The sequence below is a fragment of the Rattus norvegicus genome, chromosome 18 (assembly GCF_036323735.1).
Source record: "Rattus norvegicus strain BN/NHsdMcwi chromosome 18, GRCr8, whole genome shotgun sequence".
In the NCBI taxonomy this organism is placed as follows: domain Eukaryota; kingdom Metazoa; phylum Chordata; class Mammalia; order Rodentia; family Muridae; genus Rattus; species Rattus norvegicus.
Genome location: NC_086036.1, coordinates 66,349,374 through 66,410,321, shown reverse-complemented (window position 1 = coordinate 66,410,321; position 60,948 = coordinate 66,349,374). Strand labels below are relative to the sequence as shown.

The following is a 60,948-nucleotide window of genomic DNA, read 5'->3' as shown; positions in this document are numbered from 1 at the left end:
AACAAACCTCAACATCTTTGCTAATCACGTCTTTTACGTGGGCATCTTGATCTTAATACAATCTATACCCTTTCCCCAATCCCATCAAAACAAATCACTCAGGTTTAGGGATTAGCGGTTTTGTTAATAATCATCGGAAAGAGAATATATTTAAAACGTTATTATTATTATTATTATTATTTTTTTACATGAGCCGAACACTGGAGCCCTCAGGGAAAACTGAATAAATAAAAGGAAGGAATGGGGTTGAAGAGATGTCTCAGGGGTGAGAATGCTTGTTGCTCTTCGTGGAACTCAAGAGCAGTTCCCAGAAGCCACCCGGGGCTCACAAACCCCAGTTAATTCCAGTTAACTTCAGTTCCTGGGGATCCAACGCTCTTTTCTGGCTTTTGCCGGCACTTGCACTCACACAGCATAAGCTCTCATATACACGTTTAAAAAAAAAAGATTAAAGAGAGAAAGAGGAGCATTCGGGTTCTTCCTACTCCACCTACCGACCACAATCAGGTCCTTCCCTATTCTCCCCGCCACTGCCACTCAGGCTGTTTTGCTTCAGTGCGCAGGCGCGAGGCTGGAGGCTGGGCCGTGGTTTCCTAGGAGACCGTGCAGCAGCTGCGCTGCGGTTGGCCCGAAGGGAAGATGGGGGTGGAGCCGGAGGAGGAAGGCGGCCCTGCGGAGGAAGAAGACTTTTCTCGTGCCATGGAGCCCTCGGACTCGGGGGCTGCGGGCGGCTCGCGGGGTGCGCGCCCTCCGGGTGATGGCGGGAAGGGAGGAAGGATGTGAAGGGCGGGTGCCCGGGGCGGTCGTTGGGTCGCGGCCTTCTGGTCCCGCTCGGGCCTGGAGAGTGCGGGCACTGCGTTGGCTGCTGAAGACTGGGGTGATGGCTGCATTCCTGCGCACACCGGTGGGGTGCACTTGTCTCCAGGGCGGGCAGGCCTTCTCTGACCTCCCGTGGGGACCCCTGCTGCTTCCGGCGGCCCCAAATCAGAGAATAGGAGGATTTTTGTCACCCATTTATGCCTAGAAACCTGGCCTCTGCCTGTGTTGGAAAGGATGGCCTGAACCTAGCAAGCAGGCTGGATTCCCTAGGTGACCCACTTCCACCCCAGCCTGTGGACCAGCCTTGTGGCGCCAGAATCAGCGCTGGGTACCCATTCCCTGACACATCCCACCTCCGGTTAACAGAAAAGTTGTGGCAGACAGGTTTCTTTTATATCAGCATTTTACATCTCCTTGGTACATATATTAAAGTCTGTACACAACCAATCCTCGTTTACTGGAAGACACTATATGCTCAGATTTTCTCAGTTTCCCCACAAATGTGCTTTTCCTAGCCCAGGGTTTCATTTAGCCTGCTTTGTAACTAAGGAAGGAAACTGTCCCTGTTGCTTCCTGTTGGACTCATAAACTACTGTTTACTCACTGGCCTGATGGCTTCATTCAGGTGCAGCCCTGACCCCGGTTTTTAAAATTAGATACTCAGTTTTTTAATTCAGTGCTTAAATTATTCGATTTCTGTTGCACCTCAGACACTGTTGTAGGCACTGGGGACTTTAAAACAGGAAATATTAACTCTTGTGGGGACTTAATTTAGTGTCTTGGAACCCACAGGTTGGGTTGTTTTGTTTTGTTTTGTTTTTAAATGTAGGAACAGGCCACTTTGAGTAGTTCTCAAGTTGGTTGAAAATAACATTGCTACAGTTTCTTTGCCTCTACTGTTTAAAAGCTTCTCAAGACCCTAAAATAGTACTGGGTTTTGTGCCATCCGTTATCGATCAAGAGTTCCCCCTTAAATTAACTAGTCAGAAGAAAAAGTAGCTGGAGAACTTATAGTCAATTAAGTTAATTGAGCAGGACTGAAGACCTTTTTGTTGATGGTGTTTCATGTCTTTTTGATTTGTAGGTACCGTAGAGCTTATTAAAAGTGGGGATTGGCTACTTCATAAATCCAAGGGGGGAGGGAAATGTCAAAGCCACTATATGTTCTTTTCTAGGTAAAACGTTTGAAGGATGTGCTAGTTGCTCTTTGACGATTAGCAGCCTGAATATGCTTGTTTTCCTTTGTGTATCGTGCAGCAGTTTGCGATCAAGGGGCACCATCACGAATCGCTTCGTCCAGAGTCATAGTACATGTGGACCTGGATTGTTTTTATGCCCAAGTAGAGATGATCTCCAATCCAGAATTAAAGGACAAACCTTTAGGTAATCCACATCGATGCTATCTTTGTTGAGTGGCGATAACATTAGCTTCAACTATGATTTATTAACCATTTTGAGGCAATTCCTGGAGTCCGTTTTTAGGTACTTCATTGGCGGTCATATTTGCTTTGCAGCCAGGGGTAAATGCACCAAATGTTTCCACCTTAATAAAGCTGATATTAGCATAGGTAACACACGCACAGAAAGCAGAATGGGCTCTTAATAGTCGTAGTAGCTTACTTCTGAAGGCTCAGCCTTAAGCAAGGAAAGTGGGTTTTCTTTCATGCACACAGAGAGGATCTTTACTATTAGCATAAAGGACAGTCTTTAGCTTCCTTGTTTCCTTCCTTTTCTTCTAGTACTCATTGCAGTGTCATAGCGTCCAGCCTGTGATTCCACGAAGGACAATGGGATGCCTAGGTTTTAGTTCTCCAGGGTGAGACTAAAGCTTGAAGCTTTTCTAAGAGGCCAAGGATTTAAATTAGGCCATCAGTTCTTTCCCTCTGAAAGAATTTCCAGTTAGCACAAGATGCCCAGTAGTTACTTCGTACTAAAAGGTATTTTGTGGTTAAGGAGTAGATATAAGTGGTTATCATGAAGAGAGATGTGAGTGTGCAAACAGGTCAGGCCAGGGCATACTGTGGGAAGCCCTTTTAGCTAAGGAGTTTGCCAGTCTGGCCGTTTCGTGTATGGCTCACAGAGTCATGGATAGCTACCATTGACTCAGGGCCTCTCAGATATTGAAAAAAAAATGTACCTGCAAAACTAACGTTCTGTCTTAGGACATTAGGTTTAAAAATATGCAAAAAGAATGGGTTTAGGTGTTTTTCATATTTTCATTCTATGTATTGCAGATGAATATGACTTAAGAGAGTCATGAAATAATCAACTTGTGTAAAAAGAGAAAAGCACATGCGCTTAGCAATTTTAAATGTGTTCTATAGATGATCATAATGTTGCCAATTTTAAAAAGCCCCACATAATTCCTCGCGGTAGCACTACTAATTGTTATGCCTAGGGTACTTATTGGCAGGAGATCTCTCATGATTTCTGTGGCTTGGCTCTTAGAACATTGCTTATGTTCACTGGCAGTTTGCTCGGAAGATGAATGTTTTTATAACATCAACCAGCATTTAATTGTTTTCTTTTGTTGTTGTTTTTGTTGTTATTTCCATCAGGTTATTGTTTGGTGAACATACCCAAGAATAGTACACGACAATATAAATTAATTGGGCTTTGAATTGTCTGAAAAGAATCTTAGAAGGATTAAATGTGTGTTTAATCACTGAAAACTCCAAAGAGTATATTGACTTAAGCATAATTTAGATTTGAGAGACACAGCTTCCCTTTGGGTACTGGTAACTGTCCACATTCTTCTGTGTAATTTCTGCTGCAATTATTTTGTGTTTTCTTACTTAATATACTTTGTTTCTTCTGTATTTTACTTTATTCTGTAAATTATTTTATAATCTGTAAGTGGGAAATTGCTGGAAAACCTGGTGTTTCTTAGAGTTTTAATCGGGGTGGTTCCTCTTAACTCAGTTATCTTTTTCGCTCTTGTCAAAGCCCGCTTGAAGTTGGGCAAGGTGGTAAAACTCCTGTAACCCCAGCACTTGCAAAAGGGAGGCAGACGTGGGAAGCTGGGAGGCCAGCCGTGAGTTCAAGGCCATTGCGAAAGGGAGGCGGGCGTGTAGCAAAGGCCCAAGAGCTCTGCACCAGTAGTCGTGAAGCTCTTGGCCAGCATGCTCAAGGCTGTGGGTTTGAGCCTCATTGCTGCAAACAACCACAGCGGCAAACCGTGGGTTCCCGCCTACGCTGTCACAGTGCGGAGCTGCGAAGCGGTATTCTAAAATGTTTAGTTCTGCATAATTTCCTCTGATGATTCTTAATTTTTTTTTTTAGGTGTGCAACAGAAATACTTGGTGGTTACTTGCAACTATGAAGCCAGGAAACTTGGAGTGAAGAAGCTTATGAATGTCAGAGATGCAAAAGAAAAGTGTCCTCAGCTCGTCCTGGTGAATGGAGAAGACTTGAGCCGCTACCGGGAGATGTCCTATAAGGTCACAGGTACAAGCTGGCTGCTGTACACTTTGCATGTTTATGTAGGTTGACTACTCACTGTACAAATATTTGTAACAGAGTGCCATATGCGCAGTTCTTTTTGCCTAACACTTAAAAAAAATTATTTGGGCCTTGCCCACTTCAAAAATTATTAAGGAGTTGGCAGATGGCTCAGTGGATAGATGCTCTTGGTGTTAAAACCTGACAACTGGGGTTCATCCCCGGCACCCACTCGGTAGAAGGAAAGAACTACTTTGAACGGTCGTCCTCTGATATCCACAAATGTTGCAGCGTGGGCCCCCTTTCTCCACCAAAAAATAAATTAATACATTTTTTTAACTAAATAAGAAAGTGGCTTCATCTACTCCCAGATAAATACATTTAATACAAATTTTTAATTATATAAGTAGGCCTCTTTCACTGTTATGGCTGTGATGAGAAAGTGAGTAGCTGAGGGCAACTGAAATTCCGTCATGAGTACGATTTATGTCACAGGAAAAGTAAGGGGAGGTTTAAAATATGGGCTGAAAAGAGATACTGCAAAGAACTTTCTTTTGTGCATGTGGGGTGTGTGTGTGTGTGTGTGTGTGTGTGCATGTGTATGTGTTATGTGTGTGTATGTGTGTATGTGTGTGTATGTGTGTGCGTATATGTGTATGTGTGTGTGTGGTATGTGTGTGTGTGTATGTGTGTGTATGTGTTATGTGTATGTGTGTGTATGTGTTATGTGTGTGTATGTGTGTGTATGTGTATGTGTTATGTGTATGTGTGTGTATGTGTTATGTGTGTGTATGTGTGTATGTGTGTGTATGTGTGTGCGTATGTGTGTATGTGTGTGTGGTATGTGTGTGTGTGTATGTGTGTATGTGTGTGTATGTGTTATGTGTGTGTGTGTATGTGTTATGTGTGTGTATGTGTGTGTATGTGTATGTGTTATGTGTATGTGTGTGTGTATGTGTTATGTGTGTGTATGTGTGTGTATGTGTATGTGTGTGTGTGTGTGTGTATGTGTGTGTATGTGTGTGTGTATGTGTGTGTGTATGTGTGTGTATGTGTCTGTGTATGTGTGTGTATGTGTGTATGTGTGTGTGTGTTTGTGTGTGTATATGTGTGTGTGTATGTGTGTGTATGTGTATGTGTGTGTGTATGTGTGTGTGTATGTGTGTATGTGTGTGTGTATGTGTGTGTGTATGTGTGTGTATGTGTGTGTATGTGTGTGTGTATGTGTGTGTGTATGTGTATGTGTATGTGTGTGTATGTGTGTGTATGTGTGTGTGTATGTGTGTGTTTGTGTGTGTATATGTGTGTGTATGTGTGTGTATGTGTGTGTGTATGTGTGTGTTTGTGTGTGTATATGTGTGTGTATGTGTATGTGTGTGTGTATGTGTATGTGTGTGTGTATGTGTGTATGTGTGTATGTGTGTGTGTGTGCGCGCACAAGCATGCACATGCATACTAAAGGTCAACATTAGTGTCTTTGCTGCTGTCTAGTTTTTATAAATTTTCATTTGGTATGTGACTGCCCAGGAGCTATTGTCCTTCTCCCTGTCCAGTCAGAAGATTCAGGGTCAGACAAGATGGTTTCGTAGCTGTAGCTGGTGATTAGTATTAAGTCTGATTTCAGAATTGAGAGTCTTTTGAATTCCTTCTGAGTCTTGGTTTTGTGAACTTTTTGATGCCTAAGTCTTGGCTGATGTGAGGTGTTTGAGTTCCTGAAGTTGTGCGCCTTCAGCCACTCCGTCCCCGTGGAGTGGAGTGGACTCAGGCAGTGTTTCATCAGGATACCTCACTTAATGCAGGTTCCAGATTAGTTTAAATACGGGTTTGATCTCTCTTTTGTAAGTGCTCATGGAAAATATTGCTAAAATATTATTAATTGGTTATGTGTTTCTAAGGAGATTACCATTTATTCCTTGACATCCGTGTCAAGATTTTAACTACCTCTTAAGCATGGACTCTTGTATTTTTTTTAAAGTATACTACAGATAAAAAACATTATGGATGTGGAAGAAGGTTGAGTTAGATTTATTACTGTGAGTCATTACCTGGGAATTATTACTTTTGGGGTCTTTTTCTTTGAATATTGCCTCTACTCCAAAATCTGTTAGCTAGGACATTATCCAATATTCCGTGTGGAGCTGGGCTGGAGAGACGGCTCAGTGGTTAAGAGCACTGGCTGCTCTTCCAGAGGCCCTGGGCTCAGCTTGCACATCCACATGGAGGCTCACAACCATCGGTAACTCTAGTCCTAGGGATCCAGGGCCCTCTCTGGCCTCTGTAGGTACCAGGCACACACACACAATACATAGACCCAACGTCAACAAAATGCCCATACATATGAAATAAAAATGTAAGTAAAAAATTAAAAGGTGTGAAGCCGTGATGCATATGGTATTATACATGTGATATGCACATATTTTATATGCTGTATTTGATATCTTAATCATTAAACAGTGAAATCTGTTCTAGCTGTAAATTATATCTGTGTTCCAATGTTATTTCAATTAGAATTGTTGGAGGAATTTAGTCCAGCTGTGGAGAGGCTTGGATTTGATGAAAATTTTGTGGATCTGACAGAAATGGTTGAGAAAAGACTGCAGCAGCTTCCGAGTGACGAGGTTCCGTCAGTGACCATGTCCGGCCATGTTTACAATAACCAGTGTGAGTTCTCCCTCCGTGTGCCCTCGGTGACTGTAAGTGAGCTCTCTGACAGATGTGTAACCACGTTAGCCAGTATCTAAGATGGCCAAAATGAAGTCGTGCCAGTCACATCAGGTATTCAGAAGAGTTGAGTGGTGTGGAGGGACGTGCCCCTTGGGGTGTGGCTTCCGTCTCTCTGAGGCAGTTTTCTTATTATTCTTCCTGCTCCTTGTTTTTAAGAGCTCTGTCTCTGTAGGCTGTTCTTAATTTACAGACATTGACTTCCTACTTTTTTCTTTGTCATTTTTAATTCTGAATTTTGAGGTAGGCTAAGTGTGTTGTTGATCCCTTCTGTTCCTCTGAGGACAGAGATTCCCTTGTTGGATCCTGGCTACATCCTGTCCAGGCCTTTAGTCACAGGCCAATCTGCTCTTTGCTGGTGACTTCCCCAGGCTTCAGGTTAATCAGTTCAAATGACCATTAGCAACAATTAGCAAAAGCGACATGGTTTATCTCCCCATATGAAGAAAGTGCGGAAGACAGATGTTTTTGCTGGAATATTCACATGTGTAAATAAATTGTAATTAGTGCCCAGGAGTATGTAATTAGGCGTCTAGACTCCCAGGGCTGCTAGAGAATGCAGCCATGTAGAGGTCTAGCTTCTTCTGTAAGAGAGGCCTGGCGTAGTCGGGCCTGCATCTCAGCATGCCCCTCCTCTTATGCCCGTTTAGAGTCTCCTATATCGTCGACACAGACGATGGGCCCGAACCTCCACGTCTAGAGACATGAAGCCTCTCCTGTGTGGTTTGTTCTTGTGCCCTTTTGTCAGCCCCGAGGGTGAAAGCCAGAAAGATTACAGATCCATCTTTGTTCAGCTTTTAAAGCAGATGCAGACTTACTGTTTAGAAAACATCAGTGGACAGAGAGCTCGGTTTCATATTTCAAATGAAGACTGCCTAGTTTCTTATTACTTATTCTTCTTTTATGTAAGTTATTAATTGAAACCAGTCTTACTATGTGGCCTGGCTGGCCCGGAACTTCGCTGTTGGCCAGGATAGCTTTAAACTCTGCGATCAGCTTGCCTCTGCCTTCCAAGTGCCTGCTCCACATAGGTTTAAGCACAATTTCTTTGAATAAGTACGTAAACAGGCAGAATCCTGTGTGTGGACGCTCTTGTCTGTTATAGACAAGCCAGTTGCCATTCGGGCACAGGTATTTTATCTTGCCTCTGTGGACTGTGCATGTGCTGTCAGCTAGGCCGATTGATGAGCTACTGGGGAGTAAGTCCTGTGACAGACACTTCATCTCCACGTCCTTCCAGCATGAATCCTAGGATGGATCATACAACTCTGTTACCCACACCAAAGAAAACGTGTTTCTTTCTCCCCTCCCTGTAGTATCGTGAGCAGATTTCATAACCTGGGGCCCAGTCATTATTTGCAGCAGGGCGTTCATGGGGTGCACAACATCCAGACTTCATTCTAAAGCTATGTTTTCCTAGTATATAGGCTTCCTTCTGTTTCTTTATTAGTAAAGGTGAATGAAGGTCTTATGCATGTCAGCTAGAACTGCCAGGAACTGCATTTTCACAGTCTGCTAGTGAGTAAGCACTCTCAGCATGCATTTCTCGTCACGGACCCTCAGCATCTGGTTAGTTTGTAATGACTCAGGACAAACTAAGGAAGCAGTTAGAAGAGTAGTGGGGAGTGTCAGGGAGGAGTGTGGGGGAGGAGTGTGGGGGAGGAGTGTGGGGGAGGAGTGTGGGGGAGAAGTGTCGGGGAGGAGTGTGGGGGAGGAGTGTGGGGGAGGAGTGTGGGGAGGAGTGTGGGGGAGGAGTGTGGGGGAGGAGTGTGGGAGAGGAGTGTGGGAGAGGAGTGTGGGGAGGAGTGTGGGGGAGGAGTGTGGGGGAGGAGTGTGGGGGAGGAGTGTCGGGGAGGAGTGGTGGGGAGGAGTGTCGGGGAGGAGTGTGGGGGAGGAGTGTCGGGGAGGAGTGTGGGGGAGGAGTGTGGGGGAGGAGTGTCGGGAGGAGTGTCGGGAGGAGTGTGGGGGAGGAGTGTGGGGGAGGAGTGTTGGGGAGGAGTGCCAGGGAGGAGTGTCAGGGAGGAGTGTGGGGGAGGAGTGTCGGGGAGGAGTGAGCATGGACAGATCCCTGGGCTCTTTGAACCCTTTTGGTGAGAGAGAAAGTGCATGTTTGTGAGGTGATACCTTTGTCGTTACAGCTGTAAACCTGCACAGCAGCACGCATGTGAGACTTGCGGTTGGATCGCAGATTGCAGCAGAGATGCGGGAAGCCATGCATAACCAGCTGGGGCTCACAGGCTGCGCTGGCGTAGCGCCTAATAAACTATTGGCAAAGTTAGTGTCTGGTGTTTTTAAACCAAATCAACAGACAGTCTTATTACCTGAGAGTTGTCAGCATCTCATTCACAGTTTGAACCACATAAAGGAAATGCCTGGTAAGACAAATGCATTTGCAGACAAATACTGGCCTTGTTGTAGTTTCTTTAAACTATGCAGTTAATTCCTAGAAGCGCACACTTGGGTTTGGAGAAAGCCAAAAACCTGAAATGTTTTGTGTACGAATCTGTGTGCAGATAGACGTGCAAGTGCTTTTCCACACAAGGCTTTGAGTGGTGCCCTGGAGCCGTATGGTGGAGACATCTTTGATGTTGAGAGTAGCTTGGCTTTGAGACGCAAAGCCTTCGCAACACTGTGCATTTCTGTTGTTTAGGTATCGGCTATAAAACCGCCAAGCGTCTTGAAGTCCTGGGAATCAATAGTGTGCATGATCTCCAGACCTTTCCAATCAAAACCTTAGAAAAGGAATTGGGAATTTCTGTTGCTCAGCGCATCCGGAAGCTCAGCTTTGGAGAGGACAAGTCGCCTGTAACACCCTCAGGGCCACCACAGGTATGTGGGCTTGGCGTTAACCTTACCAGGTGGTGGTTATGCTACCTCAGCTAAAGGTGTCTGGCTCTCGGATCCACTACTCTGCTGTGCTTTGCGGCTGTGTGTGACCCTTTCCCGGGAGAAGCTGACTGCTGTGAGAGGAGCCAGTACTCTGAAATTGAAACTTGCCTGCTGGTAGTTTTAAATCTAATTACCTACTTTTTGTTACTACTGCCTTAACACACAAACATATGAAGAACACTTTTTAACCTTTTAAAACATCCTCACCTTTAGACTAATCCAGAGATTTGGACAGTGGGGAGGGAATAACTACCCAGTTGTTTGGCACGTGCTAGGCCTCAGAAATTGCTCCACAGACCCACTGCAGTGAATTTCACCATAACCTCTTAGATAGGCAGTGCTGTTTGTTCAGACCTCCCTTCCTGCTCCTGTCCTTCCTCTTTCCCTCTTTAAAGCTGCACTATAAAAAGGTTAAATAACTTGTCCAAGCGTAAACTCAGATTAAGGCTCTAGGGCCATGGAAACCTTGCTGTAGTCCCATAGAGTAATTAGAGGTGGTCCCTGTGCTTCAAAATTGTATGACTCTTGGTGCACAATAACAGGACACACAGTAATGGCACACACAATTGCACACACAATAACCTCACACAGTACTGCACACACAAGATAACTGCACACACAGTACTGTGCACACAATAGTCTCACACAGTACTGCACACAAGATAATTGCACACACCAGGAATTAGTGCAAAAGTGAACCTGGTGTTACCAACGCATAAAGATAGGTAGTGAAGAATGTTGAACATCTGTTTGGCACGGCCACTGTGTTTGATTTTACATTAACCCTTATTTCTTTGGTAGTCCTTTAGTGAAGAAGATACATTTAAAAAGTGTTCCTCAGAAGTGGAAGCTAAAACTAAGATTGAAGAATTACTTTCCAGCCTTTTAAACAGGTGCGTTTCACCTTCCCCCATCATCTTTATATTTAGGCTGCATGCAGAACCCCCTCATGTGCTGTGTTGGCTTTTACAGTTTAACTGAAGGAGGTAGTGCTATTCAAGATCGATCATTTGTCGTTAGATTTCTCTTACTGTGTGCTCTTAATTAAATTTGCCGCCTTCCATTAGTTGTCATTCAAGGAACAGTGGTTGTGTTGCTCTTAAGCCCCAGTAGTTACCTGAAGGTTCTTCAGTGTTTCTAATAATATCCCTAGATTTCTCACCCTTAGGTGAGAAGGAATTTTTAAATCTTCCCTGTAGCTGGTGCCCAGTCTCTGCTCTGACATTACGACTTGCTTTTCAGTTAAAAGTTAAAAGGGAAGAGTCCGTCTGCCACAGTTCTCCCAGTCCTTTTGTAGGAGCAGGCAGGATGGTGGCTCAGAGTAGAAAGGTGCTGAGGAGCAGGGCTGCAGACAGCAGGAGAAGCCCGGCTCCCTTTCTCAGACTCAGAAAAGACAGTGGAGTCAAAGGAAGGCATGGCTAGATAGGTGTACGTACAGTGTGGGAGTGCGGACAAGGGGCTCTGAGCACAGTTAACAATGATGTGTCAACTGGGATCTAGTATACAAAAAATGTAACATAAAGCGAGCAAAAGGCGCTTTCCTGGTGTCCTTGTTATCTTTCAAGTGTGCACTTCTCGTTTCCCATAAGGAAGTATTAACGTCCATCCCATCACTTCATCTCGGTGGAAGTGTCCTAAATTGGTTTAGAGCATGTGTGCTTCTGAGTTCTCCAAGGATGGCTGGCTGTCACACGTGAGACGGCCGATGGTTGTTGCAGAGATCTGCTGTCAGTCTGGAGCAGCGCTGTACACTTCACTGTGGGCCGCCTGCTCTGAGGCAGAGCACGACTCAGCTCCAGCGACATGGATCGCTCTCCTCTGGGGACTCTGCTGCTGAAGCTGGGTCGTCCACTTTGCCTCGGCTCACGCATACCCTGAGTCAGTGGCTGTGGAGAATGGTCCTGTACATGGAATACCAGAGAAGTATGTGCTGTATCCCTTAAGTTCTCCATCTGGAGACTCAGTCCAGAAGAGAGCAGGCCCTCTCCCCTCTGAGAGGCCAGAGTCGTCCGTCCACGTCTCTGCCGCCAGCGTGCCGTGCCGTGCCGTGCCCCGTGCCGTGCCGTGCCGTGCCGTGCCGTGCCGTAGACTTGTGTCTGCAGCTGAGGTTAATAGAATTCAAGTGATTGGCATGAAAATAATTTCGCATATCTGTGTGTCTGTATGTCTGACATACATTTTTTCTAGAGAATTTATTGATGAATCCTACAGACAGGAGAGAAAGATAAGCTGTTTTCTTCTAGGCACCAGCCTCTAGGCACCAGTTTGAGCAGCCTCAAGTCCGAAGGCTGGTTTGACAGTTACCGCCAAAGTACAAGTGCCACCCTCCACCACTGTTGAAGCGTGGCGGGAACTTTCACTCGCATGCTACTGGGAGCTTTGTTCAATTGTCCATGGCTCTTGGGGAAAGCATTATTACTCCAAGTGCTGTAACTTCTTTAAACCATATATAAATATATATAGATACATATATATCTATGTGTAGTTTATGTGTATTACTTATATATATATTATATGTTACAAAATTTACATAGATATGTAATTTTAGGTAAATAGAAAAATGTCTTTCTGCATTTTTTTTATTAGAGCTATCTCCCCTCCCCCCGCCCCCACCAACTCTTCCCATGTCCTCCCGCCATACCTCTCAGTTCCTGTCCTGTACTGCTGCCTCCTCCCTCAGTAGCCATCTGTTGCCTGTAGCTCCCAGCTTCGTGTGGAGCTGTGCAGTGCCTGCTGCCATCCGTGCTGATATTGACTCCTGTGGTCTTGCATGGCAGCCATAACTCTTGTTAGCTCATGGGTACATCATCCCTGTCAGGTCCAGAAGACATAGTTTTGTAGCAGTCCTCTGGCTTTCATTGTCTCCGTCTCCCTCTTCATCACTGTGCACCAAGCCTTGGGTGTGGGGTTGTATTGTAGGTGTCCTATTATTTGGGGTTGGCCACTCCATGGGCACTGCTAGGCTCTGAACTTTGTCCTTTTGTGATTCTCTGTATTTATCTCCATCTGCTACAAATGAAGCTTGTGTGATGTAGATGAGGGCAGAGTCATCCATGGGTGTCAGGATAAGTATTTAGAAGGCAAGTACATGGTACTCCTGTTGAGTGAGACGGTAGAGGTCGGTGCTCCAGGGCCTATGAGGTAGGTGCTCCTCTAGGGCCTGTGAGGTGGGTGCTCCTCTAGGGTCTGTGAGGTAGGTGCTCCTCTAGGGTCTGTGAGGTAGGTGCTCCTCTCCTCTAGGGTCTGTGAGGTAGGTGCTCCTCTAGGGCCTGTGAGGTAGGTGCTCCTCTAGGGTCTGTGAGGTGGGTGCTCCTCTCCTCTAGGGTCTGTGAGGTAGGTGCTCCTCTAGGGCCTGTGAGGTAGGTGCTCCTCTAGGGCCTGTGAGGTGGGTGCTCCTCTCTTCTAGGGCCTGTGAGGTCAGTGCTCCTCTCCTCTAGGGCCTGTGAGGTAGGTGCTCCTCTAGGGCCTGTGAGGTAGGTGCTCCTCTCCTCTAGGGTCTGTGAGGTAGGTGCTCCTCTAGGTTCTGTGAGGTAGGTGCTCCTCTCCTCTAGGGCCTGTGAGGTGGGTGCTCCTCTCTTCTAGGGCCTGTGAGGTAGGTGCTCCTCTCCTCTAGGGTCTGTGAGGTAGGTGCTCCTCTCCTCTAGGGCCTGTGAGGTCAGTGCTCCTCTCCTCTAGGTTCTGTGAGGTGGGTGCTCCTCTCCTCTAGGGCCTGTGAGGTAGGTGCTCCTCTAGGGCCTGTGAGGTAGGTGCTCCTCTAGGGCCTGTGAGGTGGGTGCTCCTCTAGGGCCTGTGAGGTAGGTGCTCCTCTCCTCTAGGGCCTGTGAGGTCGGTGCTCCTGTAGCGCCTGTGAGGTGGGTGCCCCTCTAGGGCCTGTGACCTCTCCAGCCAAGGGTTTTGGCTAGTCTTTTAACACCAGGCCCGGAGTTCTTCTGTTCGGCAGACATTAAACCCAGTTATATATGTATCTCATGCTGGTGAAGGAATGGACTTGCTAGTGGCAGTGAGAACAAGCAGGCAGAGAGAGCAGGTCTCCTCCTTCCGTGGCCTTATACAGGCTGCCAGCTGGTGTGGTCCAGATTAAAGGTGGATTCTCCCACCACAAAAGACTGGATTAAGAGTTTAAAAATGTCTTCCCACTTCAGTTGATCAGAAAGAAAAAAAACCTCACAGGTGACCCAGCCATTGGGTTTTAGTTAATTCCAAACGTAGTCAAGTTGTCAACCGAAAACAGCCAGCACAGCTTGTCATTATGGTAGTTCACAGGACTTAGAGTTGGGTGGGGCTCCTGATAACTTTCTTTCCTGGCGTCCTGTGTAGCACTGCGACAGCCAGTCAGAGGAGGGGGATGTGGGAGCTTCAAGCTTAGTTCCAGCTTGATTTCTGCAAGCCCTGTGACCAGTGTGTGGTGTCTTTAGTACATCTCAAGTCAGGGCATGCAGCTAAGAACAATGACAGTTGCATGTGTTATCTTGTAGTGTCTTCTGCCCCTACCCCACCCCAGACCCCACATCTGACACTGGACCTTTTGTTTGATAAGTCCATGGAACTTGTGGGGAACATGATGCCCATTGTAGAACCCGTATGAAATAGTAGGGTTCTGTATGGCTTTTTTGACATCTTTAGTGTTCTCTCCCTCCTTGGCTTATCTGCACTCTACCCTCTCATCTCCCTCTCTAATTAACTCTCCCCTGCCCCTGCCCCTGCCTCTGCTCCCCTCTCCTTTCATAGGCCTGGGTTCTTCTCTCCTGCCTACAGGGACCCAGTGCACGCTCCTTTTCTCCTCGGCTGGATTCCACGATTACTCCAAGTTAGAGACTCCAACATTAAGTGTTGAGGCGATGGATCCTAAGTAAGAGAGAACATGCACATTGTCTTCCTAGGTCCTTCCTATAATACTGTGTAGTACCCAAGCCGAGAGTCTGTGGACAGATCAGAGTTAGGAAGACAGCCCTATGTGCTCCTCCATTGCTCATGGCCATTGCCTGCATTCAGTCTTTCCTTGTCCCCTGATAGCTAAGCTTTTTGTCCTCTTTTCTCCATGTTATACTGTACCCCTCATATGTACACACACACACACACACACACACACACATGTACATGTATGTGTGTCTATATATTATTGACCAGATTCTGCATATGAAAGAACATGTGGTTTCTTTCTGAGAGTGTGAGACCTTGCTTAATACTGTATGTTAAAGCCCACTGAAGGGCCTTTGGGTGTATGCCCAGGAATGCTGTATCTGGGTCATGTGGTAGCCTTGATTTTAGCTTTCTGAGGAACCTCCACACTGCTTTCCATGGCTACTCCAGCTGGTGTTCTCAGCAGAAGTGAGTGGGGAGTCTCCTTTCTACACATTCTTCCCAGCACTCACTACCATTCATCTCACGTGGCCACTGAGTGAGGTGAGCTCAGGTGAAATGGCAAACTGTTTTAAGTTACTTTCCCCCGATCGCTAAGGCGATGAAAATTATTTTTATGTTCTTGGTGAATGGGGTTGTTTCCTGATGCCTGGCCGTTTGAGTTCCTGACATGTTCTGGCTGTTAGTCCTCTAGTAGAAGGCATATGGCTGTCAGGGCTTCTCTGTGTTGACTTTGGGATGCTTATTGGGATATTTTTGAACATTTATCACTTTATTATCTCATTTTCTATGGTGCATATAGTCGCTATAGTTACAAGATCCGACACTTCAATAAATAAGTATTCCATCATCTTAAAATCATGTTAATTTCTTTTGTTATTGTTTTTCCCATTTATATTTTTAGAGTATGCCATGATGGAAGGAAGCCCCATACAATAAGATTAGTCATCCGTCGATACTCTGACAAACACTGTAATCGAGAGAGTCGCCAGTGCCCAATCCCATCTCACGTCATTCAGAAGTTAGGGACAGGTATGGGCCAGTTCTCTAAGAAGATAAATAGTATATTGAACTCTTCAAAAAGCAAACTTTGAGTTAGAAACATGGCACATTATTTTCATGTAGTCTTCAAAACTTAGTTTTATTTTACCAGGAATCAACATTAGGAAAACTTTTTAATAGATAATAAAAGTAAATTCTCATTTACTCAATCAACTCGTAAATACTTAGTTAAAAATATTTCCCAAATTCAGAGGGTACAAAACTAATTATGTAAAATACATTTAGTAAATAATATCAAAATGTGTGGTGATCCCAACTTAGATTTGTAAATAAAATTGTGCTTTGACTATTAAGATGCACGTGCTTATTACACCCTTCTACATTTTACTTAGGAAATTATGATGCAGTGCCGCCCCTGATGGAGATCCTTATGAAACTTTTCCGAAATATGGTAAATGTGAAGATGGCCTTTCACCTGACCCTTCTGAGTGTGTGCTTCTGCAACCTGAAAGCCCTGAACAGTGCTAAGAAAGGGCCTATGGACTGCTTCCTAACGTCGTCCCTGTCAACAACTGCCTGCTCTGGCAAGCGGAGCTTTGTAAGTACCCTCGACTGCCCTGGTGTGCTAAACCCACCATCTGCATTTGTACGTAGTGCTGTTCGGAGATCCTGAGGTGCTGCTATTCAGATGATTTAGTTGTTCATAGTTCCTGCCACAGGACGGTTGCTGGCCTTAGATATATCGTTATCCGAAAAGAAAATGTAAACACAGACTAAAAGAGACACCCATCGTGGTGCTTCTGTTTTGGAAGCATTAACACATTTTCTGGAGGTTTGTACAAATATTATGATTGGCTTATAAATATAAACATATCTAGAAGTTAATTACCATTGTATTAAGATTAGGATACTATTATAATAGTATTATAATAATTGTTGAGCTGGAGTTGAATGTTTTATGGTATATAAAACTAGAAGGGAAATTCAAGTGAAAAATTTTATAGAAAAATTGAGTAAACAGGTTAAGAATGCTTCTAAGTTTTATATAAATGTAGTATTATAGTTTAGAAAATAATATACTTTTATTGTGCTTTTTTTTGTTTTTGTTAAATGTTACTCTTGAGACAAGTAATTTTTGGAAAGTCAGCCCTTTTTGCTTTGTGGTGTTTTTTTTTTTTTTTTGGTTCTTTTTTTCGGAGCTGGGGACCAAACCCAGGGCCTTGCGCTTCCTAGGTAAGCGCTCTACCACTGAGCTAAATCCCCAGCCCCTCCTTTCTTCATTCATATTTTGTCTCCTACTCTGTGTTAGCCAGGAACGTATGAATGGAATGATAAGCCACTCAGTGGTGTGTGACACTGGGCTGGATTGATCTCTGTGGGTACCTGGCACTGGTAACGGGAGGTCGAAGGGTTGGGCAGGTTTATGGGTGTGTGAGACACACTAGTTGCAGGACACCTGCAGCAGTGATGTGCAAGGCATGTGGACTCTGAGCTCTGCTGTTCCTTGTGTTGTAGAAAGTGAAGGACATCCACATGGAGGACTCCTACAAGGAGAAAGAAGCAAACTGGGATTGTCTCCCAAGTAGAAGAATCGAAAGCACGAGAAGGGGGGAGTCTCCATCGGATGCCACCTGCTTTCCTAAAGAAAAGGACACGAGTGACTTGCCACTCCAGTTCCTGCCAGAGGGTGTTGACCAAGAAGTCTTCACGCAGCTTCCAGCAGATATTCAAGAAGAAATCCTTTCTGGAAAATCTAGAGAAAATCTTCAAGGGAAAGGAAGTTTGAGTTGTCCGTTACATGCCTCGAGAGGAGTATTGTCTTTCTTTTCTACAAAGCAGACGCAGGCGGGCTGCTTAAGTCCCAGAGATACTCTGCTCACTGGCAAGCAGGCATCGGCTGTGTCTCCCTGTGAGCCGGGAACGTCGGGGTTGAGTACCAGTAGCTCCTCCCATCCATCCTGCGGAAAGGACTGCTCCTATTATGTAGATAATCAGTTAAAGGACGAACGTATGAGTCAAGGCCCTACAGAGTCTCAGGGATTCCACTTTTCCAATACGAACCCTGCTGTTTCCGTTTTTCATTCATTTCCAAATCTGCAGAGTGAACAGCTTTTCTCCACACACCGCACTGCAGACAGCCACAAGCAGACAGCCACCACCTCTCACCAGGGACTAGAAAACAGAGAGCAAGATTCTGCTGATGAAAAGCTTACTTTCCCATCGGACATTGATCCTCAGGTTTTCTATGAGCTACCAGAAGAGGTCCAAAGAGAACTGATGGCCGAATGGAAGAGAGCTGGGGCAGAGTTCCCCTCTGTGCACAAGTAAGTGCACTCAGGAGAAAGCCAGGGCGTGGCCGTTCCCAGATTATCTTTTCATAATTAAACAGTAATATTCAATGGTGTAGAAATCCGATGTAAGATGTTATAGATAAGGCAAAAGTGGATGCAGGAAGTAAGTTCTAGTACAAAGGGAAGGTATCCATAGCATGTGGTAATGTAGAAAAAGCTATCGTCCTATTATTTCTCCAGCTGTTACCATACGTTCTGGACAGATATTTGGGCCTGCATGCAAAATAGGAGCTCATCACAGCACCCAGCACCCTTATGCATGGGAGAGCATGGGCTTCGCCCGGCTTTGGTTTTGTTTGGGATTTTTGGTTGTGTGTGTGTGAGAGAGAGGAGAGAGGGGAAAGGGGAGAGGGGAGAGGGGAGAGGGGAGAGGGGAGAGGGGAGAGGGGAGAGGGGAGAGGGGAGAGGGGAGAGGAGAGAGGGAGAGAGGGAGAGAGAGAGAGAGAGAGAGAGAGAGAGAGAGAGAGAGTCAGTTAGTCCACGGAGACCAGAAAGGGGCATGTTATCCCTTGAAGTTGGAGGTTCATGTGTAAGCTACCAAGTGTGGGTGCTGGGATCTGAACCCCAGTCTTCTGGTAAAGCTGTAAACACTTTTAACCCAGGCCTCCATCCTCACCATTGGTTTTTAAAATAATAAGTACTGATTTCTCCCAGTGAGAACGTACCGCAGTGCATTAGTAAATAACCAAAGGATGCGCATTGTGCCCGCAAGGATTATGGGTGAGGGTTTGTATGCTGTAAGGCAGTGGTTCTCAACCTTCCTAGTGCTGTGATCGTTTAATACAGCTCCTCATGTGCTGATCCCCAACCATACAATTATTTTTGTTACTACTTCATAACTAATTTTGCTACTGTAATAAATTACAGTACAAATATCAGTGGTTTCTGATAGACAGGGGACCGCTGTATTGAGAACTGCTGTTGTAGAGGATAGTGGTGCAAGGAACATTATTTGAAATTATCGTGGTAAACATGGGCATCAGGAATGTAGTTACGGTGATGGGCCTAAACACTGTTGGCACTATTAATAAAGTCCATGTCTTCATAAGCAATCAGTCTACAGTGTCTAGAAGCAATGGCTGACGGTGTTTTATCTCCTGTATATTTATTTGGACGTGAGACTAGGATATGTCAGAAACAGAAATCATTACTAAGTGGCCCTGTAATATTTTACCTATCCTTTTATTCTGGACAAAGTATGATTTATGATTGAGGATGTCTCATTTTGTAAGGAAATTTCTAGAATACTGAAGTATCCCTCAGCACTAGTTTAGAGAGGTCATCTTGTGGCTGTAATTTTTGTAAATACAGACTAGAGTTAAAAATAAAGTCCCCATGTGTGAATGAATGCAGCTTCAAAAATACTTTCTTCCAGGTCAGACATGTTACAATTTAACTACTAAAACTGAAATGTGTGTGTCTGTTAGCAGTGTCTGTGGAGTTCCAGCTGGCCTAGAACTCACTATTGCAGCCGAAGAGGACCTTTACCTATCTGTCTTCATCTCCAAAATGCAGGCATGTGCTAATGTGACCAGTCATTTGAGATTAAAATTATTTGTGCCCAAGATATCCCAAGTTGGGAACCAAACAACTGTTTAAACTAATAACAGCATTAACTCGTAAAAAGAGTGCCTTGGTTAGGGTCTTCCTACTGTGAACAGACACGGCAGCTAAGGCAACTCTTACAAGACAACATTTAATTGAGGCTGGCTTAGAGATTCAGAGGTTCGGTCCATTAGCGTCAAGGTGGGAGCATGACAGCATCCAGGCAGGCATGATGTGGGAAGAGCTGAGAGTTCTACATCTCGATCCCAAGGGAAACAGAAGAGTGACTTCCAGGCATCTGGGATGAGAGTCTTAAAGCCCACACCCACAGTGACACACTTCCTCCAACAAGGCCACACCTCCTAATAGTGCCACTTCCTGAGCCAGGTATACCTAAAGTAAGGAGTATTTCAGTCTGGTCACTTAACAGTTGTCGTATTGGTTTAAATGTATTTCACCATGTCTGCGTATGTATCGTGCAGGCCTGGTGCCTGTGGAGGTTCAGATCCTGCTGCCAGAGCCTCTGGAGCTGGAGGTAAAGACAGCAGTGTGCTCCAAGAGCAAGTGCTGTGAACGCCGAGGAAGCACTCTAGCCCAGCGTTTTACTTTTCATTTGGTATACTCGGGGAGACACTTGACTAACATGCGGTCCAGAGTGACGCCACCCCACATGGTTGGGAGACTTGCAGGCTGGGGCAGGAAGCTGAGAGATAACATCTTCACATGGAAACAGGCCAAAGGACCACAAGTGTGGCGAGGCCAGGGACTGTGAAAGCCGGCTCCCAGTGACATAATCCCTGCACCAAGGCCATGCCTCCTTAACGTCCCCAAACAGTGCCACCAGCTGGTGCCTGAGTGTTCAGATGTTTCAGCCCATGGGGGCGTTTCCGAGTCTAACCACCATGCTGGTGGTGGGACAGAATGTTTGATGGAGCCTTCTACCTTCCAGCCTGGTCATGAAATATGAACTGTGGGTTCAAGGACAGACCCCTCCTCTGGGAATAGCCAGGGAGTGTTGGGGAGGTCACCTGGCACCCTCATCTGGTCTCCTTGCACAGATGCACCCACCTTGAGCACGCCCGCCAATTCACTCACGAACGTGCACACCAGACTTCTCTGAAGATGTTTTGTGGATGACACATGAGGACAGTGTTCAGGAAAAGGGTTGTCACCGCGAATGACATGCTCCAGGTGCAAGTGGCTGCGTGAACCTTTACAGGCACAGATCAATGTATTCAGTAATTACTTGACAGGGTCTTCAAGCTGGTTGGCTCTGAAGCCCGTGTTATCTGGAGGTTTCAGATACCACAGCAGTGTTAGCGTTTGGATTGAATTAGAGGTGTACTGAGTGTAGGGCTATATCAGGAAAAATGTAGGGGTTGGGGATTTAGCTCAGGGATTTAGGCCCTGGGTTCGGTCCTCAGCTCCAAAAAAAAAAAAAAAAAAAAAAGAAAAAGAAAAAAAGAAAAAAAAGGAAAAATGTATTTGTCATGACACTGTTAGATAAAAAAATTAAGGTAATTGGCCATTAGAGGCCTAAGATGATTCAAGACAATTTTGGCTGTCCCCTTTGATGATATATTCTAGTCAGCTATGGTCAGGTAGTCTGCATGACTTTCACTGTACAGAAAACTTTTCCAGAGAGCTTCATTCTACTCTTTTGCCTTTTATTTTAGTTTTTTCTTAAGAGTTTTCTTTGGCTCTTCATATTTACAATAATATTTGCAATTGTGAATTTCTTTTTCTTACTGGTATATGATGGCTTTTCCATATTGTTCAATTCATTTTCTGCAGAGCGTGAGCTAGTTCTTTAAAAAGTGCCCTTTCTAGGCAAATCCAATATGTAGCCCATGGCCCATGAGTCCCAGAACAGCTTGAACGTGGGCCATCGCATTTGTAAATGACATTGTCATGGTGCTGTGTCAAAAGGTTGGACAGTCATGCTAGCATTCTGACTTCCCAGATGACAGCTTCTGTGCGGTGAGCCATGGCTTCCGTCCTGTTGTTTCTCTTCGGCTCCTCTGGGTGATTTCTTCACGTCCCTTTAGCCACTTTCCAGGAGCATCCTGTTTGCTACATAATATGCTAATGACGGCTTTAATTCCAACAATAATTCATTTTCAATATTTCTATTCACTGTTGTGCCTTGTAAGTTCATTTCTAGTGTATATTCTACTTCAGATGGTCTCAGCGTCTTAACCTTTACGAGCTTCTGTTTGAGGTATTGCCGCAGCAGCCCCTTCCCAGACACCCCTACTTCCCAGACACCCCTACTTCCCCCTTCCCCTTCAGGCATCCTGCTGAGAGCATTCTCAGTATATCTCTGCCTAACTTAACTTCCAAGTGCCCTGACTTCTCACCAGCAGAAGTGAATTTATATCAAACTGAGTACTGGGGACCACCCATGCCGAATCCCACACAATCTACCTTGCCTTCTGTGGAGGGGGGGATCAGAAAACCCGACTGCAGGCTTGTGCTGTGGAACATACCCCTTCCTTGGGGAGCTATTAGAAGGGACTCTGATCCTGCCTGAGCCTGACTCCTTCCTTCAGGATACCCACCACGCCTACCTGTCTCTCCATGATGCCCAGGCCCTGACTGCTCTTCACAGAGCTTCCATGCTGTCTAGCTTTGGGGCTGGGGCTTGAATTCTCCTCAGAGCCCCGCCATGCTGTTGTCTGCCCATACCCTTAGTAACTAACACTTCTAACAGATTTCCTACCCCCAACATTTTGTCTCAGTGTCCTCTTGAGTCCTACATCTGAGACTTAGTACACTTTGCAGCACATATCCTGAACTGAATTTACAGATTTATATATATTAAAACAATCTTGCATCCCTCAAATGAAACCATGCATATACATCTTTCTGTGTACAAATTCCACAGGTATTTTTACACTTGATCTTAGCCAAAAGTCTGAGAAGCGATCCACAGGTATTTTTAATAATGCAGATTATTAAAAACATAAATCTGAAAATTCAAGAAAGTTCCCTCCTTTAGCAGCTGGCAGAGTACCATCTTGTTTTATGAAAGCTAGTCCTCGGGGTGGAATGAGAAACAAGACTGAAGCTGGAATTAGGTACCCACCAAACTATAAACTTAATTTTTATTGAAAAAATTGAAATGATGAATGGGAAATTAATTTTATCTAAAAAAACCCACCAGTTTTCAAAGGATTGGCATTGACAGTTTATCAATATATTCAGAGACTATATTATATGGACCATTTTATAATGGAACAGAGCTTTTTGGGGAGAGTAATAAGTAATTGCTTCAAAATTTGGTGTGATGCCCCACAAACATGTAGAGTCTGTAGTATTGGGCTTCTGAGTAACATGTGGTTGAGGAAACAATAAAAGTTGCAATATTGGTGAGAAAGTTGCCCAAGCTATCTACAATCAAAATGTGGAGAGCGCCACCTGGTGGCACTTGACTGCATAGGATTAAGGTATCAAAGGCTGTTTTTTGTTTTTTGAATTCACTTTACATCCTGATCACTGCCCCACTCCTGGTAACCACCTCCCACAATCCTTACCCCAGTTCTCCCACCCCTTCTCCTCTGAAAGACTGGTGGACCCTTGTGCATCTCCCCACCCTGGCACATCAAGTCTTAAGGCTAGGTGGATCCTCTCCCACTGAGGCCCAGCTAGAAGAACATAGCCCACAGACAGGCAACAGCTTTTGGGATGGCCCCTGCTCTGGGTGTTGGGGACCCACATGAAGTCCAAGACACCCAGAAGCTGACTCGGCAGATGCAGAGACCCACAGCAAAACAGTGGATAGAGCTTGGGGACTCATGGAATTACAGAAGAAAGGATTGTGGGGCCCGAGGGGAAAGGAACCCCATGGGACCAACAGAGTCCAACTAACCTTGGGGCCCTCAGACACGCTCTCCGCAGGTTACAGTCATTTATTTACTTTTGTTAATTTTTTTGTACCGCTCACTTAAGTCCTCCCAGATCCTTCTGGCCCATCCTTAAACTGAAAGTTGCCATTCCATGTGGGGTCCCTAATTTGGCAATAGTAAGAAGTTTCTGGATGTGTAATCACAAAAAATCCACCGAGGCAACCATGAAGTGTCACTGACCGTGTGGCTTGTGTTGAATGCAAGGGCTCATCTGCTACACTTGGCTCCAGAGACGACAGGAACATGCTGCAATGCCAGACCCGATTTCCTCACTCAGCACTGTGCTGCTTAATCATGAGTTTCTGAATGTCCTGTTCTCTTTTCTTTGTGGTTTTATTCCATTGTGCTCAAAAAAACTTTCCCCATATGCTGATTTGAACGCTCTCTCTCTCTCTCTCTCTCTCTCTCTCTCTGTGTGTGTATGGGGGGGGAGAGAGAGAGAGAGAGAGAGAGAGAGAGAGAGAGAGAGAGAGAGCGCTAAAGTTGAAAGTTTGATGAGATGTTAAGAAAAACACGCATTCCCAAGTCTTTGTGCGAACCGTCTGTAGTTACCTTTAAGTTCATTTGGTCTATTATGCTGTTTCATTCAGGAACCCTCCCCCCACCCCGTTCTCTTACCTGGATGAGAATGGAGTATTGAAGTCACAAATTGTAGTACTGTGCTGGGATTAATCTTATCTCTAGTAGTATTTGTTTTATAAAATTAGGTAGGCCTGCGTCCTATGCCTACCTGTTTGGAACTGCCATGTGCTTCCAATGGGTTCTTTGCTAAGTCATTATGAAGTGACTCTCTCTTGATTGAAGTCACTTCTGCCAGCGATCAGAACAGTGATTATTTCCTAGTTCTCCATCACCTGGAACACCTTTCCCATCCTTTCACTCTCAGTGGGAGTGGATAGTTTGAATGAGATGTCCCCTCCATATACTCCCAGGCATCTGAATTTTCAGTCCCCAGCTGGGGATACTGTTTGGCGAGGTTTAGGAGTTGTCCCTGAAGGATGGGACTTAGGTTTAAAAGCCCGTGCCTTTCTGGGAGAGCCCGGTTTGAGGATGTTGGTTCAGGATGTGAGCTCACTGCTGCTGCTCCAGCCAACCATGTTCTGCCTGCTCCACTGCTCCCCACTGTGGCAGCCATGGTCTTAGAGCTGTAGGCCACAGATAACCCTCCTTTCTAGACGGTGCTTTGGTCGTGGTATTTTCAAAATGGGAAAATAACTAGTGAGGCTGCATCTCTGTTTTACAATGAGGTGTGTCTCTAAGAATAAAAACAAGGTCCTGCATTTAATCCATTACACTAGTGCCTTTTCACTGCAAAATCGGGACCAATGATAGTTACTATTGAAAAGTGTGTATATTTCCTCTCACTCTGTTGACTTTGTAGTATTTGGCATTTTCTTATCCTCCCTTGTTTTCCTCTTATTGAGGAGTTGTTGATTTATCTCTGTTGAGATGTTTGTCCTTCCTTTTAGTCTGAAGACTCAGCCTGACATACTTGGTTGGAAGCTTAGAGTTCCCAGTGGTCGCTTCTTCAGGGGACAGCCCTGAGCTGATGAAGGCTGAGGGCTGTGGGAAGCAGTCTGTGGGGCAGTGCTCTTTACCCCTAGTCACGGGAAGGTAGAGGGGCTCCATGCACTGCCCAGGCAAGCACAGCACACACACACATGGGTAACCAGCTGCTTGTTGCCTCAGTGAAGATGAACATTGCAGGAGACCATCCCTGTCAATCACTTCAGCGAGCTCAGCTGCCCTGTCAAACACTCCATACCCCACATCCCACAAACTGTTAGCAATAACATGATACTCCTTGAGTAATACAAGCTTCTCTGAAAGAATAAGGGTGAGCAAAAATGTCAGATGAAAATTAATTAAGGAGCTCAACCAAGCAATGATCTGATTCCAGATGTGCAAATCAGAACATAAAAGCAGGACAATCTTTGTTCTCTAAATCCCATGGCCCACAGTAATGGCGGCCATGAAAGCAGATTATATGAAATCTCAGAAAATGAATTAAAAGAAAGAGAGTCAGCTCTGGAAGGCATGCTGAGACCACAGCAGGCACCGAGCTAAGGAGGTACAGTCTGCCCGAGGAGTTTCCGGAGCACAGAGGAGTGGAGACGGAAAACAAAATGTAAACACCGGAAAGGAACTATTTAAGTCAAATAAAAATATCCTTGGAGTGTCCTACTAAGAGAATTGACCAAAGAATTTAACCCTTTAGAACTGGAACAGTCCAACAAGAACAATGATTAATCAATAAAAGGGGTACAAGCTGGGCTTTCGAGGTATTCAGAAATTATGAAAATGCTAACTAACCATGATGAACATACAGGAAAGTAAAAAATTTCTTTCCAAAAGCAACGTTTACTAGAGTAAAACATTTCAATGACAGCCTATCTGGACAGAGAAGGCATTTAGAATATAAAACAGATGAAACAAAAAACCTCTAAAATATTTGAAACAAAGAAAGTACACTGAAAGTCGTGAGAGAGACACACAAAGTCCAGTTACACACGAAGGCGAGCTCCTCAGAACAGAAGCTCCTGGGTGTCTCAGCAGAAACGCAAAAGTAGGAGGGTGGGGAAGGGTCGTGCACAGCAGCCCCCAGACTCCTACACCCACCAAACCTATGGGATATAATTGAGGGACAGAGAAAATCTATGACTAAAAACAGATTTAAAGAATTCACGCACACTATTGCGGCTCTAATAAAACTTACATGGAGGAATTCTTTGAGCTGAAGAGAAAGAAAACAGCTTCATCTTTTTTGCTTAGCACTGTGTCGTCTATGGTGAACCACAATTCAATTACTTGTAAGGGAGTCTGTGGCTGCTGTCAGCTGGAGCTCTGAGAATAAGGCTGCTGTGGACACTTGCAGAGAGGGCCTCACTGGAACGTTCCCGCCTCCAGGGGACAGATTAGCTTTTAGGAACAAACTGCGCCATGCCTCTCTCTGACTGCTGTGGTGCTTTCCCCCTCTGCCTGAAGTGTGACACTGTTTCTCTGACAACTCCATCCTATCACTGTCTTAAAACCTTTTGCCATTCTGATAAGTGTGCTGACACACTGGGCTTGGATGTCACTTGAATTTACCCAATGGCTAATGTTGTGTAACTCCTTTTTTAGTTTGTTTTAAATGACAGATCCCTTCTAGAGCATTGGCTTTGGCCATTTTTTAACCAGATTGTTTTTACATTATACATTTGGAAAGCTCTTTGTGTACTTTAGGTAAGAGTTCTTTGTCAGAAATGTCTTGCAAATTTTTTTCCCACTGGGACTCCCACACCACACACACACTTATTTTTAGTGATCACTTTTCCTTGGTAAGCACCCTGCTCAGCTGTGGGTTAGGGTGTTTTGGGGGTGTTATGTCTGTGTCTGTTCCAGTTTCACTGTGAGTGCATTGTTACAGATGGTTATTGGGAATGGTGCGTAACTGGGCAAAGGCCTCTTGCTACCCAGTGCTGGGCAGGTGTCTGTCCTCTGAGGAAGTGCCTTTGACTCTGTCAGTATGAAAGGTGATTTCACGCATCTTTTGCTTTCTGGAGGGCCCTGGGTCCTACTTAAGGGCCCCTTTAGGAAGGCAGCATCGCAGTCGGTCTGCTGTAATTAGTATAAGAGCTGGGTGGTGTTGATCTCCCGGGAAGGCAGAGCACTGACCCTCATGGCAGATGTAGGTGGCAATTCCGCTCCATGTCTGCCCTTGCTGATCCCTTCCTGGTGGCGGTGGGCAGTGATCTGCAGTACAGAAGCAGAGTGACAGGAGGCCTGTGACTCGCCACCTTGCTCCTCCTTGTTGACGAAGAGCTTCAGATAAACACCACTGTTTACTGGAGTGGGCCTCTCGTTGTTTTCTGGTGCTAAAGATGGAATCCTGGATCTTTAAATGTTAGTCTACCGCTGAGCCGTACTCCGAGCTCCCTAGTGGAAACCTTTTATGTTCACCTTTTCCATTCTTCTCAACTTAAGCAGTAGGTGAAGGAAAGTAATGTAATATATATGATAACGAGCTTATTTGTTTATTGACAGGGTCTCTCTGTGTAGCTCAGGCTAGTCCCACTGTGCTAGCCTCTTCAGTGCAGGGATTATAGGTGTTTTCGATCACTGCCAGGTGAATATTTGAATAAGTTCTAATTAATGCTAACTACTGACACTATCTCCTTCTTCATGATCCTTAATGGGGCGCATGCTCAAATGTATCAATGGCACGTTATTGAATGTTGTGTTAGACTAAAAACTATACTTAACTGAATTTTCTTGTACAGTGAAGTTCTTATTTTGACAAAATATTTTTTTAAACCCCAAGGCTGATTCTTTTTTAAAGATTTATTTATTTTTAATTTATGAGTACACTGTAGCTGTCTTCTTCATACACACCAGAAGAGGGCATCAAATATCAAATCCCATTACAGATGGTTGTGAGCCACCATGTGGTTGCTGGGAATTGAACTCAGAACCTTAGGAAGAGCAGTCAGTGCTCTTAACTGCTGAGCCATCTCTCTAGCCCCTTGACAAAGTATTTTAAGTAGTGTGTACAAGGTTAATGTCTAGAGGCGTGTGACAGGTTTATTCATACCGACTTAGGAGCAGTCTGCAGTAACAAACTACACTTACACTAGTAGTAGTTTGTGCCGTCTGAGATCTCTGGTTTAATGGCAGCATAGCTTTATTTCTTTTTGTGTACAGCGGAGTGCATACTGTGATGTGAACGAAGTGCTGGGATTGGGGCTTTGTGTATCTTTAGGCCGTCTTTCACATTGAGGAAGAAGCTTACTAAGTTGGAAGGCATAGACTTCTCAATTACTGAGGCAAGCAATTTTCCTTTCATTTCTGTCTGGACAAACACCACTAGCTTGGAATATGCTGGGTTTCTGTAAGTGGAGGAAGAGTTACAAAAGGTAAAGCATTCTTAATTTGATCCTATGAGATGGCAAGTTTATAGAGAGCAAGATTCTTAAATCAATTCTCTTTGGCTCTTTCTACAGTGCCCGTGACAAGACAGTTAATTCAAGGAGGAAAACGGAGAGTGGCCTGAGGTCAAATCCTTATAAAACATTAAGTAGCCAGAGTATATATTGAAATTTTACATTCTTATACAATATTAAGTAGTCACAATATATACTGAAATTTTAATTTAAGTACCTCTTCGTTTTGTTGTTTGATCCTTTGAGCAGACACAACCCTCAGAATACAGACCCTTTCTTTTCTCTGGACAACTGTTCTAATCATGTTTTTGTAGCACTTATAAACCTTATGCAGCACTTTTCTATATGTAAATGATTTACTTATAAGAAATACAATATCTGCTTCTATTAAAATAAATAAATGGAAATAAAAGTTATATAAAATGTTGCTGCATATGTGCAGTTTTTAGTGAAATATAATTATATTTTTTCCTTTTATTATAAACATAGATTCTTTTTTCATACAATAAGTCTGGATTATATTTTCCCTTCCCTCTATTCCTCCTAGTTCCACACCATCTCCTCTCCCATTTGGATCTCTTCCCTTTCATGTTTCTCATTAGCAAGGAACAGGTTTCTAGGGCACAACAAAACATAAAGAAACAAAATACATTAAGAAAATGAAAACCCTCACAGTGAAAGTGGATGACCCAAGCCAGGACTGTATTCATATGGCTACGTTTACTCATATCTCAGACTGGCCTTGAACTCACGGTGCAGCCCAGGCTGTGCTTGACCACCTCATGGCAATCCTCCTGCCTTCACCTCCCAGGTTCTAAGTTACAAGTTATACTACCACATCCACACATGCAGTTTTAATCTTTAGATATCATGGCCATAGAAAACACATTTGAAAACTTTAAGTCATACTATCTTTAACAGAAAATTATAAGTTTATTTTAAAAAAATTCAAAGCTGTCAATCTATGCTATTAGGAAACTATCATGTGAGAGGAAAAATTTTAAATGCAAAGTCAAGGAAGAAAGGAGTGATTCAAAGGCTCAACGCAGAGGGCAGGGCGTTATGCCCTCTGAAGTGAGCAGTGTAAGGCTCCATTCGAGTTGCTATGCTATACAGATTCTACTGGGCTCATGAGGGTAGATCCACTTAAACACATCACTATTTGGGAGAGACTGGAAAGTTCACCTTTAGTGTATGAGAAGTTCTATGTCAACTTGAAAACATGGAGGCTGATAGCGTCTCACTGAATGATTAGAGACTGTAGTAGCGGAGTGTGGCAGTGTCACCATTTCTGTGTTCCCCTATGACGAGCTTAGGCTGCCTTTGTCAGTCCTAACCTCTCCTGAGTTTACCATGGGATCACACACGTGAGAACGCTTTCCTGCTGCTTATGGAGAGTACTGCAGGAAGGACAGTGTGTTACAAGTGTTTGCATGGCTCCGTTACAAATGGCTGCTGTCCAGAATGTTAAACTGCAGGGAAGAGAAGAGAAGGAACCATGGCTTCTGCCAGCATCTTTTCCAGTCTGTGAAAACAGAACTGTAACATTAACCTAGCAGGATGGGAGGTGGAGTCTGATCCCACAGAGTTAATAAGACCATGAGAGTTCCTGATTCTCCTCATTCATTTGGTTTTGTTCCGGTAGGGACCATAAGATCTTGGCCACAGATTCAAAACTGACGACTAACTGGAAAGGCAGCACAGAACACCTATTACAGCCAGGGGGAGCAACTACGGTCCACTAGTGTGTAAAACAGGTCTTAAACCCTCCAGGTCAATAGAGAAAGCAGTGAGAAACACAGAACTAAAACTACAAATGCACTTTTTTTCTCTTACAAATGTATATTTCACCATCCAAAATTTTATGTTCACTTTATATATCGATATGGATTTTAATAGGAAATAACAGCATAAATTAAAATATGTAGAGTGATGTATATGCATGTGTGCATACACTCCAATTCAATGCAGTGTGCGCTTTTACTGAATCTATTTAGATTATAATTTTATCTTTTGACCACCTGTTGGCAGTACCTCAACTCTGATCTTGGCAGTTTTTATCTGACTATCCCATGGGACATCTCATTCTGTATATTATTTTTAAAGCAGGTGATCCCATGGGAATAATTCACTTAGGATAACATACTCATGGTTCATAAATATGTTTTGTGTTTTCAGGGAATTTTATTTCTTAGTTACAAATTTTAAATTTTGTTTTATAACTGTTCATGAAAATAAGGAGTACTGTATCTCCATTATTTCTCCTTCTTCTCATCTAGCTCCTTTCATATCCTCCCCGCTCCCACGACTTCTCAAATGCATGACCTCTTCTTTAATTATTACACGCACACATATAGCCAAGTACACTTCTCATCCATGCATGTTTAAGAATTCCTTTATAGTGGACAGACATAAACATTATGGGAGGTTTAGCTGTGGAAAAGCATTCGTTTGTTTCATTATGCCCAGAAACATCAAGTCTATCTTATTCTTATATTTAAGCCAAAAATATATAAAAGTTGTACTTAAAAATTGCTTTTAGGGGCAGTTTTTCTATTCTAACAAAATATATTGGTACATATTTCTATTGGTGAGTGAGGTAAATCAGATGTGAAAAATCTCATTAAAATGAATAAAAATAACACTTACTCCTTGAGAGGGGAGCACACATAGCCGGAGGGATGGTTATAGCCACGGATATAATGTGACGTGGGAGGGTATCCTGGGAACTCCACACTCCTAGCTGTGATTTAAAATGTTGAAGTGAGACCCAATCACAAAGCAAACAATGTTATTTCTAGAAGGATAATCTTAAGACATGTGACAGCATTGGCTTCAATGTTAATACTGGTTTCCCAGTGTGCATGTATCTGAACCAGTATTCCTAAAGATACTTGTGTACTTTTTTACAAGGAAAACTCTTTCAAAGTATCGCTTCATTCCTTTCTGAGGTTTGGAACAAAAGAGCAAAGCTGAGAGAGAGAGATTGTATTATTAATGAGTCAGGGGCTCACTGGCTGCCGTTAATACTGTTATTCTCCACAGAATAGCTCACTACTCAGACACGTTAAATGCCCTCCTCTGTTAATTCCATGTGCTAATTTCATAGGGTAATTAAAACTTAGAGAATTTGCCTCAGTAATTAATTATGCTGCAAGATATATATGCTGCACTGAAAAGAGGGAGGTGATCGTGATTATGTTGATGATAATTATATATTTTCTAAAAATAGTTTGAGAGCATATGTCAGATCAGAGAATATAGGTTTTCCTGAAAGTTCATAACAAAGTCTGTGGGAAAGGCAGTGAAGCCCTGGTGCAGAGGGCGAGGAGCTAGACAAATGTTCCAGTGTGAACCACTTTCTAAACAGAGCCTCGTATGCTGGCATGACGGTGCCTGGAGGGCCAATAAAGTAGTTTTCCTTTTAAAACATGGAGATTATAATTCTATTTCTTTTTGAAAAACCTTAACAGTATACCAGAAAGCAGGACTCGTTGATGAGGCATGATTTTGACAACCAGAAAGACAGGACTTTAAAATTCAGTAGCTTGTTAGAAATGTCAATCAATGTTTTCACTGCTTAATTTCTGGAACTTAAGATTTATTTTTGGTGAGATTCCACATGCAAAGTCTCTACTTCAAAGCAAGGTGCAGAGTGAGCTTTAAAAACACTAAGAAAACTGACTAGTCATTGAAAATTTATTCCCTGGGAATGTCTGATAGAAAATTTAGCTTTGTTGCTTCAAAAACAGAATTATTATTTCTAGTTGCTAGTTTAAGCTTATATCATGCTTTATTATTTTTTGAGACAGGACAGAATCTCAATATGTAGTCCTGGTTGGTTTGGAACTCACTATGTAGACAACACTGGCCTCAAGTTCATAGAGCTCCACCTGTCTCTGCCTCCTAAGTGCTGGGACCAAAGGCAGGCTCAATCATGCCGGAGCTGACATACTGCTCATTTATTTTCCTATTTTCCTATGCTAGGATAGGGCCTAGCCTCACTCAGGTGACTCTGATAGAACTGACACAGCTAAAATCGCAGCTGCTATTTTACCTCCTTTTTGACTAGTAATAAAAGCCTAGAATGGCTTGCTTTCAGAATACAGAAAACTATAGATCTACAATTCTGAAAAGGCAAAAATGTGTACAGTAGGCTCTGAAAGCATTCTATATGCTGTAACTCTGAGAACAACAGTTAAAACATGTATATACTGAGAGCATCCATCTTCAGTGATCTCCGTGAGACTTGGAGAACTGGCTTTGAGTTAGAAGGCTGAGAAATTTTGTCTGTGAAACAGACTACTGGAGGCATTCCATATTAAGATATTGCATCCCATGGCAAGTAATAAAGCAGTTTCACTGTCTATCTCTGAGTAGCTTACAGAAGAGGAAACATTCTGATAGAAATTATAAGGTGGAATCAAATTCAAGAGGGAAACTGGGACCTTCGCCACTATCCTGCCAAAGTACTCTTAGTGATCCTAAGCTTCCGGAGTCCGAACTGATGGGGTGAGGAAGTTTTGGGTCAATAACACAAGTTGGCAAACGATACGTTTGCATGTCACAGAGTCGTATTACTGCAGAGAGGTGCAGGGTTAGATCAAGACTTGAACTCCCTAGAGAAGATATAGTAATAGTACATTTAAGGAGTGACCGATCCAGCACTATTCATTCAGTATTTTCATATTTTACACTTAGTACTGTAAGAATTAATATATACATGCCTATTTTCAACAAGCCAAGTATAAAGTCATATATAAAAGCTAGTTTTGTTTTATAGGATTACAAATGTATACACTGACGTTTTAGCTTACAGTCATCTATCTCTATTGAGTTCACGGTTCATACTGCAAATGTGGAGGGGGAACTTTCTAAACAGCACCTCATGTGTTAGGCACAATACCTGGCCTGTGTATAGGACACAAGCTTTTTGGTTGCACTGAATAAACAAACAAACAACTAACAAACAAACAAAAAAGAATTGAAAATACAGTTTCTTCTAAACTGTTAACATTAATAATTAAAGGCAAAAAATTTTAATGATACATAGTAATTCTAAAACACGGGCAAAATGTTTCAACTTACTACTGATAATGTCCATATTCCCGTCCTGGTGCTTGATGTGTACTAAGTCGATAAAGTCTCTCGGGGAAATTGAGCCCATGGCAAAACTCTGTGTGATGGTGTGGCATATAAGTGTATCCTGCGACAAATCAAATCATAAAGATTGCAAGAATTACTTAGTGTGAATGATTGATTGCTCCCCAAAGAATGTCACCATGTATGAGTAGCCTGCCTTTAGAAAATAAAATCAAGATTTAAAAAAAGTGTAGGGGCTGGGGATTTAGCTCAGTGGTAGAGCGCTTACCTAGGAAGCGCAAGGCCCTGGGTTCGGTCCCCAGCTCCGAAAAAAAGAACCAAAAAAAAAAATAAATAAATAAAGTGTTAAGCCAGCATCACCAAGTCAGCCTGCATTTTTAGTGGTGGAGAAGGTTAGAGCCACAATGGTGAAAGCACAACATTCAGCAAGGAATAAAATGACCATTTATTCTATTTGTAGATGGGGAAGACAAGGCCCATGAGATGGAATCATACGCACAGCTAGAAAGTAGTTTAGAATTAGAACCCAAGTTTTCTGCTTTCCATACAGCCCTCTTTTGTCTATGTTAGGTAGGTAAAATACCTAGTCGATACTTAACCCTTTGAGTGATTTCAACTCTCTGCTGGCCTGTGTTGCAAGACAGACTTTTCCTGGAGAGAGATCATTATCGGTCTGCTCATTCCAGAAAGGGAACCCATGGTAGTCCAGTATAAGGATACAGCAAAAGTGCAATTTGATGAACCAATGAGTTTTATTAGGGTTACTTCCAGGAATATGGGCGAGGCCACTTACTTACTGGAGCAGAAATGACTCAAAGACAGCTGCACTGCCAAAGCCACCCCATCATGAGTAACAGCTCAGAAGAGCGGAGCCTGGAGCTCCCTGCAGGGTCTGCGGGGAGCTCAGAGTGTGAGAGTGTCCTTTTCAGGTAGCTCAGTTTATCTGAACCTCTTCCAGGCAGCTCAGCTGGTCCTTGTTTCCTCACAGTCGTCGGGCAGTTCTCTGCTTATCTGAGTGACTCTCAGCAGTCTTTCCTAGTCACATCCTTATAAGGAGGAGCCTAGTTAACCTGGTGAGTTTCAAGACTTCTTATAGAACTACCTTTGCATGTAACTTTTTTTTCCCATCCTGTTGAATACACCTTCCTCCCTCCACTGTGTACTTAATGCTTTAATTATGATACTAAAGGGAATGTTTCTTTTCTGGTTCTATTTAGTGTTCTATATGCCTCTTGAATTTGATAGCCATCTCTTTACTTAGACTTGGGACATTTTCTTCTATGACTTCATTGAAAGTATTTTCTAGGCCTTTGACATGGACTTCTCCTATTGAGCCCATAATTTGAAGGAGACTTCAAACACTCCATTTACACTTAAAAATTATGCTTTAACTGAGTGATTCAACTTTTCTACCTTATCCTCAAGCTGTGCTCTTCTGTCTTCTGTATGATGCAGCCTATTTTTTTTATTGAGTTTTCATTTGACTTTGAGTCTTCACTTTCAGTCTCATATCGTCATGATTTTGCTTTAATGTTTCTAATTTTATTGAAATTTATTTTATTATCCTGAATTGACTTTTGTTTTAATCAGATGTTTGTTTTCTTGAACTTCACTGAAGAGTTGTTTCTGTCTTTACATCCTTCCTGGTGTTTCTATCCTTATTGAATGCTTTTGAAATGTTGTTTTTGTTGTTTGCACTAGGAACCATTACTACAAGATTGGGGATCTGTAGACAAGTCATAGTTTTGTTTTTCATCTTGCTTGACTATTTACAGTAGGATTGCAAATATTTTAAAGTATGGAATATATAATGAGCTTGCATGTCGTGCCTAAATAGAAGCCACAACAATGTTCTGTTTGGATTTTAGTGTGTGTCTTGCCATAAAATCTCTTTGTTGTGTGTTACTGCATATACAGGCTAGCTGGTCCATGAATTCTGGGACTTCTCATTTTTCATCTACCCTGTGGGAATGCAGGGGTTACCGCTGCTACTTTGCCAACCCCCGCCCCCACCCTGTAACACGGGTTCTTGGAACTCTTACCTATAGCGGCATGGCTATCACCCGTGAGGCTACCTCTCCAGTCTCTGTCTTTAAGTTTCAGCAGTACCTGCTGTTTCTCCTGAAGTCCAATGGCTCACAGCATCACGTACAGGCCTATCCACAAACCAAACTCTGCCTGGATGCTTGTGGTCTCAGCATCAAGGAGCAGGAGAGTCTTCAGCTCCAGGCCAGTATGGGCAGTGGAGTGAGCACTGGGACCATGTGGACTTCCTCAAAAACAAACTAGCAACAAGTCCCCCACAGCCATGGCTGGAGAGACAGTTCAGTGAGTAATAGCACATAGTGCCTCTGCAGGGGACCTAAGTTCCGGTCCCAGAACCCTTCTCAGACAGCCCACAATGACAGTAACTACAGCTCCATGGGGATGCTCTGCCTCTGGCCTATTGAGCAGATGCACTGGTGTGCACACCATTCTCCCCATATAATTTTTGACTCCTTTCAACCAGGTGTGTTTAAATTTGTTTCCATGTAATACAGGTGGACAGACAGCTAGGTTTAATTCCCCCATGGCATAAGTACATAGCAACAGGAGACTACCATATTAGGAATGGGAGACTTATTTAACAATAGAGCAAAGCTAATTGCTATCGAACTTGACTATGAAAATGGGTATTTTAAGGCTTCTATATTTCAGATGGGTGTAGTGGTCCATGCTTAAAAGTCTATCATTCAGAAAACAAAGGTTGACAGGAGCCTGGCCAACTAGGTGAGATGTGGCTCAAACTACTTTTTAATGGAAGCAGTGGTATACGTTGTGTGGGGCTGTTCAGTGAGAGAGTTTGCTGAGCAAGGAACGGTCCTTGGCTCGGTCCCCAACACTACCATTGAAAAAGAAAAATAGCTAATTTATATGATTAAAACATACTGACGGGGCTGGGGATTTAGCTCAGTGGTAGAGCGCTTACCTAGGAAGCGCAAGGTCCTGGGTTCGGTCCCCAGCTCCGGAAAAAAAAAACAACAACAACAAAACATACTGACAACTAAACAGTTTTCAATAAGCTCAGACATCGAAATACAGTAATGTAGGAAACAATGATTTACTTTTAAATAGCAAATTACCGAATCAATCTTGTGTATCATGTTGAATGCTTTCAAAGATTTATCCCATGAAACTCTGTGTTCAGATTTGTAGAGGAAATCAGAGAGGTGAGCTGGTAATTCTGGAATTACTCCTTCAATACGGTATCTATGGTTATCAAAGTAAAGAAAATTTAAACATTTAGCTTAAGCAGAAAATATACTGGTACTGAAATTAAAAATAGCAAAGAACAGTAAAGCAATTGAGTATCCCATATCTAAATGCTTGGGATCAAAATGCTTTTTATTTTGGATTCTTTTGAGTATATGTATGCATATTCTTTTGAGAATATATATACAGACCTTGGTTATGAGACCTACGTCTAAGCACAAAATTCATTTGTATTTCAAGATCTTTATATACATATATTAATAGGAATTTTATATAACATTTTACAATTTTATTCAATACACAATATTGAGTGGGAACTAGCGTAGCTTATTTAAATAAACATTTCAGTCATCATTTCAAAGTTTACTTTTATAGTCAGGCAGGCCTGGTGACACAGGCCTGTAATCTCAGCTGGTTGTGGGGCTGTGCAGTCAGGAGAATTGAATCATGATATATAATTTCTGTCTAGGCCAGAAGGTGAGTTCCAGACCAGACTGGGCAATTTAGTGCAATCTTATTTCAAAAAGTATAAAGATAGTTTTGGGATATAGCTGAATGGAAGAAAACCTTCCCAGCACATGTTAGGCTGGTATGTCTGGGCTGTCATTAAATTTCTATAGATAATAACTTTTAAATTTTGTGCATTCTTATCTACCAAGGAATTAAGGTATCAGAGAAAACAGCATGGTAAGCCAGCATGAAATGTTAAATGAGAAAATGTAGACTCTGGTAGATACTTTCTCTGGATGACTTGTCTCAGTTATTCAACTCACACGCTGGATGCTTTTAGGATTCAGGAGAAACAACTGATAACACAAGTAGCCTTTGAAACTTCTAGAAGTTTCCATTTCACTATTGCAAGATCATCACCTATGTAAGTCTGAACTCACCTGAGCCGGGAAGGAGTAGTGCTATTTATATTGTATCTAATTGTAAATTGTGCAATTGTAAAATGTGTTTGTACATTGTAGGAGTGAATTTTTGTTTGCTTGATGTAATGGCTGACATAGCATTAAAGGAATGCATTGTTAAGGGCAGGAAGGAAAGGGGTTCTAAGCACAGATGTGCCTTCTGATGCATAAAACCAAGTCCTCAAAAAACTAACCACTTTATGGGCAACAAATTAGTAACAAAAAGCACAAATCCTAGTACAATATATAGATTACCTTTTTATATTGCAGTTACATTTAACTTTGTTTGGAAACCAATATAGCTAAAGCTCGTATATTCACTAAATAAATATCTACCGTGTGTCTATATGACGGGCAGGGCTCTGGTGTAGGGTCTACCACAAAACACAAGGGTGACTTATTTCTAGTTTCCTTCCTATTCAAGTTCCTGTTCATACCACTTCACATTCTAATAAGACATATGTAATGAGTTAAAAAATAAATTCCATGTAGTGTCACCTGTGAAGGTTACAAGAGCAGAATAGTTAAACAGGGACTGAGTGTGTGCAGGGAAGACATTTAGCCTGGTGGGTGGGAAGGTCACTGTGAAGAAGCCACTGTGCAGCTGGGAGCCTGATGATCCGAGCTGACGCTAGCTTTGGAGAGAGATGGGGAAGTATGCCAAGCAAACAAGGATTATGAGGACCTGCAGGTTCGGTGCAGGGCATTTGATGACAAACCGCTTGTGGATAACACAGGGAAAAAGAGCATGAGGTGATAGGTATGAGGTCACAATCAAAAGTTTGGATCTTATTTTAGAAGTGAAAGAAATCCTTTAAAGGATCTATCCAGGGAGTGACAAAAGCGGGATCATATTTTAAGACGTCACTTTGGGCACTGGGTGAACAGTGCGATGTAGCTGAGAAGAAATGACAAGCAGGAATCATTCACATATTCCGCTGAGAGATGCTGGCGACAGCAGGGTAACGGCGAGGAGCTAAGAAACCCTGACCACTGTCTCTGTGCATGTTTGGTCACTCGGGGTGTCTATATGGATCCAAGCTTAATACCAATGACCCTTCTCTAATCTGTTCTAGAAATACAGTATTACTAAAACCAAAGTCAGTGAGTGGCCCTGTCCTCGTGACTGTAGAGGAAAGGACAGTACACTCACTGGGCTGCACCTCGATGACCACATCAGGCTGCACCAGCAGAGCTCAGGGAAGTGGCAGATCTGAAAGGGAGGTCCACAATCCTCCTCCCTTGCTACAGTCCACAGTAGACATCGATAAACCGAGGCACCAGGCGAACACCGAGTGCAAGAGGCAACTAGAAATCACCCCTGAAATTCTCTAGCAGATGTCAAGGGCTCGGCAGCCCAGGGTCACTGCTCAAACAAACAAACAAAAACCTAATCAAAAAAACAATGCAGAGAATGAATCATCATACAAGTTGGTTTTTTGGAAAGAGTAAAATTGACCAACTCTTAGCCAAACTAACCAAAAGAGTAATAAAATCTAAATTAGTAAAATTAATCAAAATAAATACTTGAAAAGAGAAAGCCTTTTAAATAAATGGTGTTGGAAACGCAGAACATAAGCCTACAGAAGAATGAAATTGGGTCTGTATCTGTCACCTTACACACAAGTCAATTCAAACTAGATCAAAAGGACAAGAAACACTGAAAATGGTCAAGGAAAACACTCCAGCACACAGAGACAGGAAACAAACTTCTGAACGGACCCCTAACAGCATAGCAGATAGCTGTAAGAGCTGACACGCAATGAGAAAGTTTTTGCACAGTAATGGAAACCAACTGGGTAAACAGCAGCCCACGAGTGAGAATCTTGGCTAGCTATACTTCAAACTGTTAATACCCAGGCTCTGTAAAAAACTGAAAAATTAAACACCGAAACCTTCCGTGCCACTCAATAAACAAGCCAACAAACGGAGCAGACATCCTTCCCAGGAAGGAACACAAATGGAGGGTAAACGAGGTGAGCTGTGGAACTGTGCGGTGCTCTGGGCACCAGAGAGCCGCCAGAAGCTCCCAACTGTGTGAGAACGAGGCTACTCTTTGTCCACCGCCCTTTCACGTCCTACGCTGGAACCCGACCCAGCCCCCACTCTCCACTACTGTGCTCCTTAGCTCTGTCAGTTCAGTAGGCCTCGCAGCTGGGCAACACTGCCACCTACTGGTTGGACCCTTTTCTATCCCTTCCTCTTTCTCTTGGGCCTTTCTCTTTTTCTGTTCCCACTCTTACTGTGACTTCTCCTAAAGTGCAGAGGCTGGCCTGGTTTGCCATTTCTGGGTGGAGATTCCCCACGCTCCACACTATTTTTCCTTTATTTTAATTATTCCCTCTCCTGTGTGCAGCCATTTAACCACCCACCTGACACCTGACGACTATCCCCGGTCTCCTTGTGACTGATTATTTCTTTCTTCTCTCCCTTCCCATGGATGTTAACATATTAGTATACACGGTTCTATCAGGGCCCTTAGACTCCGCAAATCAATCAATATTTAACAAGGGTAGTTTTTCTAGTCTGTTTTCGGAGTGGTCTAACAATCGGATAGTGACGTGTGCTGCAGATAATAATGACAAATAAAACTGTCACTATGAAATGTGAAAGAAAAGTTTTCTATGACAAAAGCAGGCTGCAGGAAGGCTGCTGCCCACAGGCCACAGCAGCCTGGGTCTTCCTGTATCACGTACTCAGGACAACCCCCACTGCCGTGCCTACAGACCAACCTGATCTAGGAAACCCTTCACTAAGACTCTTCCTAGATCCTACTTTGTGCCAAGCTAAACATTAGAAAGGTTTTATTACTCGGGCATGCCTGAGCTTAAATATACCTCTACACATACACATTTATTTTTATGAAGTGCCACTATTAGGTTCCTTTGTTGCTTAGACAACAAAAGAAATAATTACTTTCTTGGTACATATTAAAATGAATAAGAGAAACTCACTCCATCCTTAAGTATTAATTTTTTTTTTAAAAACTGGCACACAGGAGGCTATAGCATGAAAGGCTTAGTGAGACCAATTGCCAAAAAAACAACCAACTCACAGAAATTGGGATGCGCACACAAACAACAACCACGCAAACCACCCGACAGCCAGATGTGCGAAGACAAACAACAACCACAAAAACCACCCCGACAGCCAGATGTGCTAAGTAGGGGTCTTCAAAGGGGCAGTTTCTACAAATTTGGTCATGGTTTTCTCAATAATCCAGTGACCCAAGGGAACAGTTGTGAACTCCTAAAATCAAAACAAGAAAAAGACAAAAATGCTTAAAATATGTCAGGACATTGATTCACTTTACAAACACATTCTAATTGTGTTTGAAACAGTCTGATCCACAAAAACCACGCTTGCTTAAAGCAATTTATAGGAAAAGAGTGAGTAAGAGAAAAAAAATGACGGGGAAAATATCTTTGGTGGTTTGAGAGAAAAGCGAAGGATTCCAAACATCATCAAAATGTTACTGTTGGCAAGGAATGTCAGTTTGCTTGTGCAGAACTTTTCTGTCCAAGGGAATCAGAAGGACATCGCTTTGTACACATATCCATAGTTTTCTGGTGTTAGGGGTGGATCTAGGGTCGTGTGCAGTCCAGTGAAGTGCTCCACACCAAAAGTAAATCTGCAGAAAGGAATTAACTCTGACTGTACTCATGTCTGGAAGTTTGCACAACACCCAATCACTCTACTCTAGGAAAGCCCATGGTTCCATGCACCATGTCTTGCTTAGTAGCAAATGGTTGGTGCTACTTAGTGAACTTAACTTCCAGATTTGCTAATGGCACTGAATTTCAAACAATGACTGTAAATGGGAAAATGTACTCACAGGTTTCCTTGGAATAGTTTAGAGGCCTTGCTGGAAACAGTTACCTTTTTCTCAAAGGGGAAATAAAAATCCAGAAATAAATTAACTGTCAGACACAGAAAACAAGAAAACCCCAAAACAAAACAAAAGGAAAACTATGTTTTTCTGGCTTAAAAAAAAAAGAAAGAAAGAACATTATTTTAAAACATCTTTACAGTAAACTTTCCCCTGAAAAAATAAACTCTTGAGAAATATTTGTTTTCTTACTGAAGTTTTAACGACTTTCCAGCCAGACAGGTCTTGATTGTAAGCTAAAACTTGTTCAGCAGATTGTTGGGCGATTGCCTTATAGTCCATCTACCTGTGGAAATTTAACAAGGATTGTAACACATGATTTCGCAAACAAAAGGGTTCCGTGCTGCACAGTAGGTCTTGAACTCATGAACTGAAGCCATTCTTCCGCCTAGTCTGTGGAGCGGTTGGTACTACAGGTGTGCAATATTACACTTCGATACTTTCTCTTTTACACCATCTGTCATTTAGCATAATCATTATTTGATCACTTGCACTCACAAACCTCTTTCTTCAAATGAGAAAGTGTGTAAGCATTTAGAAAGCCAGATTTTGAAATCAGGGGCCTGGGTGAAGTCTGATCCCTGCCCTGTGTGAAGCATGCTATGTAATGTTTCCCTTTCTTCTTGATGTAAAACTAGAATATTCCCAACATCCTGTGGAGTCAAAGTGTTAACTAAAGCCTCCAATGGGTTAACTAAGGTCCCAGGGCATGGCAGGGTCTAGTTTCCCAAAAGCCATTAGTTATTTCTAACGAGCTTTCCCCTATGATGTGACACTCTTCTATCATGTGCTCTTGGTATTAACCTTGAGTGGCTGAGGCCACATATGGCTTTCTCTCCAAGCATGCTCCTGTCAGCTGTCCTGTCCACTCAGGCACAACCATAACAATCTCCTGGATTTTCCTCACATACCAGCAAGAACCACCCTATCTCAAGGTCTCTGTCCTTACTCTTCTTTTCCTTGGAAAATCCACGATAGATTATGTTTCACTGAATCCTTTGCTTAAATGTCAACCATTCAGACAAGATCATATTCAAAGCAATTTGGTTTGGAGACATTTACTAAATCTTTCCTTGCTGCTAAGTACTACAAATGACTGTTTTCCTTCCTCCACACTCACAGACTGAAACTGGGTCGTGATTAAGTCATGAGGGCACAGACCTCATGGATGAGACTGGTGTCTTTATAAGAGACTGTAGGCAGCTTGTTTGTCCCCTCTGCCCTGAGAACACAGCCATAAAAGCAGTCTATATTCCAGAAAAGTGCACTGACCAGAAACCAAACATTATGGCACGCAGGTCAGACTTATGGCCTCCACAATTGCAAAAAAAGGAAATGTTTGCTCTTTATAAACCACATAGTCCATGGTAATATGTAGTAGTACCTCAAGGCGACCGAGTGCTCTAGTAAGTATAGCAAAACAAAACAAAATGAAATCCTGTGTCTGTTGGGGCTGTGTTCTGACGAGGCCTGGGGTATCACGGTTCTTCAGTCCGTCACCCACTTTCAGTTACAGGAAGCTGAACAGATGCTACAAAGAACACGGTAACATCTGGACCAAACTCAGACTCTGACGCTGCCAGTTGGTGAGTGCTTAGGCTCTGAACTTCAACTTCCCACGTTTCTAGGAAGGAGATAATGATACTCATGTGTGTGTGTGTGTGTGTGTGGGGGGTCCACAAAGGTTATCAGAGTTATTATATGCAAACATGCTTGAAGCAGTGAGTGGTTTTGTTCAAGGTGGTCAGTACAGTGAGTTTCTTATAATTAACTGTCATAACCATCCCTAAAATGTTCTTCAAATAACTGGCCCCTAAGCACCTTAACACATCTTAAGAATGAATATCGCAACGTTTGGAAATCCTTAGCTCTCTCCTAACAAATTTACATTCTCTTCCTTGGCTTTCCAGAAAGGCATGATAACTAGGTGATACCTTTTATGTTGGAAAAACCACAGTACAATATCATAGACTCCTCTTTCCTATAAAAGTCCTGGTTTCTTTACCTTTCTCAAATCTAGTCCAGAATTTTAGTGCCCATTGTTACTGGTCTCCAAATCCTGGAGATCTCCATCTCTGTTAACCTGTAAGGGAGTAAAGTGGAAGTCGAATTATTTTGATCCACGAGATTTAGGTCAGCATATTTTATCAATTCTTTTACATTTCTTCCACTAACACTTTATATCTTTATTAAAAAACATACGTCTAAGGTAGAAGGAATGGGTACGCCTTACTGTTCTATTGCTGTGATAATATACCATGATCACGGTCACTTATTAAAGAAACTGTTTCAGAGGATTGGAGTCCATCATGCCAGGGCAAACGCATGGTAGCAAGAACTGAGAGCTTACATCTTGATTTGCAAGTTGGAGGCACAGGAAGTCGCACAAGCCTTTTCATGCCTCAAAATCCATTCCTGCGGGACATACCTGCTCTATCAAGGCCACACCTCCTAATACTTCCCAAGTAGTTTCACCAACTGGACAGCAAGTATTTAAACACTTGAGCCTACGGGGCCATTCTTACTGAAACCATTACTGGGTAGGTAAAAAACTGCCCCCTCCCAGTATGAAGATTGAATTCATCATCTGAGCAAGTATTCTACCATTGAGCTACATCCCAAAGCCAAGAAACATTTAAAAGTAGAGGTTAAAAAGATACCTAGATGGAGCTTAGGCTTTTAAAGAAAATTTTAGGGTTTTTGTTTTGTTTTGAAGGTCATGCCATAAACCTTGTTTGGCTGGTCTCCAACATGGGTCTCTCCTAGCATAAGAGGGTTTTACTTATCACCGATTTACCTAACACTGATCTAGAAATCTCACACTTACTGGTGTTTATCTCTAGCTGTAAGTTTCTGCGTGGGTTGTCTAACGATTTTAGAACCATTTCGCATTCCACAGTAGATGTGTTTAATGAACTACTGAACTGTGTTTTATAGCACCTGCCAGTTTTGATAAGAACATCGGGAAGGTAAAGTTTAGAAGGCTAGAGAGAGTACGAAGATACAGGAGGCAGCGAAGTCGTGGTTCTATTACCTGATGATGCAACATTGGATGAACTAGAATGTATTCAGATGAAAGCCAAGGGTGTCTTCAGCCATTGGGTCAGTGGAAGCCAGACCATTGTTGAGATGGCACCTTCTTTTGACAAAGCACTTGGTTGCAACTTGATTTTTCCCACTTCATATCCGGCCCCAGCCTGGTAGACAGGGTCACACAAGTTAGTGATCTTTAAGTTTGTATGATTTCCTGCTTTCTGAGCTGCCTCACTGGATTCCCCAATGCGTGTTGGCTCACGGGCCGTTCTTTCCTGGGAATCAAGGTTCCCCAGGAGTTTGTTAAATCCCATCACAGGTCAACCGACTTCCTTCCCAAGTCCTGAACCTGCAGTGGGTGGGAGGCCAGGAGGTCAGGGATCTGGGGCGGGATGGAGATGGCACGGAGGTGAGCAGTTTGACCCTGGCTGAATTGGTACCTAGCTGGGATTGGGGGTTAGGGTTGGGGGGGGCGTGCTCTGAAGTCGCGCAAAGTTCACCGAGAAGGACTTGGGCTGTGGATGTGGCTCTGAGAAGGGTCCCGCCTCTGAGGGTGCCTCCAACTCTTCTATCGCACAGTTCCCTCCCACAGCCCGGGAAGCCCAGCCTGCCAATAGAGCCGGGAAGAGAAGTGGCCTGGATGAGGACAGCATGGGTCACGGATAGAGTCTAGAACCTTCCCACCCGACCCAGAGGAAAGACAAGAAAGAAACCCCACCTCCCCCGAGGACGGCGACCTAACGCCCCTCAACGCCCTTTGACCTCTGAACTCTTCGCGGGGCTCTCGAGAGCCCCCCGCCCCCCTCCGGGCGCCTGGTACTACACATGCGCCGTGCGGCCCGGCGCCATGTTGGGTCGGTTTGAAAGCGATCGCGGGCGTCTCGCCCGCCCGCGGGGGCGGAGGAAATAGCGGTCCCGAGGAGGGCGGTGTCGCGCTCGGGGATGCTTTGTCGTGTCGTCCGGTTTGGGAAGTGCGTGGGCTTCCCGCCGAGAGTCTGGAACTGTGCGTTTTAAAAAAGTGTCCCGGTGAGCCATCGGCGGGGAGCACCGCGTCCTTCCGCAGCAGGAGGGAGACCCTGGTGCTGGGCGGCGGGACGGAGGTGGGGGAAGATCTTCCCAAGGAGGGCACTGTCTGGAAGAAGAGTAGGGACGTCCCGGGGTGCGGTGACCCGAGGGGCCCCGACGAAGCTTGCGGGTGCGTGCGGGGGCCGTTGTCACTCAGCATCCACTGCGGGCCCCGGCTGCTGCGGGATGAAGGTCTTAACCCAAGGCCATGTCTGTGTCCCCAAGCACAGGGACGCTGCCACCCCGGAGCCAGCACGAAAGCCACACCCAGCACACACGGATGGCCCCACTCTTTGCAGCCCAGAGCCTGCCAAGATCAGTGTTCCGGACCCGTCGACGCGCCCCTTTGCAGGATAAACCAGAGCAGCGGTTTCCAAGAGTCGTGCTCCACTTCCTGGGCGTTCGTCTCCCTGATACCCTTGACACAGTCGACTGTGTTTTGTATCGAGGTGGTTGAAGTTTCTTGCCCTAACTTTTACCATTCAACAGGATGGTTGTAATTCGGGAGATCGAAGCCGGAGCTTGCGAAGGGAATGGTAAGCTATATGGTATTTACTTAAAATGTATGTAATTGGGAACCGTCCTGTGACCGAAATGGGAGGGAGGGGGGGGTCATAAACAGCTTTAAAAATGTTGATAATTGTTGGAAGCAGGGGTAATTGTTGGAAGCAGGGGTGTAGGTGTACAGGGGTTTCTTAAACTCTTCTACTTCTGTATGGACTTAAAACTTGCCAAAAGAATTGCGGGTTTTCTTTTTGGTCATGAAAGTGGAGATAACTCTCACCCACTTGGTAAGAATTAAATCCAACCAACAGCTCTCTCCCTTTGACGATGTTGCTTGTTGTTGTTGGTGAAGTAAAATTGGCATCCTGATTTGTGACATAAAACGTTATCCAAGTGGGTTTAGTTGAGCCAGTTTAAAGATTCGTAAGAAGGATAAAGCATAAAATTGACTTTGATCAGTTACAGCAGAGCCCTCAGGAACGGAGAAGAGCTTTGTCTTACATTCTGCTGCCACTCCCCAAATGCTACCTTCTCCCTCAGCCCCAGAATGCTAGGAAGATAGGCAGGAGCTACTACGGCACTGTCTCCTTAATTAGAACATTTGTTATATTTTAAAGTCAAATTTGACATTGCTAATACCACATCAAACAAAGAATATACAAAGTCACAGCCAGAATCGAACTATTGACATTGCAACATTGTAGCATGTATCACTACCTGTGTGTGAGGTTTTTTTAGTACAGAGAATCCTTCAATTCTGAGGACTATTATGTCCTGAATTGATACATGTCTATCTCATTGTTTACAAAAGTAGATATTACTACTGTGCCACCAGCTCTCCCAATTTTACTAGAAAAACATAAAGCTGATCACATCGAATGAATTTCCAAACCAGTTAAGCTTTCTTAAGAAGGTGAAAGTTTTTAAGAATTGAAACTACAGGATCTGGAGAAAGGCAGTGGTTAAGAGTGGCGGCTTTCCCAGAGGTCACAGGTTCAATTCCTGGCACCCACATGTTGACTCACAATTGTCTGTAGCAGCAGTTCCATGGGCTATGCAGCCCTTTTCTGACCTCCCTAGGCAACAGTCATACATGTAGTACGCAGACATAAGTGTAGGCTCAATACTCGTACACATACGATTATAAAAATTAAAATGCACCGAGCATATGAAAAGTGAAGAGGAGATTCTCGACATTTTTTAAAAAAAGGCTTATATAGCTAGCCTGCTGGGAAATAAAAATTTTAGTTTATTTTTTTGTATATATTATTTTGCTTTCTAAAGTTATTTTTGGCTAAAGTTTCATATTGATGCTTATTTCTAATGCTTTATTTAATGGCTTAAAAATTGATTGTCAGCTATCTGTAATGTATGTCAGTAGGCTTAGAAGACTTAAAAATAGTGTGTACCTATTGGAAACGTTAGGTGCTGTGATGTCATAAAGTAGATCACCATGAAAAAGGACTGTCCACAGTAGCTTTTAGGACTCTAAAAAACAGTACCTTTTCCTTGCTTTTATATTGGCAGATAATTTTTATCTGTATATTTCCAAGCACATAGTAGGTGCTCAAATTTTTTTCCTAAGTCATTCATGAATGACTAACAGTAAAGATAATAGGAAACTTTCAGTGCTTACTTAGGATTATCCATTATCAATAATTAATTTTAATCCTGAAAAACTTCATTTACATATTTAATAATTTATATTGCCTATCATCATTATTCATGGGCACTGTCACATTTGTTTCTGTATTGTAGTATTTAATGGAAACGAATAACTCATCTTGAGAAAGCCATGGCGAAATTAAACACAAAGCACAGAGTTTGTTCTCGGGAATCTTCAATATCTTCCCTCCTGGCAAGCTGCAGCCTAAGTGGGAGTAGTGGCTGCAGTTCCGACGGCTCGTTTCAGTACAAGGACCAACTGTACAGCTCTGCTTCTGAGGCACTGCAGGCCTACATTGATGATTTCGACCTAAGCAGAGGACATCCTGGTGCAAACACTGACAAAGTGAACATTGATGGTGAGGTTGGTAACGGGCCACACTTTTCCAGCTGTGTGCTTACACCAAACAATGGTAGGCTTTATTCTTTATGCTTGCTTGAATTCTTTTATGTCCAGTGATTTAACATACTTGAGAGAGGTGCCTTAGAAAGTCGGACCTTTTGTTATTTTGAAAAAACCCTTATATTGCTGAAGTCTTGATATTTTGTAAAATGTATTATCTACTTGTCATGATCCCAGGAGTTTTTTGCTAAGATCTTTTGTCCTCAGAGAGGACACAGGTAAATATAATTAACAGTAGAAAGTGGCTGATCCTAAAGCCATTTTTCTGTGGTATGATAGAAAGAGCACTGATACTTTTGTCTTAAGAAGCTATTAAATAGGGCTGGAGAGATGGCTCAGAGGTTAAGAGCACCGACTGCTCTTCCAGAGGTCCTGACTTCAAATCCCAGCAACCACATGGTGGCTCACAACCATCTGTATTGAGATCTGATGCCCTCTGCTGGTGTGTCTGAAGACAGCTACAGTGTACTCATATACATAAAATAAATAAAATCTTTAAAAAAAAAAGCTATTAAATAGGGTTGGAGAGATGGCTCAGAGGTTAAGAGCACTGACTGCTCTTCTGGAGGTCCTGAGTTCAGTTCCCAGCAACCACATGGTGGCTCACAGCCATCTGTAATGAGATCCGATGCTCTTTTCTGGTATGTTTGAAAACAGCGACAGCATACCTGCATAAATAAATAAATAAAGCTTTAAAAAGATTTATTTAAAAAAAGAAGCTATTAAATAATCCCGATCTTTCTGAGTTTATATTTGCTCAATTTCAGCTGGTGAAATAGGAATATTATTTTTACCATCTGTATTCTGTGGAATAATAATTATAATATACTAAAAGTTTGTCCTTCATAAAGCCTCACGAAGACAAGTCTGGAAAATGAATTTATAGACTCGACTGAACACTAAAGAGTGGTAGTGTGGGAAGAGTGTGGATGATTTGTTTACTCGCAGAGAGAACCAGATAGCATTCTCTGTGGCGGTGCCACTGCAGGGTTGGGAGCAGAGAAAGCAGATTGTCTTCCCACCTACTTTAATAGTTTTCTTTGTTGCTGACTGTCACTGCGTAAGTATAAAGGTGAGTCTGGGTGGAGAAAGTTGAAGAAACAGTGAGAGAAGACACAGATTTAGCTGACTGATGTGACGTATAGAAACTAAATACTGAAGAGGTATGAAAAAGCATGTGCTATATTTACCAGTTTATACGTTTAAGATTTCTATTCAAAACTAATGGTAAAGGGGAAGCCCCAAACTGATTCCTAAATGTAATTCGCGTTTCTGCTGACTATTATATATGATAAAAATAGACAGAACTGTCTTTGTTTTTCAGCGTTGGCAAATCTTGATGACAAACGGCACTTTAACCCCTTATACTACAGAAGAGAGACTATTAATGACATGGACTCCATTAGCCTAACAACCGATGATTTGTTAAGACTTCCAGCAGATGGATGCTTTTCCTTCTCTCATGTTACATCTGATCACCGACAAAAGAAGAAAAGCAAGAAATACATTGGAAGACAGGATTCACTGGACATTAAAGATAGTCCGAGTTTTTATGCTCCCAAGAGCAAGGATAATACACTTCCTCCTTATGTATATACAAATATAAATGGAAAGAAATGTGGTAGGCCCAGAACCCCAAAACCTATTCATAGAAAAAGTAAATGTGTTTCGGAATCATCTTTATCTTTCCCTAGAGAATCATCTCTCAAGGACTGTTCAGAGCGCAGTCTTGAAAAGAATTATCCAAGATGGCTCACTAGCCAGAAATCTGACCTTAGTGTCTCAGGGGTAACTAGTATACCTGATTTTAAGTATCCAATTTGGCTCCATAATCAAGACTTGCTACCTGATGCAAATACTCCAAGGGTGTATAAATTATTTCATGAAGATGCATATCGCCCTATACATAGTTACCAAACACAAAGAACAACTCAGCCTTTAAATAAAGTAGATTGTCTTGAGTACTCTTTTGAGCCTTCAAACTTTACAGATTCCTTTAGTGAGTATAAAGGATTAGTTAATGAATTTAAATGTCAGTGTGACAATCCACTTCTCCCAGGACAGTTCCAAAAGCCATTCTGTGGTAATATTTTGTTTTTAGTTTTTTATTTTAAAACAAAGGATGTGTTAAAATGTAATATACTCTGTAGAAGTTTTATGATGTACTAACACTTTTAGAATATATATGATCTTTAGTATTTTAACACTATTAAAGTCTTTATATGTTTTCCTTGCTTAAATTATCACACTGTATCCTAATTTGTTGTTATAGATGTGTACATTCCCAATGTTTTACTTCCTGTTGACTGTGAGATATTTTGAGATTTCTATTTTTTTTCTTAAAGAGTGTTTTTAAAATTAGGTGACAAAATTGAATTGCTCATCCTAAAGGCTAAGAAGAATCTCAAACAGTCTACTGAAGACTTAGCGAAGCCTGTGGAAAAGGACGACAGTCCTTGCTCCTTAGATAAACTTGAAGCAGAGCGAACCTGGGAAAATGTCCCTGTTACTTTGTAAGTAAGTGACATTGTTTAGTGTACCAAATGACAAGTATTCCGTCAACATCAGATGTACTTTGCACATAACTTAATGATTAATGGTGGCATGATTTAGCTTTCGCATGGCTTAAGATGCATTTTTCAAGTGTTCCTGTGAGATGACACCATGTTTCATGTAGTTCCATAAAACACATGCTGCGTGGCGCTGTTATCTATATGAGTGTATGTGAGACTCCGCATACATGTAAAATAGAAGTAGCGGAGACATTTATCTTGCACATGGAGTGAGTGCTGTTGACTTTCCTGTTAATGTTCTCTCCCAGCCTCTGTTACTCATGTCTTGTTACATTTTGATTTTCTCTTTTGGTTACTGCTTTCCTGAGATGACAGTCCCTTTTGAGACATGGTCTGTTGCAGTTCCTTGGGTTTTTTTTACTTGTACACTCAGCCTTCCACGGCACTCTTTCTTGGAGTAATTTAAAAAGTGCCTACACACCTAAGATGAGTATTGTACTCACTGGAACTTACATAAAAAGAGTATTTTCATTAGTGATACCATATTTGCACTTAACAGAAATGCAATTTTGATAAGTAATATTTGTGTCTCAGGCTCTAATAGCTGATTATATTTTATAATTCTGTATCCTGTTTTCTTTCTTGAGACAGTGTCATACTCTGTAGCCTTGGCTGGCCTTCAACTCTTAGTCCTCCTCCGCCAGCCCGGGAAGGACCTGGATTCCTTTGGCTTGTTTCTCAGTTGGATACTTTGATGCCAACGCTGACTGTCATCTTCATTTCTTACTTTCTTGCTTTGATAGTAGTGTAAGTTCTCTAAAATTTAAAGATAGAGAAATAATAGTTCCACAGAGTTGTTGAGAGGATTCAGTTTGAAAATGGAAACACCGGGGCTAGTTTCCGACTGGGGCGAGCTATCTATGAGTCTCGTGCTGTCGGTGATTGCTCATAAGACTTGACTTTTTCTTTTTATTTCTCATGCTACTCCCATATGTTTTTTAAAAGATTTATAGCTAGCTCACTTATTTAATGCCCTTTATTTTTTTGTTTCCTAATCAGTCATTGCATGAGTAAAAGAATAGCTACAATGCTTACTTTATAGTCGTGACCAAAATGAGGAGTAAAGTCAGAGCGGAGCTGAGGAGTGGGCATAGAAATGCATTTACTGTAGGCGTTTGCAATTAGACTGTACTACTTGCATTTTATACGAGTCATATTAATGGTTTGACCCAGTAACTCGCACCCAGCACTTCAGTTTTGGAGTGTCAACTCACAAGTACTGTGCTTGTAGGAAAAAAGAAAAGATGGACTGCTGAGAAGAGTAAACAGGTCTTAGGTGGAAACTGGCGGAGCATTCCAGGATCAGACAGTGTAAACAAGAAGTGTAGAGTTAGTGCTGTAAAGGGCGACTCCATGCAGGGCAGCCGCCTCCGTGCGTAAGGTGCTTGCACACAGAGTAGAGTTTGGATCTGTAGCACCCAAGTAAGGAGCTGGCTATGGTGGTGTGAACCTGTAATCCCAGTGCCTGGGGAGGGAGGGAGGGAGAGACAAGAGGACCTCTGGATTTTTTGGCAAACTAGTTTTGCTAAGTTAGAAAGCTAAAGTTCAGTGAAAGACCTTCAGAAATTAAGATGGGTAATAAGACATGGGACACTGACCATGGTCCCGACGTGTACACACACACCACATGCATATACATACACATATGCCACACACACACATATACATACACACACACCACACACATGCCCACCCCCCCACATACACACATACCACACACACATATACACACCACACACATACACATGCTACACATACACACATACCACACACATGCCCCCACACATACACGCATACCATACACACACACACACCACACACATATACATACATATATACCACATACACACATACTACACACACACCACGCACATGCCACACATACATATACCATACACACTTAAACACATGCCACATACCTATATACACACATAAAACACCATACACACATACACACATAAAACACACTAAAATGTAGAACTTAATAAAAATCAACCAAACATTCTTTTAACAAATTTTGTTGTGAAAATGTTAAAAGTAAAAGTAGGATAGTGTATGAGCATGTTTGCCTGTGTCTTCAGTGTGGATATGTAAAACCGTCTTGTTGAGTTGTGAGGGAGAAGACTACCCAGACTAAGAAAAAGCTCATGGCAAGGTATAAATAAAATATGTCATCTAAGAACTGCTTCTTGAAATAATTAGCATGCAGCATTTAAAGCGTTATATAAAGGTTACTAGATACTGTGTTTAAGTTATAAATATGTAATGATATGTAAAGAGCTAGGATAATTTCATTTATTTTTGTGATAAATACAGTTTAATTCGGAAAGTTCTTATTTTCGCCATGAGTAATCCTTAGTACTCAGAATATCAAGGAAGAAGTGATTATTGAATGACTAAATATGTAAGGCGCATAGAGAATTATTTAACAACACCTCTGAGATAAGGACAATGGGTGCAGATACTCAGGATTAGACACATGAGTTACTGAAGGTCATATAGAGTTGGGACTGGGATCAGAATTTTCAATTTGGAGTTTAGATTTTAAAAATTAAATCTTTCCTCAGTTTTCCCACATTAATAATAGTTCTGAGGTGGGTTTGTCCCGTTGTCTCCTGGGAGAATGAAACTACCACTTAAGTAAGTCTCTTCAGAGTTTGAAGCTTTCTATTATCACTAGTAAAGAGTTTGGTATGTATGCATGGCACGGAGGGATGAACCCAGGGTCCCCTGCGTGCTTGCCTGGGACTCTACCACTGAGCTACCCTCCCAGCTTTCACTGTATTTACTTGGGAAGAGGTATTGTGACAAGCGGATGAGCTTTTGAAGTTATTCCATAGTTGGGCAGTTCAGTTGAAGAATAGTTTACTTTATATGTATTGTCTTTAAAGCTGGAAAGGACAAGCAAAGGGACACAGAAGGGCTGAATTCTGGTATCAGCTTAGGGACAAGGTGGAGGACTTAATACCCAGCTTTAATATGAGTCATACCCATGACATTTATTTTTTGGTCACTACTAAAAATTTACTTTTAAGTGTGCACGTGTGTGTGTGTGTGTGTGTGTGTGTGTGTGTGTGTGCGTGCGCGCGCGCGCTCACATGGGTTGTGTGTACGTGGGTTGTATAAGATGTGGATGCTGGAGAAGCATGGGGTCCCATGCAATAGCAGCAAGGACTCTTGCCTAGGCTATCCTTATAGCCTCGCTAGTTTTTAAGGGAAAACTTTTGAATTCTATCATGCCTACTTTTAAAACTACTGTTTGTATCCTTTAAATCCTGTGTAGCAAATCTCCTGTCCCTGTTAAAGCTGATGACAGTCCTCAACAAAATTCCAGGACAAAGTGTCTTGAGGACTTTTTAAATGATTGTAATCAGGTGAGTAAACCTAATGATTATATTAGAAAGTCTGTAGTTAAATTGTGCATACTGATTTCTCTTACTCAATATTCTAAAACAGAAAACAGTTCCCGAATTCATTTTCCCCAACATATCCAAAACCTACAACTATTTTCAGGATATTTAGTATTTTAAAGTATAAGAATTTAGTATTTTGAGGACTTTTTGTACTGTAAAGTATAAGACACTGGAGTCGAATTGTACATGTAGCTTGGACTGTCATTACAGCTTTTTTCTGGAAAACAAAGGAGATCATTGTGGGGAAATGATCTTGCTTTGTGGGCCAGTTGATCACTGAGGCTTGAATTTTTCCAGTACTAATACATATTATAATAATGTAAATTTTTAGCTTATTTTACAAAGTCAGTTTCTGTGTCTTATAAATCAAGTTATATGCATGCATTGAAGAATTGATACATGATTTGAGCTAAAAGTACAAGTACACCTGACATGTTCCAGGATTGTCAGAGTGAGTCAGATTAGCTCCGACAGAAGGGTAAGAAGGTGGCAACATGGCCAGGAGATCTGGGAAGCAGAGAATGCCCTGTGAGGAGCATGTTAGGAGACCCAAGAGAAGGAGCAGTGACCTCGCTGGGGAGACTGCTGCAGCCTCCAGAATAGTAGAGCAGTGAATTGGGTAGGGTACGCACCTTGGAGGTGATCAGCAATTGTCCCATTTGAAATGTCTTGGAATCCAAGGTATTTTAGCCAAGCAGCTAGGTGATGGCGTTAATAGAGGAACATTGGTAGAGGAACAAATTTGAGTGGACTTTTTGAGGTTTGGCATAGGTCCTAGATAGTACTCCCCTATCCATACTCCCTCTCTCCGCACAGTATCTCTTTCCTTTGTCGTAGAGTTGCCCATACAATCCCATTTATCTTGGACGTGTTGCTTCAAGTCCTGTCTTTCTGCATGTGTGACCTTTCTTTTTACATGTGAGTCTCGTGAGTCTAACTCTCCCTTCTGGGGAAATGTTTCAATTTCAAGGAAACCTCTATCCTTCAGCAGTAACAGTGAGGAGAGAGGACACACCTGTAACATCAGCCATATTAAGCTGTCCGAGATAGAGAGATACAGTTAGAGTGACTAAAGCCCATCAGTATGGCTGGTAACCACAGGAGGGGGAACTGCTAGCAGGTGGAGCATTCCTCACAGAATGAGATAGGTGTAGGGCAGCAAATGCGTGATGGGGGCGAAGCAGGTAAACTAGAGCAGGAAAGGTAAGGGGCAGGCTAAGGGAGAAGGTTTTAGAAGGAAACAGAAAAGACCCAGAAACTAACAAATAACAAAGTGGAAGAAAAAATGAAAATGATTTCCCAATAATGAAAAATTCATAAGTAAAAGTAGATAAAGTAACAACAAAAATATTAAAGGCTTTTCTTAAATAAGACAAAGTCAAAACAGTACTAAATATAATATAAGGAAAGGGGAAACATGAGGCAAAACAAAGAAAAAAGAAAAGTTGTCTTATACTGAAAAATACACAAAACTAGATAAGTATATTAAGGAGAGTAAAAAAGTAGAGATATAAACTAAAACTAGGAGCTAAAGAACAGTAAAGAGAGAGAAGCATGGAATAAAAGAAAGGAAAAAAGAAAAGAGAGGTTAAAATTGGACATGACAGTTGCTTTCTGGGCTGTCAGATATTGGAGGCTGTTTCATGGGGTAGAGGGTCAGTTGGGCTTGAGAACTCTTGGCGTCTCTCCTATGATTGGTGCTGGTGTTGAACTTGTGTTGGACAAGGGTGGGATATCTACTAGAGTTGTCTGTATTATCATCCCTGTGCTGTGTGCAGCAGGGGCCTCTGCTGCTGGTACTTGGTTGCGCTCTCTCTAGCTACTCTCACTCCTCCTTTCTCCAAGTGGTAAACATTCTAGCTGGCAGGCACTTATCAGAGAGTAGTTATTTGTGTAAACTGATGACTTTCTAGTTCTTAAACATTAATCATTCTGTTGGGGAGATATGATTATGGATATTAAATAGTTTGCTGGAGCTTCAAAGTTCTTGGCCTGTACAGCAGTAAATTTCATCACTTCTGAGGTTGTTTTTTCAGTCGCTGACCTCAGACTGGACTGTCAGACTCCAAGGTTTTTCTCAGTTGATGAAACTACTAAGGGCAGGTCTCCTTCTTCCTCCCTGTACCATTTACTACCTGGGTTAAACCAGCTGATGTCTGATTTTGTTTTTGTTTTTGTGTTTTTTGTTTTCTTGTTTTTGGCTTATGAGTAGATTGGACCTCTTGTTCTCCCTAAAACTCTGGTGTCTATTTCAGCAGTGGTTGAATTTAGGCTCCCTTACTTATGATGGTTTCCTGTTCTCAGGCTCCCAGGTTATCTTAGTTAAGCAGAGGGTGCTCTGGGAGCCTGAATGAGAATGACCCCGTGTTCTCATGTGTTTGACCACTTGGCCCTCAGTTGGCGGAACTGTTTGGGAAGGAGAAGGAGATGTGGCCTGTTGGAGGAGGTGTATCATCTCCACTCCTGGGGGTTGAGCTTTGAGATTTCCAGAGACTGACTGCGTTTGCTCTCTGCCTCCTACTTGTAGCTTATGGGAGTGCTCAGCTGATCCTGCTACTGTTATGGGCTCTCGCCCTCTGAAACTGTAAGCAAAAAGAAATAGTTTCCCTTATAAGTTGCCTTGGTTGTGGTGTTTTATCACAGCAATGGGAAAGTAAGACTAGTATCGTGCTCTCTCCAGATGCCAGTACAGGAGGAGTGCTCTGTTGTTAACACACTTTCAACCAATTCTGAAGTTGGTGAGAGCCAGTGTTGTCCTGTGGGTAGGACTGTTCTGTGTCTCACTGAGAGGAACTGTCGTACCTTTGATGAAGGTTTGTTTCCCTACTCCTGCCAGAGGGCTGTGTGGTTCTGCTTACTTCTTTCAACACTGAGTTACCCTCTGTCTCTGCACTGCTCCGCTCCACACGCCAGTCTTTGCTCGTCTCTTTGGAATAGGGTCTCTTTCTAGCCCTGATACTTCTCCATAACCAGCTCACGTGGAGTCAGCTGTCAGTCTGTTACTTAGAAGTTTAAATAGTTGTGTATGTGTGTGTGTGTGTGTGTGTGTGTGTGTGTGTGTGTGTGTTTATATATGAAACATTACTGAATCAGGAACAAAATAATTTCCCCAAACACTATTAAATTTCAGTAGTAAGTCTCAGAATATTGAATAGGTTCTGATTTTAAGCCTAACTGGAACCTTACACTGATGCTTTTTTCCTCTGAGGTTTTATTTTACTGTCGTAAAGTATACATGCCATACATTTGCCATGTTAATTTGTTTTAAGTATATGCGTCAGTGATATTTTAGTAACGTGATATTATTTTAAAGATCACCAACAACTGTCTCTAGAGCCTTTTCATCTTAAGCTAAAGTGTATTACCCTGCGAGCACTGACTTCGCATTCTTCTCCCCACCTCCTGACTAAAGAAGTGTCTTGGTTTTTGTAACTATAAAGTAGCCACTTGGGAACTTCATAAGAAAGGTCATGAGCCAGTGGAGCTCAGAAGGTGGAAGAAGGGTTGTAAGTTCCAGGCCAGCATGGGGTATAAATTCCCACATAGGCAAATAAATTAAAATGCTGTAAGAATGTCTGCAAACAGTCACCCTGCGGTATAGGTAAGCACTGAGGTGTTTTTCATCATGCAAAGGGAGTATGGCGGTGGTTAGGTCTTTAAGTGGAAGGTGCTAAAGAGGTAAAAAGACAGCATCTCTGTGTGAAAACATACAGACAAGCACACATTTGACTTAAAACATAGTTTTAAATTTAATATCTGTATCAGAGGAGAGTATTTCTAGATTAGCTTATTTAACATGATTTCTGGTTTCACCATTTTCTTGGCAAAATGTAATGGTTTTATTCATTTTTCCTTATGTCTGCATAAGACTTCGTTGTATTTATATACCACATCTTCTTTCTGTATTCAGTCGTAGCTAGGCATCAAGGTTGGCTCTGTTTCCTGGCCGTGTGAATAGAGCGGCAGTAAGCTTGAGTGAGTGGATACTTCTGTGGCATGCTGACGCACTTCTTTGGATACGTAACCAACAGTCATGTAGCCGGGTTAAACGGTCTTGCGTTTTCAGTTTGTGAGGGATAATCATTTCCTTTCCATAGTGACTGAACAATTTGACATTTTTCACAAGCTAGTGACTAAGGCTTTCTTCTCTTTTCTCAACCAGTGAAAACATAATTGAAATCTTGAAATCTAGTTCTCACTTTGTTGATAACTTTCTTTAGATATTGGAAAAGAACATTTCAAAAGCTGTGGATTTAAAGGTATTATGTAAATGCGTAATATTCATTTTAAAGACCCAAGAATTAGGACTCTGTCAATGCTCACTACAAAACGAAGCTTCCCTGAGAGTAGCTTAGGTCTATGGTTATAACCATGTGTTTGGACAGCAGTTGCACAGTTCCACTCTTAGCGGAGTAACAGTAGTAAAGCTATGTCTTGACCTGTGGCCTCCTCTAGCTGTCAGCTGTTGGTCAGATATCGTGAAGGTCCCGTCTATGGAGCATCCCTCAAGGTCAGTCAGAAAGCACTAGTCGGTAGCAGCCATGCTGCTGTGACACCAGAGATGAATCTTTTCTGTCAGGTTGGTATTGCAGCTTGCAGGGTCCAGTGCTATGTAAGACCACAGACAGAGTCGATTTGATTTTTAAGACACCAATTTTAATGCATTGTCTTGCTTTTTACATTCATTCTATGTTGAGGGATATTATACAATGTACTATTTTCCTTTTATATCTAATGGTTGATTTTCTTATTTCATTTAACTTTAGAGCTCGACTTTATCTGGAGGCAAACATCATGGTCCTGTGGAGGCCTTGAAACAGATGTTGTTTAACCTTCAAGCAGTACAAGAAAGTTTTGATCAGAACAAGAGTACAGAGCCAGAAGAAAGGAGGAAACAAGTAAGGACAACCTTGGGAACTGAGATGTGTGCGTTTATCCAAAGTCGTGTTATTTCTTCATGCTAGTGGCAGGATACATGACAGAAACATGGTTTATCTTGGCTTGTAGTTTCTTAGATTTCAGTCCATAGTCTTTGGTTCCTCTGAATTCTGCACTCACAGTGAGGCAGAACATGAAGGCCGCAGGAGCAATGGTGTCTGGGAGTAGAATGGGGAGAGGCTGTGCATCCCATGAACCTCCTGAGAGTGAAAGAGGTAAGGGCTGGATACCAGTGTGAGTGTCAGCAGCAGGCTCTGTGAGCAATGTCCTCCACGCTGTAGCCTTCCGAAATAGTTCACCCGTGGGGGATCAGCACTTGAGCTGTGGGATCATTCTGTATTCCAGCTTAGATCGGACTTGATCAGAATCGTTTTAGACATACGTGTAGTTGTCTGTAAATGATCATGTCAACACAGTACACGAGAAATGATTTCACTCCCGTCTAGTACTAGTAGATTTACATTTCTAAAGTTTTATTTCGCTTTTCTGCTTCCGAGCTATCGTTTCTGTTTATTTCATGCTTCTGCGCAACATCTTATTTAGAGATGCTGCCGCCACAGTTTTAGAAAACCAGCAGTGCCCTCTTTGCACCTCCTACAGAATTACTCTTGTGTGGCTTCTCACAAGCACAGAAGCTTCTTAGAGTTTTTGTGAAACCCAGAAGATGTTCTTAATGTTAGACTTCTCCACCTTTGCATCAGAATAGCAAATCTATTTTTATTATGTGTTTATTGGCATTTCTGAGTACAAAACATTTTTTAAAAATTGAGTATTTTTAGAAATTTTGAAAAATGTGTTTTTGCTTCATGTAGCAGATGAATTTTCAAAGTACAGAACCATAGAATTTAAATTCTCTTATATGTACTTGTGAATTCTAACTGGCACTTAAAACAAGTGAAAAACAAAATTTGGATATTTTGGTGTAATATATAAGTATAGATTATTGAATCGTTAAATTAAGCTTATTAATGTATATGTACCTTATATAGGTATTTTTTTGTGGTGAGAACATTTAAAAATCTATAAGTACCATAGTTACACAGTAGCTATCTTGAACTTACCCCCTTCTGGGTGTGATATCATATTCTTACCCACATTTCATTTGTCATCACTTGATCCTTTAATCTTACTCTGTGGTCCAGTGACATCAGAAGTAGCTCAGTGGTTAAGAAGGCATGCTCTCACAGAAGACCTAAATATAGTTCCCAGCACCGTGTAGGATGGCTCACAACTGCCTGTAACTCCAGCCCCGGGGCTTTAAGAATGGTACTTTTTAGATTCCACGTAAGTGAGATCTTGACTATTTGATTTTCTGTGCCTGGCTTACCTTCCTGATTAGTTTTCCTGCCATTCAGTAGAACTTTACAATAGAGAGCATTACATCTGAGTGAGTCAGCCTTATATCTCTGTGTCAGTTTTACTCTGACACTCCACTCATAGCTGTAACCCATCCTTCATTTGCTCTCTTAAACATCACTGACACGTAACCTTGTCTGTTAAGGTGTAATTTCCAGGCAGTGTGGTTCTTTAATGGGCATGTGCTTAGAAGCATGTTTTAGGAGCATTAAGCAGTAAGTCAAAGAAGTTTTAGAATGAAGGAACAGTGAAAGTATTAATTGCTCTTCAAAAAATAGTTTGGTACAATGTATTGAGTATTTCAATTGTTTTTGTGTCTTTTGGATTTAATAATAGGTGTCAGAGGATGATTTTTCTAAACTGCAGATGAAGGAAAACATGATTC

General features: G+C 42.6%; 3 protein-coding genes across 16 annotated transcripts in view; 2 read left to right on the top strand and 1 right to left on the bottom strand.

Moving 5' to 3' along the window:
* Positions 1-587: 587 nt before the first annotated feature.
* On the top strand, positions 588-21,108 carry Poli (DNA polymerase iota). 7 transcript variants are annotated; one of them, XM_063277188.1, is made up of 11 exons: positions 588-739; positions 2,077-2,202; positions 4,102-4,266; positions 6,769-6,921; positions 9,120-9,356; positions 9,632-9,810; positions 10,672-10,763; positions 15,635-15,762; positions 16,125-16,330; positions 17,248-18,056; positions 19,511-21,108. In XM_063277188.1, the coding sequence occupies exons 1-11, from the start codon at positions 640-642 to the stop codon at positions 19,680-19,682; spliced, it is 2,367 nt and encodes a 788-aa protein (XP_063133258.1). In that variant the 5' UTR covers positions 588-639; the 3' UTR covers positions 19,683-21,108. The 7 variants fall into 7 exon arrangements, with proteins under 7 accessions (XP_063133258.1, XP_006254962.1, XP_038952582.1 ...); XM_006254900.5 differs by lacking the exon at positions 19,511-21,108 and having other exon boundaries at positions 6,838-6,921; positions 17,248-19,431; NM_001106137.1 differs by lacking the exon at positions 19,511-21,108 and having other exon boundaries at positions 606-739; positions 17,248-18,187.
* Stard6 (StAR-related lipid transfer domain containing 6) lies at positions 16,883-44,796 on the bottom strand. 3 transcript variants are annotated; one of them, XM_039096655.2, is made up of 8 exons: positions 44,648-44,786; positions 43,619-43,696; positions 41,806-41,899; positions 41,560-41,609; positions 36,684-36,810; positions 33,547-33,664; positions 31,108-31,201; positions 16,883-17,904 (listed from the first exon to the last, which is right to left on the bottom strand). In XM_039096655.2, exons 3-8 carry the CDS (start codon positions 41,893-41,895, stop codon positions 17,895-17,897), a joined length of 489 nt encoding a protein of 162 aa, XP_038952583.1. In that variant the 5' UTR covers positions 41,896-41,899; positions 43,619-43,696; positions 44,648-44,786; the 3' UTR covers positions 16,883-17,894. The 3 variants fall into 3 exon arrangements, with proteins under 3 accessions (XP_038952583.1, NP_001007628.1, XP_008770334.1); NM_001007627.1 differs by lacking the exon at positions 16,883-17,904 and adding an exon at positions 27,845-28,404 and having other exon boundaries at positions 44,648-44,796; XM_008772112.4 differs by lacking the exons at positions 16,883-17,904; positions 44,648-44,786 and adding exons at positions 28,156-28,404; positions 44,441-44,578.
* Positions 44,797-45,490: 694 nt separating this feature from the next.
* Positions 45,491-60,948, top strand: part of C18h18orf54 (similar to human chromosome 18 open reading frame 54) — a 24,265-nt gene continuing 8,807 nt past the window's right edge. The window contains exons 1-8 of one of the 6 annotated variants that reach the window (NM_001017462.2): positions 45,491-45,672; positions 45,937-46,247; positions 47,974-48,293; positions 49,608-49,904; positions 50,646-50,796; positions 54,140-54,230; positions 59,036-59,167; positions 60,900-60,948. The exon at positions 60,900-60,948 is cut by the window's right edge and continues 22 nt beyond it. In NM_001017462.2, coding sequence (NP_001017462.1) covers positions 48,011-48,293; positions 49,608-49,904; positions 50,646-50,796; positions 54,140-54,230; positions 59,036-59,167; positions 60,900-60,948 — 1,003 coding nt within the window. In that variant the 5' untranslated portion in view covers positions 45,491-45,672; positions 45,937-46,247; positions 47,974-48,010. Of the gene's footprint in view, positions 45,673-45,936; positions 46,248-47,973; positions 48,294-49,607; positions 50,367-50,645; positions 50,801-51,447; positions 51,604-54,139; positions 54,231-59,035; positions 59,168-60,899 lie in introns of those variants that run through there. The other 5 variants (NM_001398664.1, XM_039096987.2, XM_039096989.2 and 2 more) reach the window with 5 other exon arrangements.

What these genes read in the sequence shown, in the direction of transcription:
- Poli (XM_063277188.1), top strand. Translation starts at nt 640, where the DNA reads ATGGGGGTGGAGCCGGAGGAGGAAGGCGGCCCTGCGGAGGAAGAAGAC. An exon ending in ATTAAAGGACAAACCTTTAG is followed by an intron (nt 2,203 to 4,101) that starts GTAATCCACATC and finishes TTTTTTTTTTAG; the next exon opens with GTGTGCAACAGAAATACTTG. An exon ending in GATGTCCTATAAGGTCACAG is followed by an intron (nt 4,267 to 6,768) that starts GTACAAGCTGGC and finishes TATTTCAATTAG; the next exon opens with AATTGTTGGAGGAATTTAGT.
- Stard6 (NM_001007627.1), bottom strand. Translation starts at nt 41,895, where the DNA reads ATGGACTATAAGGCAATCGCCCAACAATCTGCTGAACAAGTTTTAGCT. An exon ending in GGAAAGTCGTTAAAACTTCA is followed by an intron (nt 41,610 to 41,805) that starts GTAAGAAAACAA and finishes TTCCCCTTTGAG; the next exon opens with AAAAAGGTAACTGTTTCCAG. An exon ending in GAATATGGACATTATCAGTA is followed by an intron (nt 31,202 to 33,546) that starts GTAAGTTGAAAC and finishes TTTAAATCACAG; the next exon opens with CTAGGAGTGTGGAGTTCCCA.